This window comes from Durio zibethinus, chromosome 17 (assembly GCF_047325235.1).
Source record: "Durio zibethinus cultivar Kanyao isolate XHJ-2024 chromosome 17, ASM4732523v1, whole genome shotgun sequence".
Taxonomy (NCBI): domain Eukaryota; kingdom Viridiplantae; phylum Streptophyta; class Magnoliopsida; order Malvales; family Malvaceae; genus Durio; species Durio zibethinus.
This window is the reverse complement of record NC_143178.1, coordinates 7,404,656-7,476,744: the sequence shown is the minus strand read 5'-3', so window position 1 is coordinate 7,476,744 and position 72,089 is coordinate 7,404,656. Positions and strand designations below refer to the sequence as shown.

At 31.4% G+C, this 72,089-nt stretch overlaps 2 protein-coding genes, 2 non-coding genes and 2 pseudogenes across 5 annotated transcripts; 3 read left to right on the top strand and 3 right to left on the bottom strand.

Annotated features, from left to right (window-relative positions):
* Nucleotides 1-16,468: 16,468 nt before the first annotated feature.
* LOC149514000 (uncharacterized) lies at nucleotides 16,469-21,551 on the bottom strand. Its single transcript, XM_089746384.1, has 2 exons — nucleotides 20,392-21,551; nucleotides 16,469-18,864 (listed from the first exon to the last, which is right to left on the bottom strand). The coding sequence occupies exon 2, from the start codon at nucleotides 18,812-18,814 to the stop codon at nucleotides 16,826-16,828; it is 1,989 nt and encodes a 662-aa protein (XP_089602510.1). The 5' UTR covers nucleotides 18,815-18,864; nucleotides 20,392-21,551; the 3' UTR covers nucleotides 16,469-16,825.
* A 146-nt stretch (nucleotides 21,552-21,697) lies between these two features.
* Nucleotides 21,698-22,870, bottom strand: LOC111287988 (uncharacterized). The gene has a single exon (XM_022878724.2). It carries the CDS (start codon nucleotides 22,645-22,647, stop codon nucleotides 21,811-21,813), a length of 837 nt encoding a protein of 278 aa, XP_022734459.1. The 5' UTR covers nucleotides 22,648-22,870; the 3' UTR covers nucleotides 21,698-21,810.
* Nucleotides 22,871-31,963: 9,093 nt separating this feature from the next.
* On the top strand, nucleotides 31,964-36,807 carry LOC111281011 (rRNA 2'-O-methyltransferase fibrillarin 1-like; annotated as a pseudogene). Its single transcript, XR_016329164.1, has 9 exons — nucleotides 31,964-32,015; nucleotides 32,165-32,448; nucleotides 32,634-32,729; nucleotides 32,834-32,911; nucleotides 32,997-33,166; nucleotides 34,300-34,392; nucleotides 34,530-34,768; nucleotides 34,897-34,955; nucleotides 36,323-36,807. The product of XR_016329164.1 is annotated as an rRNA 2'-O-methyltransferase fibrillarin 1-like (transcript).
* LOC149513999 (small nucleolar RNA snoR60) lies at nucleotides 33,478-33,550 on the top strand. Its single transcript, XR_016329430.1, has one exon. It is a non-coding gene; the product is annotated as a small nucleolar RNA snoR60 (small nucleolar RNA).
* On the top strand, nucleotides 33,821-33,891 carry LOC149513998 (small nucleolar RNA snoR60). Its single transcript, XR_016329431.1, has one exon. It is a non-coding gene; the product is annotated as a small nucleolar RNA snoR60 (small nucleolar RNA).
* Nucleotides 36,808-38,825: 2,018 nt separating the features above from the next.
* Nucleotides 38,826-70,396, bottom strand: LOC111281002 (protein DETOXIFICATION 35-like; annotated as a pseudogene).
* Between the last annotated feature and the right edge of the window lie 1,693 nt (nucleotides 70,397-72,089).

Below are 72,089 nucleotides of genomic sequence, written 5' to 3'. Positions count from 1 at the left end.
AATCCCTATCACCTTCATTTTTGGCATAGTTTAGTCATCTTCATTTTCGATTTTAACTCAGTCTAATCATTTTCACATTTGAATTCAACTAAGACCAAGCCATCTTATTTTTTAACTTCGGGTAAAGTCAAGTCATTTTATTTTTTTGACTTTTGACCCTGTCCAAGTCATTTAACTTTAAACTTCGACTTGGTCCAAGTAATTTTATTTTTGAATCCAGACATAATAGGTATCTATGTTTTTGTGTAATTTTAGTTCCATAAAAAATGTACAAAAAAGGTAATTGTAGATATCTCATTTTGTCTGAAAATTTATCAAAATTAAAATGGACCTTCGATTGCAAATTGGGCCTTAATGCAAAATTTTGGACCCAATGAATAAAAGCCTGAACAAATTTTTTGGGATTTGATTTAATTTTATATTTATTTTTTTTTGTTTATTTTTGTTTTTGGCCAAAAGAAAAATAAAAAGAGAAAAGAAAGGAAAGAAGAAAATGTCAAAAATAAAAAAAAAATATGTGGGAATTTAAATATCTCAATTTGGGGTATCAAAGATTCCATTTTGTGGTTTAATGGTTGAAAATCTCAATACTAGGAATCAAAGATCTGATTTTGTGGTTGAATCAATTATGGAAATATTTGAATCCTAATTCTTATGCAAAAAGGAAATATTACAAAATCACAGAAAAATCACAAATTCGGTGAAAGTAATTTTTTCCAAAATTGAAAGGGATTGAATCCTTATTTAAAGACCTTTAATTAACAAAATGGAAATTATTTACAAAAAATCCCAAGTGCCCTCTAGTCAGCCAAGCCATCACCAAGCGCCTATGGTTGAACCCAATACCATCTCTTCCATCCCCGCAATCCAATCTAGAAACCACCATCACCTGACTCATTTTGTCTAAACCCTTGAATATTGAGACTCAGGCTTGCCAATGGTAAAATCCCTCTCTCCAATGTAACCAACAAGATCTTATCTAAGGTTTTCGAGTACTGTAAAAAGCATGTTGATGCCACCTTTGCCAGCAAGGATAAAAGCACCGACAATAAACTTAAAGCTAGGGATATTGACTTTGTCAAAGTGGTGAAATGCAAACAATCCAGAAAGGAGCTCAATACAACAACAAAGATAAGAAAGAGTCATTGGCGGTTTTGACAGAGAACCAAAACTAGAAAAAAAATTAAGAGAGGTTAGTCTGTTAGGTGACAATTGCATTTGAGAAATATGAAATTGAAGCAACGACATTAAAGCTTGTAGTGATAGAAGAACAGAACTAATAATTGAAAAAAATCTTTTTCCACTAATTTGGTAAGATCACATGTTTTATTTTTTGATTTTATAATTCCCTTTTTATAATCATATGCTTTATTTTTCTTTTCTAGGATGCTTAATAGATTTTTTTTTTTATTTTTAGTTTTATCTGCATTTATTTGCTTTTTTTAATATGAATATTTTATTTATCTATTTTTATTTTTTATTTATTAATTTTACTAAATGATCAAAAGATTCAAAAATTTTATTTATTATGAATTCTATCAAACTATTGGAGAATTGCATAATAGCTTTTTTTTTTCTTTTGATAGAATAAAAATTTTCAATCCTACACTACAAAATATTTTTTATATACTGATGCTTGATTATACTGATGGTCAAATTCCGTCAGTAAAAGAGACTTTTATTGATGAAATTTTAATATTGTCAGAATATACCATACTTATACTAACACTTTATTTAACCATCAATATAAATGAACTTTTTTTAACGTTATATGACTATCCATCAGTATAAATATGTTATATATTAACAATTATTAACGTAACCGTCAATATAGGCTCAAAACAAAAAAAAAAAAAAAAACTATTAGCTTACAAAAAATTGAATGGAAATATTGAAGCATTTTTTGTCAAAATGCCTTCAATAATCCATTCAAAAAATTTTGGAAAGAGATTATTGAAGGCATTTTCGATAAAAAAACACCTTCAATAATCCATGTAAAAAATTTTTTATATGAATTATTTACTAACGATTAAATTTTGTCAATAAAAAAAACTTATACTGATGGATTTTTAATATCGTCATAATATATCACACTTATACCAACACTTTATTTAATAATCGATAATAAACTTTTTCTAATGGTACATGACTATCTGTCAATATAAGTATATTATATACTGATGGTTATTAACGTAACCATCATTATAGGCTCAAAACAAAAAACTATTGGCCTAGAAAAAATTAAATGGGATTATTAAAGATGTTTTTGGCTAAAAATATTTTTAATAATCCATTTAAAAAATTTTGGAGAGAGAATATTAAAGGCGTTTTCGATAAAAACACTTTCAATAATCTATACAAAAAATTTTAGAGGGAATTATTGAAAGTATTTTTGAGCAAAAATACCTTCAATAATACATTAAAAAAATTTTGGAGAGAGAATATTAAACATATTTTTTGCCAAAAATGCCTTCAATAATTCATACAAAAAATTTTGAAAGGGATTATTGAAGGGTTTTTGTCCAAAAATGCTTTTAATAATCCATACAAAAAAAATTTGTTGAGAGGATTATTGAAGGTATTTTTGACCAAAAATACTTTCAATAATCCTTCATAAAAATTTATTGAAGGTATTTTTGGTCAAAAATACATTTAATAATCCCTCATAAAAATTTATAAAAAGGTATTTTTACCGATGCATTTTATTATTGAAATATTTTAGGCTATACTGATAGCCATCATGGACCGTCAGTAAAAATTAAAACATATAAGGCTATATTGATAGGCATTGATCATTGGTAAAAGATATACTAATGGAGACAGCATCGATATAAGTTGAAAAAAATTAAAATATATGAGTCTATACTAATGAGCATCAATTGTCGGTACAGGCAAGAAAATATTAAAACATACAAGTCTATACTGACGGGTGTTAATCATTGATAAAAGGTATAATGGTGAAACACACAACAAGTACTGTACCAATAGATATACATTTATTGATGGTCTTAAACTATAGGTATATCTCTGTAAATTATTCTGACACCTTAAAAATCGTTAGTATAGGTCTATACCGACAAGAGATATATTGACAGTTAAAATTTTATCGGAATACATATTTTAATCGTTGGTATAGGTTTTATGGTGCTATATTGACGGATTTTGGAGTTTTATCGACACTTTTTTTAAGTGTCAATATATGTCAGGATTTATCCACTTCTTTTAATAGGATCTTTTTTTATTTTTTATTTATTAATTTTACCAAATGATAAGAGGATTTAAAAATTTTTTTATTATGAATTCTACCAAACTATTGAAAAATTACATAATAGCTTTTTTTTTTCCTTTTGATAGAATAAAATTTTTCAATCTTACCAAATTATTGGAAGATTTAAATTTTAAATTAAGTCTCACCAAACTATTAGAAGATTTAATGAATTTTTTTATGAAAAAATTAATAATAATACATTTTTCAATCCTACCAAACTATTAGATGATTTAAATTTTGAATTAAATCTTACCAAACTATTGGAAGATTTAATTAGTTTTTTTAAATTTAATTTTATCAATAGACTTTTAAATAAATCTCATCAAACTATCAGGAGATGTGTATCGAAGTTAAATATTACCAAACTATTAGAGGATTTTACTGATTATTTTTTAAATAAATTATATTAATAAATCTGATAATGGAACTTCTTTAAAGTAAGACACTAGTCTCCATAAATACTCATGAGGTATGAAAATTATCTTAAATTGCTACCAAACTATTGGAGTAGTTTTAGGATCAACTTCCAATAATTAAATTATTTGGTAAAATTATAAAAATATTTTAAGGCTTGGATAATTTGAATCAAACTTGTATCATCATTTGGATAGAGGTTATGAGAGAGTTATAACATTCTTCACATATAATTGTACTTTCAAACTTAAAATTTGATTTTGTGGATTAAAATTTACTATTTAAAGATATCTAAACTAAACTTAAGACCTCTATTTAAATGAGACAAATTCAATTAAATGACTAATTGCACTTAAACAAAAAAAAAATAGTGATGACTACTAAATATATGTCTAACAGTAAATTCACATATATATATTATGACATCTACTTCCATATATAACTTCTTTGTCCTATGAAATAAATCAACCATACATGCACCCCCCCCCCAAAAAAAAAAAAAAAAAAAAAGGGGGAGGGTTTTCAGATATCTACTTACCCGTGCATGAAAAAAGCTTTCTCATTCTTGCACTAATTCTTTTCTTCATAATTTGCCTCCTCAAACAGAAAACTTCAGAGCTGCATGCAAAGAAAGTCTGAAATGTAGGAAATATATCAAATTTAGTTTATAGAAAGGGCATTGAGGAAGAAGGCCCTTTATGTTTCAAAGTTGCTTTGACTTTGCTTATGCTTGTAGAAAAAATAAAACTAATATATATAACATAAAAAACAAAAAATGGAAATGAAGAATGATAAAAAAAAAAAAATCTTGTATTCAAAAGTAACGATAGATCTTGATAATTAATTTTGAGGAATCGATTAATATTATATTAAATCTTTTTTTTTAAATAAATATATATATATGAAAGAAATATACTAAAAATAATTTATAAAATTATAAATTTTATTAGTTCATAAACAAAGGTACAAACATATATAATACATCAAATAAATAATTTTACTTAAAATTATGAATGATTTAAAATATAAAAACATAAATAAAATCGATTATTAAATTCACTTAAAATAAAATACGAATACACCAATTTTTAATAGTTTATGTGATATAAAAATTGTTAAGTTTTAACTGTCCAAGGAAAACTTTGCGAGATCTGTTTTAACGATCCTTTCAGCATCTAAGTCATTCGGAATTTAGAGTGTTTTTAGCTTAATATTGTTAGGTGGCTTAACTAAGCCGATCAAACATAAAGCATTCCCAGCGAAAGCAAAAACTTCTAGATTCTTTAATTCTATTAACGGGCAACTAGTGTTAGTTTGGAAGATTTTAAAATTTTGTGGGGACCAAGGCCCCTCTAGGTTTTATTAGGATCCTAACTCAACTTGGAAGGCAAGGAGATTAATGGAGAAGAGAGACTAATTAAAAAATATTTTATACACGAAATCACAATAATAATCGTATAAATATGTGACTGAATAATATTTGATGAATAATTTAGGTCATCTTTAAAAAACAATTGTCCCTCTTGTTTTCTTTGCTTTTTCTAATTTATTATTGTTTAATGCAAATTGGTGAGCAAGGCACATTTTTTTGTTGCCACCCATTTTATTCTCCTATGTCCAATCCTGTCAATGACTATTTACTAACCTAGAATTATCTAAGTCAACTGATCCAGCTGTCTGATCATAAGAAATAAATTGTTGTGAATTATATTTTTTGAAATAGTAGTGTTTCCTTTTGTTCGTGGTGTCGTGCGTGGCGCAACCTGCCGGCTTATAGTTTTTTTTTTTTTGCCAGAACCCCGCCTGCTTATAGTTTAATATACTTTATGGCAGCAAAGAAAGTAAAAGGATGCTGATCTTGTCTTGCGCTTTACTTGTAAGTAGATTTGCCGATTTTTTTTTTAACGAGTGCGTTTTACTTATTCTTTTTGTTATATTTATGTAATTATACAATTATAATTATCATAACGTCTAGATCCGGGGATCTATCGTCAGACATTGACTTTAGAGAGTCGCCACCAATCTTCTTTTATCCAGGTGTGATTGGTCACCTAAGGAATCTGCCCTTTTAGGGAACACCTAAGCTTAAGGGTCCCTAAAAGAATAGGTTCGGGTCTGCTTAACCAGAACAGAGTTCGGGAGTTCGGTTATGTGTGAGGAAGGTTATAGCACCCTCACAACGCCCATCAAAAGATGGTACCAGCTTGAATTTGTGTTATCCAAAAGCCTTAAAATTTTACCAAGTAGTTAGTTGTTGAAAATTATTCTCAATTGACTCTAATACTTTTAGCAGAAAATTGAGAAAATTCCCTCACCTCAAGAGTATACAAGAAAAACTACTGTTTCACTTGCAGAGGCTCCGTCGTCGGATTATTTAAAGAAAAATCAAGATCAACCAATTAATTAATTATCGAAAATTATTCTCAATTGACTCTAATACTTTTAGCAGAAAATTGAGAAAATTCCCTCACCTCAGGAGTATGCAAGAAAAACTACTGTTTCACTTGCAGAGGCTCCGTCGTCGGATTAATTAAAGAAAAATCAAGATCAACCAATTAATTAATTATCGAAAATTATTCTCAATTGACTCTAATACTTTTAGCAGAAAATTGAGAAAATTCCCTCACCTCAGGAGTATGCAAGAAAAACTACTGTTTCACTTGCAGAGGCTCCGTCGTCGGATTAATTAAAGAAAAAAAAAATCAAAATCAGCCAAGTAATTAATTATCGGAAATTATTCTCAATTGACTCTAATACTTTTAGCAGAAAATTGAGAAAATTCCCTCACCTCAGGAGTATGCAAGAAAAACTACTGTTTTTACTTGTAGAGGCTCCGTCGTCGGATTAATTAAAGAATAAAGAAAGAAAAAAAAAATCAAGATCAAAATCAAAGTCAAATAAAAAAAATAAAAAAAAACCTGGAGCGGCTCGGATCGCGGCTCGGCTTGGTGCGGCTCGGCTCGGAGGGGCTGAAACGCGCGGGTCAGAAAGCGGGTCGACGCTTCGGGTCGGGTCGGGTTCGGCAAAACGCGCGGATCCTCTTATTAACTTAAAGCCAAAACGACGTCGTTTTGGGAGGGTATAAAAGGCACCTTCCTCCGTTTTTCAGCAGACCGTTCCTCCCCTCTCTCTCTCTTCTTCCCTTCTTCTCTGCCTTCTCTCTAGAATTTGAAGAACGCCGGTGCCGGATTCTGGAAAATTCGCCGGAATCTGGGAATTTCGCCGAAAATTGGCCGGAAGTTGGCCGGATGGTCGCCGGTTTCTGGGATTCTCCGCCGAAAACTGGGTCTGTCGCCGGAAACTTCAAAGTTCACCGGAATTGTCGCCGGAAAATTCAAAAGTCGCCGGAATTTTCGCCGGAATCTGGAAATTTCCCAAAAATTTCCAGAAAATTTTTTCGCCAAATTTTTCTAAAAAATTTTTCTCACTGCCAGAACACTCCTAAACTTTTCCTTAGCTCTCTAAACACCCCTATTCTCTCAATCAGTAGCTTTTGCTTCTGTTTTCTCTGTCTTGACTGTTCCAGGGGGTCCCTTTTATAGGGATTGATCAGGAGTTTCTAATCAATCCCAATTCCTCTTTGGACGGGAATTCAGTCTTTGAATCCAATTGGACTCTTCTGATTGAATTCCCCTTCAGAGTGGGAGTCTTCAACTTTGAATCCTAGCCCTCCAAAATAAAAATTAAAATAAAATTAAAAAAAAATCTAGATAATTGGAAAGATAAATCAAAAGATAAAAAATTTTCAAATAATATCTGAAAATCAGAAAAAATCAGAACAGATAATTAAAAAAAAAAGATAAGAATAATAATATAATAATAATAAATATATAACTATATACATATAAATCTATTCTAATGAAAAAAAAAAAATATATATATATATATATACATATATTAATACATAATAATAAATAATAAAATACACAAGAGAGAGAAAAATAAAATAAAATAAAAATAAAAAATAAAAAAATACGGGTAAAAATTCAATTGGGCCTTGCCTATTTGGGCCAGGCCCAAATGATCTGGGTCAGGCCCAATTGATCCGGGTCAGGCCCAATTGATCCGGGCCCGGACCTGATTGGGTGTCTACAGCTGCCCCTCTTTGCGTATTTTCTGTGAAACAGAAATTGCGCAAAGACGTAGACACCCAGTCAAGACCCGACTCGACTTTTTTTTTTTTTTTTTTTTTTTTTTTTTTAGCTCCTCTTGACAGAGGCTCTACGACTTTGAAAAATAAATTGCTCCTCTAAACAGAGGCACCACGACTTTGGAAAGATAAATTGCTCCTCTAAACAGAGGCAACGAACTTTGGAAAGTAAATTGCTCCTCTAAACAGAGGCAACAAACTTTGGAAAGTAAATTGCTCCTCTCAACAGAGGTACCACGACTTTGGAAAAATAAATTGCTCCTCTAAACCGAGGTACCACGACTTTGAAAAGTAAATTGCTCCTCTCAACAGAGGTACCACGACTTTGGAAAAATAAATTGCTCCTCTAAACAGAGGTACCACGACTTTGAAAAGTAAATTGCTCCTCTCAACAGAGGTACCACGACTTTGGAAAAATAAATTGCTCCTCTAAACAGAGGTACCACGACTTTGAAAAGTAAATTGCTCCTCTAAACAGAGGCAACGGAACTTTGGAAAATAAATTGCTCCTCTAAACAGAGGCAACGAACTTTGAAAAGTAAATACTCCTAGACAATCATGTCCGAAGGAGTTGAAAGTTGTGTTTGAAGGGATTTCAGGAGATTATGCCCAAAGGTCTTATAAATCAACCCTGATACCAAGAGACATCCTATTTCGAGGATTAGGAACTTACCTGACAAGTTTCTTCTCAAACTTGCAAAGTCTTTTTATATCTGTCTTTTTCATGTGGGATGTTGGAACACCCCTGCTTCTTGAATTTGTACACTATACTTTCCTGAAAGTAGTGTATGCTATGCAAATGCATATGAATTTCAATGCATGCTATGCAAATATTGGTCAATTAATTCCTGTTCAATGTATGGTACTCAAGTTTCTCAAGCTCTTTTTACTTTTTTGGGTGTCAAGCCCTTGGATTCATCAAGGATCCAATTGCCCTGCTCTTCTAAGATCGAACCAGTGTAGCTCTCAATTGTCTCTTTCACTCACATTCTTCTTGTAAGAAATCTCTTCCTAGATTCAATTTCCTAATTAGGAACTGAACATGTCGATTCTGCCTTTTTCACTCTTGACTCATTCAATGTAATGTAAAAATCTTTCCTGTTGTTATTCATTCATCAATCATTATTTCAAATTCAAAAAGTAAGAATGCATTTGCACATTTCTTCAATGGTGGGGTATTAAGAAGAAAAGAATCTGAATGTTGAGAAACAGTCATAAGAAAAAAGACACAAAGAATGGAATAGAATGTCTCTTATTAGCAAAATGTTGGCAAATTTTGGTCAAGAAAGAATTACAAGGATAGGTATGGGGACAAAGCCCAAAATGAACAATCAGATAATCATGATAACACCTCTCAAAGTCTTTTCTGAAAACTCAACCCTCTGATGTATTTAACAACTTGGAACTCTTCCGAACTTGCTAGCCCCTATATCAGCAGACTTTTAAATTCGATGCCGTATCCTCCTTATCTAAGCTGCCTTTTCAGGTTTTCAACTTAGACAACCCCCTATGACTCAAACCGCTCTTTTTGGGTTTTCGCCTTGAGTCCTCCTTTTTCATTCACTTTTTTCTTTTTTTCCATTTTTTCCATTTTTTTTCATTTTTCATCATTTTTCATTTTTTCCATTTTTTCATTTTTTTTATTTTTTTATTTTTTTTGTATTTTTTTCAAGCATAGTATTTCTTCACAGCATCAGAATTTACAGGATGGGGTAAATCGTTTCCATCCATCTCAGTCAGTATCAATGCTCCACCCGAAAAAGCCCGTTTCACCACATACGGCCCTTCCCAATTCGGAGTCCATTTTCCTCTACTATCGTGCTGGATTGAGAGAATTCTTTTCAAAACCAACTCTCCTTCTCGAAAGCAACGAGGCCGAGTCTTCTTATCATGAGCCCTCATCATTCTTCTTTGGTATAACTGACCATGGCACAGTGCAGTCAATCTCTTCTCTTTTATGAAATTTAACTGCTCATAACGTTCACGAATCCATTCGGCTTCTTCTAACTCAACTTCTTTTAAAACTCTCAAAGAGGGGATCTCTACTTCCACTGGTAGTACAGCTTCCATCCTATAAACCAAAGAAAATGGGGTTGCCCCAGTAGAGGTGCGAACTGACGTTCGGTATGCATGCAATGCGAATGGTAACTTCTCATGCCAATCTTTGTAAGTCTCGGTCATTTTTTCCAAAATCCTCTTTATGTTCTTATTGGCTGCCTCAACTGCCCCATTCATTTTTGGACGGTATGGTGCCGAGTTATGATGCTTGATCTTATATTGAGCACATATTTCTTGCATCATCTTGCTATTTAGATTCTTGGCATTGTCTGAAATGATTTTCTTCGGAAGTCCATATCTACAGATAATCTCCTTTTTTATGAACTTGCAAACCACGGAGTGTGTCACGTTTGCATATGAAGCTGCTTCTACCCATTTTGTGAAGTAATCTATCATCACAAAAATGAATCTGTGCCTGTTAGAAACCTTTGGGGTGATTGGACCAATGACATCCATGCCCCACATTGAAAATGGCCATGGTGGTGCCATAACATGTAAAGCAGACGGCAGAGCATGAATCTTATCAGCATATATCTGGCATTTATGGCATTTACGAGCATAATCAATGCAATCATTCTCCATCGTCAACCAGTAATATCCCGCTCTCATAATCTGTCTTGCCATCATATGTCCACTAGTATGTGCCCCACATATTCCATCATGCACCTCTTCAATGATTTTTTTCGCTTCAGTCTCATTTACACACCTCAATAGTACTTGATCCTTGCTTCTTTTGTAAAGGATATCCCCATCCAGGAAAAAGCTCATAGCCAATCTTCGGATGACCCTTTTATCATTTTCTGTTGCATGAACTGGATACTGCTAATCCTTGACATATTGTAAGATGTCATAATACCAGGGTTTTCCATCTTCTTCCCCCTCTACATTAGAACAATACGCTGGTATATCCTTAACATCTAACTTGATGGGCTGAATGTCGGTGTCATCATTAATTCGAATCATTGCAGCCAGAGTAGCCAATGCATCAGCAATCACATTTTCTTCTCGAGGTAAGTGATCGAACTGGACATCTTCAAATTGTTTCGTCAACTCTAGAATATACTTATGATACGGAACGAGTTTTGAATCTCTCGTCTCCCATTCTCGTTTCAACTGGTATATAACTAGAGCTGAGTCTCCGAACACTTTCAGTGCTTTTACTCTTCTTTCTATAGCAGCTTGCAAACCCATAACACATGCCTCATACTCAGCGATGTTATTTGTGCAATTGAAATTTAACCTCGCTGTTACAGGATAATATCGTTCTTCTGGAGAAATCAGAATTGCCCCAATTCCATGTCCCAAGGCATTAGCAGCTCCATCAAAGTACATTCTCCAACATTTTTCTACATGCCCCCCTTCCTCCAGTTGAGAAATAGTCATTAAGTCTTCATCAAGAAATTCTAGCTTCATCGGCTCATACTCTTCAGTAGCACGATCTGTAAGAAATTCTGCTATAGCGCTCCCTTTTATTGCTTTTTGGCTCATATATATAATATCATATTCCGAGAGCATTACTTGCCATCTAGCAATTCTTCCAGACAAAGAAAGCTTCTCGAAGATATACTTAATGGGATCCAGTTTTGCTATGAGCCACGTAGTGTGATAAAGCATATACTGTCTGAGTCTTTTGGCAGTCCACGCTAATGCACAACACATTTTCTCCAGTGAAGAATACTTGGATTCATATTCTGTGAACTTTTTACTCAGGTAGTAAATAGCTCTCTCCTTTCGGCTAGCTTCGTCTTGCTGCCCCAGCACACATCCCATTGAACTTTCACATACAGTTAAGTATAAGATTAAAGGTTTCCCTGGAACAGGTGGCACCAACACTGGAGGGTTCGATAAATATTGCTTAATTTTATCAAACGCCTCCTGACATTCTTCGCTCCATTTCCCAGGATTATTCTTACGGAGAAGCTTAAATATGGGATCACATTTGTAAGTAAGCTGAGAGATAAACCGAGAAATGTAGTTCAATCTCCCCAAAAAACCTCGAACTTCTCTTGGTGTGCTGGGAGGCGATAAATTCTGGATGGCCTGTATCTTATCGGGATCAACTTCAATTCCTCTTTCACTGACCACGAAGCCTAGCAACTTCCCTGACTTTACCCCAAAGGTGCACTTGGCTGGGTTTAATTTGAGCTGAAATTTCCTTAACCTCTCAAATAACTTTCTGAGGCTAGTAACATGATCTTCACCCTCACAAGACTTTGCAATCATATCATCTACATACACTTCGATTTCTTTGTGCATCATATCATGGAAGAGTGTTACCATGGCCCTTTGATATGTTGCCCCAGCATTCTTTAATCCAAAAGGCATGACTTTGTAGCAGAAAGTTCCCCACATGGTCACAAAAGTAGTCTTTTCCATATCATCTGCAGCCATCTTTATCTGATTATACCCTGAGAAACCATCCATAAAGGAGAAAATTGAATGCTTAGCTGTGTTATCTACCAGTGTGTCAATATGAGGCAAAGGAAAGTTATCCTTTGGGCTAGCCTTATTCAAGTCCCGATAATCCACACACATTCGTACTTTTCCATCTTTCTTAGGAACTGGGACTATATTGGCTACCCATTCTGGATACTTGGCCACTTGTAGAAAACCTGCATCAAATTGTTTCTTCACCTCCTCTTTAATCTTTAGCAGCATTTCGGGCTTCATCCGTCTCAGTTTTTGCTGAACTGGCTTACATTCTGGCTTTAGGGGCAATCTGTGCTCCACTATCTCTGTGCTCAGTCCTGGCATATCCTGGTAAGACCAAGCGAATATATCTACAAATTCACGAAGTAGATCTGCCAACCGTCACCTATCTTCAGATGTAAGTGAAGTACCTATTCTGACCTCTTTCTTATTCTCTTCATCTCCTAGATTCACTAAGTCCACTACCTCCTGATGAGGCTCAATTGGCTTATTCTCTTGTTCAACCATCCTCATTAGGTCCGGAGGCATAACATATTCTTCAAAATTCTCTTCATTATCAAGTTCATCAGTATTGATTGAATTCTCAAAGCTAACCTCTTGATTGTTATCATGATTATCTTCATGTTCATTTAAAGACCTGCAATTGAATGAAATGGGGATATGTTGGCAAGATGTGCTTGGAGAGATGAAAAAAATGAAGACACAAGAAGAAATGAATGAAAATGCATACTTCCTAATTTTTATTAAAAATAATAAATGATGAATGGCCCAAACAAAAAAGATCACCCCATAGCCTTGGGCAAAAGCTATTGAGATGTTACTATTACATTGAATCAAAATCAAAAGTCAGAGGCATTTCAATGGCACTCCAATTGTTCAGCTCATAGTCTTGTGGACAAAGGCGAACCCACTCCTCTTGATTAGCTCCCATTTCATTTTCAACAGCATTAATGGCTAACTGGGCAAAATCGTCTTCCACACTTTCCTTTACAACTGGGTACATGAATCCTCCAGGTCTGAAGGTTTCATACAAGTGTGGGATAAACATCAGTCTAGCTATTTTTCTTGATGGCCTTCTTTTGACTTCCCACTCTGCCATCTCATAGCCTAAGCCTGCCCTGTCGCTATTGTCCGCTATTGTCGGAGGTTCTTTAATTCCCTGCAAATTTTTGCCTAGCCCAAGTCCTGGACACCAGCCTTTGTTGATGACTTGGCTCACCACTATCTTTGAAAAAGGCTGACTTTGAAATCCTTCACCTACAGTATTGACCAATTCAAAAGATCGATAGGAGCACTCCAATGCTTCTTCGGCAGCCTCTACATATGGAGTGTTCAATGGTTGGGTCACTAGCATGTCTTCCTCCCCAACTACCACTACTAATTGACCTTTCACATTGAATTTGATCTTCTGATGCAAAGTAGAGGGTACAGCTCCTGCCATGTGAATCCATGGCCTTCCTAACAGACAGCTGTAGGATGGAGAGATATCCATCACTTGAAATTTTATATTGAAGGTGCACGGCCCAATTTGTAAGGGCATCTCAATATCCCCCAGGACTTCTTTTCTGGTTCCATCAAAGGCTCTCACAATCATCTGACTATCTCGCATATGAGAATAATCGATGGGTAACCTTGCCAAAGTTGACATAGGCATGACATTGATGGCAGAACCATTATCGATAAGAACTTTAGCTATGATATGGCTCTGGCACTTTACTGTGATATGCAAGGCCTTAGCATTTCTCTTTCCCTCCAAAGAAATCTCATCATCACTGAATGAAATGTGATTTGGCATGACTAAGTTTCCAGCCAAGTGATTCACATATTCGACAGACACGTTATGTGCCACGTATGCCTGATTCAACACTTTCAGCAAGGCATTTCAATGTGGCTCTGAATTCAGCAACAGTGATAACAATGAGATTCGAGCTGGCATTTTATTCAACTGTTCCACAACTGAATATTCACTATGTTTTACCAGCTTCAGGAATTCACAAACCTCCCTTTCTGATACTGGCTTTGGCTGATCTTCTTCAGGCTCTATCTCTGGATTATTTCGTCTTTCTCCTTCTTTAGCCTTCTCTCTTCTAGCCTTCTCTAGCATTTCTGGGGTGTAACATCTCCCACTTCGAGTAATGCCTCCTACACCAGTAATGTTAGAAGCATCGGCTTTGGAGACCTCTTCTTTTTGCCCCTGCACTACAGCGTCACATCCATATCTCCAGGGTACAGCTTTATCATCTTTGTATGGGAAAGGAGTTGGGACTTTAAAAGTTACCGGCCTAGGGAGGAGCTTGTCTATGACTGATTTTGGTTTGTTTCCACACCGAATTGTCACTGGTTTGGGAAACAGCTTTTCAGGCCTATCATTCATGCACACCTCAGCATTCTTCAAGCTTTCTTTTTCTTCGTAGACCTCTATCTGATGTGAATTCAGGAGTTTTTGCACCTCTCGGTGAAATTGTTTACAGGTCTCAATGGAGTGGCCTCTTGCCCCACTATGATACTTACAACTAGTACCAGCTATATATGCTCCATGATAGCTGTGTGGACTTACCAGTTGCATCATGTCTGCCTTTCGTAAGACATCAAACAACTGATCGAGAGGTGTCTTAATATCTACCACTTCTTTCTTCACATGGCGCTCATGCTCTTCACCTATAGCATTCACATTATGATTTGGCAAAGGATTGCCACTAACATTTGGTGCAGTCATCCCTCCAGTATCAAAGCAAATCATCCCATCCTTAATCAATCGTTGCACTTTATATTTCAGGGTAGTGCAATTTTCGGTGGAGTGATCAGCAATCCCATAATGGTAGTCACAGTGGGCAGTGGGATCATACCACTTAGGGTAAGGTGGCTTGAGGGGTTCCAATTTACTTGGAGCAATCAAATGATTGTTGTAGAGCTCCTTGTATAATTCCGTATAGGTCATGGGAATAGGGTCAAAAATAGGTCTTTCGCGAGTGGTTCGTTGCTCCCGCGAGCCACCAGCAGGGTTAGTTGGGCGAATTTGTGGTTTTGGGGTGGGTTGAATGTTAGAACTGTACATGGTGTTTTGGGGTCTATGAGAGGTTTGATAGGTTTGGGGGTATGGTGGTTGGTATGGGTGAAAAGAAGTGTTATTTACAGTGGGGTGATAGGGCAGATATTCTGGTGGGGGGTAGGGCGAATAACCCCTAAGTTGCTGTCTATCAAAGCTCACAGCCTGAGCTTCAGTTTCTTTTTTCTTTGGGATTCTTTTGCTAGATGCTTCATTCCCTTCTAACTTGCCATTCTTGATGGCACTCTCAATGATTTCTCCTGAAATTACCATATCGGCAAAATTCTTTGTTGCATTCCCTATCATCTTTTCATAATAGGGAGGTTTTAAAGTGCTAACAAATAGCACTGTAGTTTCTTTCTCGGTCAGAGGAGGCTGTACCTGAGAAGCAATATCTTTCCACCTCTGGGCATACTCTTTAAAAGATTCATTTGTCTTTTTCTCCAGATTCTGTAAAGACAAACGATCTGGAGCCAAATCGATGATATGTCGGTATTGACTGATAAAGTCATGCGCCATATCACTCCAAGAGCGAATGCGAGTCCTGTCCAGTTGAACATACCATCTGGCCGCAGAACCAGTAAGACTGTCTTGAAAAACATGCATCAAGAGTTTCTCATCCTGTGCATGAGCTGCCATCTTCCTGCAATACATGGTGATATGGGTTTTGGGGCACTTTGTACCATCATATTTTTCAAATTTTGGTACCTTGAACTTATGGGAGATAACCACATCAGGAACTAGGCAGAGCCCCGCAGCATCAACTGACCCATAGAAGCTAAATCCTTCCACGGCCTTTAGCCTTTGCTCTAGCATGCTAATCTTGGAACTCTCCTCAGCTTCCACTCTCATCTTTTCCTTCTCCTTCTCTTTTAAATCATCTAGATCAGGAATTGGTTCTACTGCCTTTTCAGTGAAGACAGGATTTATATAACTGTTATACTGCCCTGGGTTGAAAGTTGATGGCATTCCAGGATATGTTGGATATGCGAAGTGTTGTGGTGGGACCTCTTGAGCAGACTGAGCTTGAGGTGGGCCAAAACCTGGAGGGTACAATGGGTCAGCCACTTCTTGCTGGCTTGTACTTCTTTCAACTCCTTTTCCTTTATTCATATTATTAAGAGCCTCCAGAATCTTGCTTAGCTCACCCTCAATCTTCTCTTGGGCTTTCTCTATCTTTTCAAATCTTTGGGAATTTTCCTGCTCCATTTGCCTTACTCTGAATCTGGTGTTGAATCGATGAGTAGGATTTTCGCTAGACGGAGCTATCCTGGAACCTTGAGTACCATATCTTAGAATCAGTAAATTGGCATGATCATCACATGGTTATTTTGTAAGTGTAATGAATGAGAATGCAATGAATGAGAATGTAATGAATGAGAAATGCATGTATGCAAAGAACATTTGCCTCAAAACGGTATTCAACTAAAAAATTTCATTTATTCCAAAAAACTTTGGTCTACATTGAGTTTATCATCCTAGCATTATAGCCATAAAATTGTTTGATCTGTTCATACTGGGCCTTGGCCTCTTCTATGAAGTTCAAGAGACGCTGTCCATGTTCTCCTACTGGGGCCACCACTTGTCTTAATGCCTCTGCCTCTTCCACCATCTCTCTTGCCTTACGCACCCCTTTATGAATTTGGGCTGTTAAGTGCTCAATGTATTTCTGCCTCCCTAGGTTCTCTCTTTTACCACACCAGACTTGGTATGATAATTCTCTATGTTCTCTAACCAATGCAGCAATGTGGTCTCCTTGTTCATCCAACCTTTGACTTAGCCCGCTCAAATAACTGTTTAGCATGTTAATTTCTGCCTGTGCTTCAGTACTTTCTTCTTCTAATTCGGCATACTCTTGCTTCAGTCTTGTGTTTTCCTCAGTCAGCTCGACAATGGTTATCCCTTTGGCCCTTTCTCTCACACATAGCCTCTTATGCTCCTGGTGTAACCTTGCTAGATCTTCAGTAGCTGCATCACGTTCTCTAGCAATCTTATGAACTTTAACTTCATAATTTTCAGCTCTACCTTTCCACTGGGCTTTTTCTTCTTGAAGTTCTTGAATCTCTTTCTTTAACTTGATCTTTTCAAATTCAAACTCTTTTGTTGCCAGCTCTAACTCTGATGGTATCTCTTCAAGCTTTTCTTCTGTCGGTGGTTGAGAGACTTCATAAGTGAATACCATTTCTTGTCTTCTCTTTGCTCTCCAAACCAAGTAACCTGGGGTGACTTTTTCAGTGAATGGTCCAGGACTCACTCTTTGGGGATTTTTCCATGCTTTGATCATCTCATTCATCCTCTGAAATGCTTTAGGCTCACTGTAAGAGAAATCTAACTGATGAAGCCCATAAGTCACAGGAATGAACTGTTCTCCCCCCAATTGCCTCCTTACTAGGAGCGGTGCATAATTCGTCACTCCCCATAAACCCAGAAGTGGAACCTCTGCACTATCCCCACATTGGTATAACATAGGCTCACGATTCATCCATGGGGCTAACCATCTCACCCTGGCACTTTCCAATTTTTGTAAGAAAGTTATCCATTCTTGTTTAGACCTCCGCTTTGACCAACCACTTTCGTAAAATTCCTTGATCGGAAAGCGATTACGGATATAAATCTTCGAGAAAGCACCATTTCCATGTTCGAAATGGCTTTTCATCCACACATACAATAACTGTATGCATCCTATGAAGCGCCCTCCATTCCGACGATAATAACTCAAGGATCTGATAGTCTCTGCTAATATCACCGTTGAGGGATTACAGCCATTGATCACACTCTCGAAGAAATCAACTACCTCTATCTCAATATGTCCCAAAACCTTTGGAAAGATTACCAGTCCGTATATAGCCAAGGCAAATATGTCCAACCCCCGTTCTTCATTGGCATGTTGCATCAGAAACTCATGAAAGAACTTCCAAGGTAGGCAGACCTGTTCCTGTTTCTTCTTTGTATGAGAATCCACAACTTCCTTGTTTATCCCCATGAGTTGAGCCAGACTTTTACGAAATCCTGACTTATGCTTTTTGACATATATCTTGTCAGGAGTCTTGAGATACAAACCCAACAAGACCGAATATTCTTCTATGGTGGGAGTCATATCAACTTCATTAAAGATGAAACACCTGTATGTAGGATCCCAGAATTGTGTTGCAGCTCTAATTAGTTGATCATCAACAGCCACTACTAGAAGGTGTGCTATATGCCCATGTTTCTGACAAAACTGCTCTTGTCTTGACGGACTCATCTTCTTCCAGATGTCAACCAAATCTTCTAAATTGTTCTGTTTGAGGAGGATAGATGTTTCTTGAGACAGAGTAGACTCATACCCAATTGGCAAGCAATCTCCCATCTTCAGTTGGGTCTTTTCTGACAAGGCCCTTACCTCATTAGGTGTCCCACAGGGTGCTAATACTGATGAAGAACAAACTAGGCGTTCATTGGTGTCCATGAAAAAAAATTTGTTGAAGACCGTTTTTCAGGCAAATGTTCTTTATGCAACTTTATGATGTGCACATGAACCAATGCAAAAGAAAAAAAAAAGGTTAGTATACCCAGAAAAAGAATAAATAACTAAATAAATTTAAACATCACACAAAGTAAAAAGGATGAATCCTATGCTTTTGGTCAATTCTAACAGGGAAGGGTGATGGCCCTATCTATGGGTTAGGCACTCTTAAAGTTCACTATATGCGGTTTTAGGGTCAAAGTCTAAAGGTCCTCAAATTGTTCCTTACATCCTTGTCCATCACAGACTAGTAAGGCACCCTAATCCTCACCCATTACAGGCTACAAAAGGAAAAGGTTCAATTTGAGTGGGAGTATTTCGCTAGCCACTGCGGAGGCATTAGACCTCACGAAAGCAATAGGTACTTTACTCCCTCCTAAAGGGACGGAGCTCGGGTGTAGAGCTCATGTTATGCACATGCATATGAATGACATAATTAACAGACATGAATGAATAATAATACATATATACAAAAAGGTTCAATTTTATTAGGCTTTTGGATAACACAAATTATTTGCTGGCCTGACTCTCAAGGTCCCCAGCGGAGTCGCCAAGCTGTCATAACGTCTAGATCCGGGGATCTATCGCCAGACATTGACTTTAGGGAGTCGCCACCAATCTTTTTTTATCCAGGTGTGATTGGCCACCTAAGGAATCTGCCCTTTTAGGGAACACCTAAGCTTAAGGGTCCCTAAAAGAATAGGTTCGGGTCTGCTTAACCAGAACAGAGTTCGGGAGTTCGGTTACGTGTGAGGAAGGTTATAGCACCCTCACAACGCCCATCAAAAGATGGTACCAGCTTGAATTTGTGTTATCCAAAAGCCTTAAAATTTTACCAAGTAGTTAGTTGTTGAAAATTATTCTCAATTGACTCTAATACTTTTAGCAGAAAATTGAGAAAATTCCCTCACCTCAAGAGTATACAAGAAAAACTACTGTTTCACTTGCAGAGGCTCCGTCGTCGGATTATTTAAAGAAAAATCAAGATCAACCAATTAATTAATTATCGAAAATTATTCTCAATTGACTCTAATACTTTTAGCAAAAAATTGAGAAAATTCCCTCACCTCAGGAGTATGCAAGAAAAACTACTGTTTCACTTGCAGAGGCTCCGTCGTCGGATTAATTAAAGAAAAATCAAGATCAACCAATTAATTAATTATCGAAAATTATTCTCAATTGACTCTAATACTTTTAGCAGAAAATTGAGAAAATTCCCTCACCTCATGAGTATGCAAGAAAAACTACTGTTTCACTTGCAGAGGCTCCGTCGTCGGATTAATTAAAGAAAAAAAAAATCAAAATCAGCCAAGTAATTAATTATCGGAAATTATTCTCAATTGACTCTAATACTTTTAGCAGAAAATTGAGAAAATTCCCTCACCTCAGGAGTATGCAAGAAAAACTACTGTTTTTACTTGTAGAGGCTCCGTCGTCGGATTAATTAAAGAATAAAGAAAGAAAAAAAAAATCAAGATCAAAATCAAAGTCAAATAAAAAAAAATAAAAAAAAAAAAAACCTGGAGCGGCTCGGATCGCGGCTCTGCTTGGTGCGGCTCGGCTCGGCTCGGCTCGGCTCGGAGGGGCTGAAACGCGCGGGTCAGAAAGCGGGTCGACGCTTCGGGTCGGGTCGAGTTCGGCAAAACGCGCGGATCCTCTTATTAACTTAAAGCCAAAACGACGTCGTTTTGGGAGGGTATAAAAGGCACCTTCCTCCGTTTTTCAGCAGACCGTTCCTCCCCTCTCTCTCTCTTCTTCCCTTCTTCTCTGCCTTCTCTCTAGAATTTGAAGAACGCCGGTGTCGGATTCTGGAAAATTCGTCGGAATCTGGGAATTTCGCCAGAAATTGGCCGGAAGTTGGCCGGATGGTCGCCGGTTTCTGGGATTCTCCGCCGGAAACTGGGTCTGTCGCCGGAAACTTCAAAGTTCGCCGGAATTTTCGCCGGAATCTGGAATTTTCTCAGAAATTTCCAGAAAATTTTTTCGCCAAATTTTTCTAAAAAATTTTTCTCACTGCCAGAACACTCCTAAACTTTTCCTTAGCTCTCTAAACACCCCTATTCTCTCAATCAGTAGCTTTTGCTTCTGTTTTCTCTGTCTTGACTGTTCCATGGGGGTCCCTTTTATAGGAATTGATCAGGAGTTTCTGATCAATCCCAATTCCTCTTTGGACGGGAATTCAGTCTTTGAATCCAATTGGACTCTTCTGATTGAATTCTCCTTCAGAGTGGGAGTCTTCAACTTTGAATCCTAGCCCTCCAAAATAAAAATTAAAATAAAATTAAAAAAAAATCTAGATAATTGGAAAGATAAATCAAAAGATAAAAAATTTTCAAATAATATCTGAAAATCAGAAAAAATCAGAACGGATAATTAAAAAAAAAAGATAAGAATAATAATATAATAATAATAAATATATAACTATATACATATAAATCTATTCTAATGAAAAAAAAAATATATATATACATATATTAATACATAATAATAAATAATAAAATACACAAGAGAGAGAAAAAAAAATAAAATAAAAATAAAAAATAAAAAAATACGGGTAAAAATTCAATTGGGCCTTGCCCATTTGGGCCAGGCCCAAATGATCTGGGTCAGGCCCAATTGATCCGGGCCCGGACCTGATTGGGTGTCTACAATAATAAAAATTTATATAAAATTAAAATTTATAAATATGAGTTTAAGAAGGAATCCTGTAAATTTTAAATTGTTGATTATACGAGAGTGCTTATAATCCCGGATGATTTATTCGCGACAAAATGTCCCTTTTTTTTTTTTTTAATTTAAGAAGGGCATTTAGCCATAATCCCAGAATCCAAAACTCATATTTAGAGTCGCATCAACTCGAAAGAACAACATCATTCAACAGACCAAACCAACACCACGTTTGGCCATTACATTAATTGATTAATTAACAGTCTAGAAAATTAGAAATCGTCACCACCATCGTCGTATCCAATATCATCTTCAACCTTCTCCGCCACCTTATTTTCGAAATGATCCTCCAGCGCATCCACGCCCTCCGCCAATGCGAGTCCACCCAAAATCCCCGCAGCCGCACCCACAGCCAATCCTGTCCCCATCCCTCCAAACTTGCTCTTCTTCTTCTCCTCTTGCCCAGAGTACCCACCACTTCCCTCACCGTATGGAGCCTGCCCGTACGCAGGCTGAGCACTATAATTGTAACCACTGTAGGGGTAGCCAGTTGGTGGGGCCGCGTTGTAATAAGGATTTTGTGGCGGTGGCGGCTGAGAGTATTGGTAACCATAAGCTGGTGGAGCTGCTGAGTAATCTCTTGAAGCCGGTGGTGGGACCCCATAGGGAGGTGCACGGTACGGATCGGGCGCTTGATAGCGTGGCTCTCTGATTAAAACTTTGACGTCAACTTTTCCGTGGGGTCTCCCTGAGGGTCGCTTCAGATGGAGCGTTTTCTTGTAGCGTTCTCCAAAGCCGGCGTCGTTGATGACTTCCCGGAGCTTGAGCTTAGCGGAACCGATGAGAGATTTGGTGTCCTCCTCGGAGCCGGCGTGGACGACATCGATGAAGAGGGTGGTGTCGTCGTTGAATGAACCAGGGAGAGGGATGAATAGAGTTTCGTCCCAGATGGGAAACGTGTCACCCTCCTCGTCCACTTTAGTGGAACACTTATTCCTTGGGTCCACCCAGACGACGACGTAGGGCCTTAAGGGGCCGTAGCGCCAATTCACGTTTTTGAGGTCTTTGGCGGAGGAGATGGTTACCTCTATTTCACGGGGAGCGGCCATTGTGGGGTGAAATGGAAATTTGAAGAAGAAAATAGCAGACTTTGTTTATGTATTCCGAGGGAGAAGGTGAACGGGAGGTTATCATTTATAGGTACGATGTAGAGGTTTCATCACTTTTATTAAATGTAATTATTACATTGACCTTCTAGAAGGGAGAAGTAGGTCTGGCTGGGGAAGGGAACATTAGGAGAAGGAAAGAAAATAGTCTGGGAATGACAAAACAAGGGTGGGAATGGGATAGCTTACCTTAAGGGTTAAGTATTTGTATGAAAGTGATTAATTGACAGGTGGCAATTTCTAACTGGAGAATCACAATTATTATTTATTATGTTCCATTTCTAATCGAGTGAAAGCGTTTTTACAGCCACACAGCTAATTGACTTACTGTTGTTAATGAAAATCGACTAATGAACAGTGTTGACCGATTGTTGAAGTGTGTTTGTAGGGACGATATATTCTGGGGGAAAAAAGATGAAAAAAAGCATGGTTACACAAACACGCCTCATGGAGCGAACATGGTATTCTCTTCTTTTTGTTTTTTAACCACCAGAATTGCTTTGTGATCTACTGTCTAACAGAAAATGGACCACAAAAACTGCATCGTCAAATCAAAGTGGGAAAGTCTGGCGCACGTTTTCGATGGGATCGGCCTTCAATAATTCTTTTAAGGCTCGGTTGACTTGATCTATTTTGATTTAATGATGTAAATCAATACAATTTTTTACCAATTATTTATAAATATATTTAGCTTTTATTTATTTATACTCTTTATTAAGTTTAATCTAACATTTATTATTTTTATTGTCAATCCCTATTTTATTGCCACGCGTCGTTAACGTAAATCATAAAACGTAAAAGTCATAGATTAAGGTCTTTGAGAATATAAAAAGCCTTTTTGTTTAAACTTTTTTTTGAAAAAAAAAATCATTTATACTTTGAATTAAATTTGAGTGTGTGATTTTTTTCATTATTCTAACTCATTTTTTCAAAAAATTTTTTTTTATCATTAATGAATCCTTTTCGTTTTTCAAGTTCTTTGAATATCAACAATGTTCCACATTCAATTGTTAATTTTTTTCAAAAACAAAGCGATGCAAAATATTATGAAATTCTTCTCCTTGAAATCTCCTCCTTCAAACGTTTTCTGGCTATTTATAGCCCTAAATATATAAATGATCATTCTTTAATTAATTTTACAAGAAAATCAAGTTTTTGGTGGCTCATTGTTATCCATGTTATTCTAATTCTCTCTCTCCAGACAAATAAATCTATTTTTTTTTTCAAAATCGATCTTCTCTTGTAAAAATATTCATATCATGGTTGTTACATTGGATAAAAATTTTTAAAAATTTTCTGTTGTAGTTGTCATTTTTTGCTTTCAGAGTTTTGTTATCGCGAAAAAAAAAAAAAAAAAAAGGTATCTCAATCTATAATTGTTATTATTATGGTTGTTATATTAGACTAAAAACTTTTGGAAATTTTCTATTGTGGTGATCATTCTTTGTTTTCAGAGTTTCATTGTTGCAAAGAAAATTAGATACATTAATTTACAATTGTTATTGTTTCATTAGCTTATCTTATTCTATTGTGCCTCCAGTTTTTATGAAAAAATTGTAATAAAATTGTTTTATCAGTTTAATTGCAAATTATTCATGAATACATTCTTTAAGGAAAGTTAATGGATACTATAATCTAAATCGCAAAAACACCTGAAAAATTACTTAGTTGAATAATATTTTTTACGTTCATTTTTTAAATAAATTATTTGTTTAATTGATAAATAAACTCATTTAATAATTATTAATTTGTTCGTTTATAAATTATTTATATTTGTTTATTATTCGATAATAATAATGTTATGTTTTTATTTTTTACTTTAATTCTATTCATGTTTGATTATAATTTTTATTATTAATTAACATATTTATATATTATTTTTCAATATTTTCGTTTATATATATTAATAAATATTATTATTTAATGTTAACAATCGAATTCATTTAATTTAAATAAATTAAACATAAATCAACCTCAAATATTATATCATTTGAATGAACCGAATTTAAATATAATATATATTTTCTAATCAAACTCAAACGAATTCCAAACAACTTTAAAAATAAACAAATAAATTAAAAACATATATTTTATTTGTCGATTCATTTACAACTTATTTTGTTTCAACATGATTGTGTTTGCAATTAAAAAAGTATAAAGGATAAAGACTTTGGCTCAACACAAATTTCTATTGCGACATTTGATCATGTACTTTTTTTCTAATAATATATTATTCACTTGGTTTTTTTATGCAGTATTTTCATATAAATTCACGTATTTAAATTTATATATTTAGAAAAGTAAACTATAATTGTACTAAGAGCGTTTATTTCATTTAAAATTAAAGAATGTTTATTTGTATGTATATTCTATATTTAAATTATTTATTCTCATATGAAGTTTATTAACTGTATTGTAATTGAGTTCATATAGAAATATAACTAGTGTTGGACCCCAACTTCACTCAGTCTGATATAATAATTTTTAGTATTTATAGAATTGATATTTGTTTGAATTAAAAATTAAAATGGTATGTGTAATTAATATAAAATAATAATTTGAAAAAAATTAACATTATTAATTGTTATTTTTAGAAAAACTTGATAATAATACAACCTTATTAGAAAGCTAAATGCCTATAACTGCTTTAGTTAACACAAACTTGTTAGAAAACATAACTTATATAACAAATTTACAATAGTTAGGTTAAATTTAAAGTTGCAACACATGTATGAATAAATTTTATTTATAATTACGATAAATAATAACTTTGAAAGTGTTATGTGTGTTTATTGCAAAAAGATAATAGTCATTTTTTTTCAAGTAATTATTAGTAACAAATTTATTTCAGGAAATCATCTAATATAAAGTCAACTTTCTTTTTGCAAAGAAAAATATAAACACATAAGCAACTCAATAAAGACAATGGACATTATACTAAAATTAACTAACATTTTCTTAATAGCAAATCTTCCTCACTCAAATTCTCTTCATTCATTTCACCATCATTTCCATCATCTGCCTCGATAAAGTATTTTTACAAAAAAAAAATGATGGTTTTGTCAATATTTCCACTTATGAAGTTTATAATAAATGTCATAAGAATTCATAACCATAATTTATTAGTGTTTAACATTACAAGGACAAAGAATAAATTACAGATGAATAGACAATGTCACTGTCCGTAAGTTGGTTTAGGCACAAGGGTTCTTTCCAAGTCGAGTAGCAGTTCAATTTCTAGTGGGACAGAGTTTTAACAACCAAGAGGATTAGGCCTTGAGGCGCACTAAAGGTCTAGGTCATGGGGAACCAACACAAAACAAATGGTGTGGATAGTAATCAAGACTTCAAAGGCTCAAGAAATGTGTTCAGGTTTGGCAAGATTGAGCTAAACCCAAGGGTGGCCGTTCGTGAGCGATGCGCGGGTATCACGAGCCAAGACTCAACCTCCAGATTCGTACGCCTCCTGGACTCGAGCATGCATTCCTCTGGCATCTCAAATCAGCTTACCTGCTATGATTCATACCTTTATGAGGTATTATCCGTTTTAGCCCATTTGGCTTCAAGTTTTGTCTCATAAAAAGTGCCTCATAAGGAAGGGAATGTGTGAACCTTTATATCCCAAAACCAACTTTAATACTCAACCGGAGTGGGATTCTTGACTTTATTTTAGGATTGTGACATCTTCCCTCGCTCCAATGAGGGACCACCATCCTTGATGGCATAGCGCTAATACTTTCTAGAGTTGGTTCTGATACCACTTGTCATGGGTCAAGATTCAACCTCTAGACTCGTCGACTTCAAGACCCATCGGGCATGCTTTTCTTTGGCTTCTCAAATCAGCCTACCTACTATAGTTCACACCCTTGTAAGGTATTATCTACTCTAGCCTCTCTAGCCTCACAATTTTGTCTCACAAAAGATACCTCATAAGGAAGAAAATGTGTGAACCCTTATATCATAAGATTAACTCTAGTGTTGAATCGATATGGGATTCCTGACTTCACTTCAAGACTGTGACACAGGCACTTAGTCAGGCCTAGATGAGAGCACTGATGATCGAGGTGTAGGCGTACAATTGGGCCTAAGTGTGAGCACGCCTGAACATAGTTATAGGAGGATTAGATTTGGGGGCTTCTAGAAAGTCTAATGCTTAGCATGATTTAAGCAAGTCAAGGATTATGCAGTAGCACCAAATCCCTTAGAATAAGGGATCGTAACTTAACTCCTAAAATCAAGGGATTGTAATCTCTAGAGTTTAAAAATGTATCTGAGGCACTAAATGTAACATTCACATCATCTTCATTAACCACTTCTCCTATAATAGTTAATGGAATTGGCTAAGGTTCCAACTCAATCTTGTAAACCTTTTGCATTTTTTCTACATCTTGAGCCATAGCATCTTGGATTGAGATTAAAGAAAAATATAATATCTCACCTCATAAATAGTAGAGTAAAGAATGACAAAAATAATATACGCAATTATGCATTTGAAAATTCACTTGATGACTTTCAAATGACGGATTGTATGAACATCCTAAAGCCTCAATTTCCATTACGTGAATTATTGATTGTTTCGACGCCTTTTTAGCTTTGCCACTATGTTGGCCTGAAAAAGCATAAAGAAAATAAGAATTAACATGTAAACCCATACAAAAAACCACATGAAAAAGGAAACCAAAAATAAAAAAATAAAAAATAAACTTTTAAAAAGATAATACCTTTATTTCCTCATATTGGAACAATGCTAGAATCAAAGACAAAATCCTTCAATACTAAAACAAACCAAAATCATTTTCTTATATAAAAATTAGTCTCATTTATTAAAAAACCAATAAAGTTTTGTCTACTTAAACAATTTCTCACCTTTTGAAAATCTCGAACTACAATATCTTTAACTTTCAAAACCTCATTTTTCTTCTTAGAACCATTCTACTTTAAAAGATGGCATTGTTTCAACAAACCACCAGTGATCCATGCTGAGAGATAAGGAAAGCAAATATTTTGAACAATTAGAATAAAGTACAAAACTTTCACTTGGCTGACCATTTTTATCATAATGAACTACATATCTTTTTAGCTCTCCTATGTTAGAAAAAAATTCCTGAAATGTATACAAAGTTTCATGGTATTTCACTAAAAAACAACATAAACTCTTTACATTTAACATCATAAATAATGGTATCACTTTACCTTGATATCTTTATTGGAGACTTCATGATCTAAGTGAGATACATATAACTTGGTGTCAACTTCTACTCTTGATATCTTAGTAGCTCTAAGGCTACTTTCAAATGATAACAAACCCCTAGTCTTATGGGAAGACTAATGAAAGCAAACATAATATGTCAGCTTATGACTCAATAGCAAGATCATTAGTCTTCAATATGAATCAAGATCAGCAATATTCCCAAGAAACATTTTAAATAAATCTAGTTTAGTAAAATGTAGAAGTAATCTAGCAAAACATTAACAGATTTAGCTATTGAAGAAATATGAGAGTTCAGGATTAGACCCATGTCATTTAAATTAGTGCTACACTATAGGCGAGCACTCTAGTATTGAAGGTATAAGAAGAAAGCTCCATCGCAAAAAAGCCATGAACATAATAAAAACTAAAATGTTGCATCAAAAAATTCCAAGAATAGCAAGAGTATCCACAAATATAATACACTTGTCAACAAAAAAACCAAAACGTCAAATCCAAACACAAAAACGAAACCTAGAACCAATAAAACAAAATCCCATTCAACTTAAACAAACACAAAAATAATCACTGTGAATCTGAGTTACATGTTTGGTTTCTTTAATTTTTTTGTTATAAAAAGACCAAGAGAACTAGTGTGAATCTAAGTTTAAAAAACCAAAATAACCACACAAAAACCAACATGCAACAGTAGTTAAACCAAAAAACACAAACCAATCTATAAAAAAACCCAATTCCACTATCACACATGCATTATCTAATAAATATTTTACACAAATATTTTAAACAAATAAAAAAAAAAACCTACATGCAAATCTCACAACAAATATTCTAGACAAATTAAAGAAAAATAAAACAGTGAAAATAATTTATTCCATAACAAAAAAAGTAAAGCAAAAAAAAAAAAAAAAACCCAAACCCTGTTTAACAATTCAACTTCATCAAATAAAATTAAAGTCTATAACACCAAAATCATCCAAAAAAAATTTTTAAAAATGAAATCCACATTCAATTAAAGAAAAAATGAACAAAAAATTTTTACCTAAAAATGCATAAAAAAATTCAAAAGCAAAAAAGAAGAAACAAAACATATACCAGTGTTTTCGCACCAAAATTTCATTCTTTCAAACTATCTTTAATGGTAAATAAAACAGAGCACAAAATAAACTTAAAAATCGCGTTAAAAACACCTATCAAATAAACAAGAAACTTCCAAAGCAAAACATCCAATTTAATTATTAAGAAAAAAAAGTCACCTGTTAAACTTCCAAAGTAAGTTATGCAATATATTTATTAACAAAAAAAAAAGAAAAAGATAGGTGTCATTATAAGGATTCTTAAAAGATCCTTTTTATATAACATAGTATTGATTATATGCCGTGAATTTGCATCGACATAAAACTAGTTAATATTAAACGTTGAGAACTAGAGGTTATTAATTAAAAAAAAAAAAACAAAACACGTTGAAAGCAAACTTGATTTTGATTCTTCAAGATCCAAACCCAATTTATATTAGGTTCAATTTTTTTTTTCTTAACAAAGAGCTTAAGAATATATAAATAGTTTTTTTTTTTTTTATGTTATAATATAATTCAAGACACTTTGATGTCTCTCGGAAACTTCACACTCCATTCCTCTACCCAACGGAAATAAAGAAACCATGTTAAGAAGAGAACTTCGAATCTCAAAATCTAGGTCCAACTCACGAGCAGATTTCTAGTCAAAGAGAAAACGTTAATGTTGTTCGTATCGTATCCAATAATATTTTGAATTTTTTAAAATATAATATATATTGGAATAAATTATTTTGATATATTATTTTAAATTTTTTAATTTAATATAAATATATTTATAAATATGTATGAACTATAATAATACTATTAATAATTTATAAAATAAATATGTAATATTTTTAAAAACTAAATAAATAATTTTAAAATTTTAAAACATAATATCATCAATTTATCATAATAAGTTTAAAAATATAAAAAATAATATTTAGAAGATAGAAAAATCCAAATTTTAAAGGTTATTTTTACAATTAATTTTTTTTACAAGGTTAAAAATAATCAAACAACAAAAATTAACTTAAAATATAATAAAATATGTTTTACATTTCACGCACTATCCAAAAAAATTAATTCATTGAAATTCATCGAAACTAGCCAAAATCAACAAAAATAATTAATATTATCTGGTACCAAGTTCGGTATAAAAAATCATTCGTAAATATATTGTGTTCTGGTGTTACTGAAGCTAAACATGGCAATGTACGTATTTGTATAATGTAAAATATTAAAATTTATATATTTGTATCGTATTTTATATGAAAATTATGTATCATAATTCGTGTTGATATGAAAATATAAAATATATATTTTTTAATTTTATTAAATCTATATATAGTTATTACTAAAATTTTAAATTTGTTATTATCATATTTTATTTTTATATTATAGTTTTATCGTATCATCATATCATATTTTAAATTATTATCAACTAATTAAATCAATATCAAAGCAAAATTAAGAAGATTGATCCACGCAAAAACTCAATTCGATCAATCTCTTTTTTGAAGTTTATAATGACAAACTCAGCAATTGGGACAATGTACTTTTATTATTTCTCCAATATTGGTATTTAAAATTAGCGAGACAAATGTTTTTTTTTTTCATTTTTATCATTCAATTTTTTTTTTTGAAAAATTATCATTCAACTTCAAAACAACTAGTTTGGTAATTACTCCCCATCAAATTGTTTTTGACTCAATTTCAATGTTAAATAAAAAAAAAAATGTAGTTTTTCAATTTAAAAACTTAATTTATAAATCCAAGTGAAAAAAACTCCTTAAAAACTACTTTTATCGTAAGAAAATGTTTTTGGATTAGAAAATCATTATATCATATTTTTTTAATATTTTATTATATATATTTTTATAAAGATAACTATTGCTTCATTCATTCTCAACATAAATCTTTTTACATAAAAAAGGAGGGAGAGAATTATTTCATATCCTCTGTTCCTCCAAAGAGGTTGATGCTCTCGCAAGATTATGAGTTAACTTATTAGCATTCCTATTAATATGTTGAAAAGAACAAGTTTGAAATCCTGTAGCTAACTGCTTGATATCTTGAATCACATTGCCTCCTGCAAAAAGGGAATCCGCCTCGTTTAAAATCTCCTTTATAGCCATTAGACAATTACTTTCCACCATAAAGTTTTCAACCCCAAGCTCATTTACAATCTGTAAGCCCTATTTAATAGCTTTTACTTCCGCATGTAACTCATTGGTCTCCTTATCTACTACACAACAAGATGAAAATACAATTTTACCATCAGAGTCCCTAAGAGCTGTCCCCAACCCTACCACATCCCTTGAAGCCATGAAAAAAGCATCAACATTTAATTTTAGCAGACCCTGCTCATGTGGTCTCTAGTCACCTCGTGGATGGCGTGCTGGTGGTAATTCAACCTGAGGCTCCCAAAGTAACCTCCCATGTAACACGTGTCGAACCTTTCCCAAAAGGTTAGTATGCAGCATGCACGTCTCTTGATGGAAGCATTTGTTTTTGTTCGTCAAGAGCAACCATATACAGATCATACATAATTCCAAAGTATGTGCTTGAACTGCAAGGACAATAGGTTACACAATACTTTTTTATAATAATACTAAATACTTAAATTTTGTAATTACATTTTCTTACCTCACTTTTTGAAGACATTTTAAACCTTTTTCAACAGAGAAAATAGTACTAAATACCCTATTCTCGTCTCGTGAAATATTTGATTTCGAACCAGGATCATACTTGAATCGCTCACTAATCATTAATCAGTTCAGAAATGATTGAATTGAGACTTGGGCTTTGATGTCTGGGAACCATTTACATGGTTTACAGTTAAGACATGTAGAAAGGATTGGACAAGCCCATGGTTTTTTACCAGTCCTCATTGTGGGCTTAATCCAATCTAGTGTAAACCCTAGTTTTTTCGGCCGGAATATAAACCCTAGTCTTTTTATAAAAGGAAATTATAAACCCTAGCCTCACTCTCTCTGTTGTTCACCCTCTTTACATTTAAACTCTCCCAGGGATGAGACCTCCAAGAGGTAACCATTGTCTCTCTTATTTTGCTTTGTCTTTTAAAGCAGCATCTGAGTCTGATAGTTTGGAGCTAAGAATAAGCTTAGTTCTGTGTTTTTTTTTTTTTTGGTTTGGAGTCTTGTTACGGTATTTCTAATGGTTTGATTATTTGCAGGCCGTGGTGGTGGTGGCGGGTTTAGGGGCAGAGGTGATGGAGGTAGAGGAAGAGGTGGCGATAGGGGGGGCAGTGCCATGAAGTCCCGTGGAGGGAGACGTGGTGGCCGCGGGGGCCGCGGTGGAGGAAGAGGGCGTGGAGGAATGAAGGGTGGAAGCAAGGTTATAGTTGAGCCCCATAGACACGAGGGAGTTTTTGTTGCTAAGGGTAAAGAAGATGCTCTTGTCACTAAGAATATGGTCCCTGGTGAAGCTGTCTACAATGAAAAGCGGATTGCTGTTCAGGTCATTTTGTCTTTCCACTTTCTTTCTGTTATTTAGTACTACTATAAGATATTTGATATGATGGATTGAATATTCTCTTGTATTTGGCTACTTGGGTATTTTGCTCTTCTACTTGTCTTGCTGACAAGAGTATGATTAAATTTGCGATGACAAATTGAAGGTCTTTCATGAATTTGCCTTAACAGAACGAAGATGGGACTAAAGTTGAGTACAGGGTTTGGAATCCTTTCCGATCTAAGTTGGCAGCTGCAATTCTTGGTGGTGTTGATAATATATGGATCGTAAGCGTCAATTCTCATTTTGTTGTTGTTCATGTAATGTACGTGATTTGTAACTCCCACGATCCTCACCGACCTGTGTAAATTCATTTTTCTGTTTAATCAAGAAGCCTGGGGCTAAGGTTCTCTACCTTGGAGCTGCTTCTGGTAGCACTGTTTCTCATGTATCTGACATTGTTGGTCCTGTAAGTATAGTATTAACCTGAATATTCCAATGTCTTTGTATATTTGTATCTGTCAGAGTTGCTTATTGGTTCGTTTCTTTGGCAGATGGGTGTGGTTTATGCAGTGGAAACAGAAGTGGTAGAGACTTGGTGAACATGGCTAAAAAGAGAACAAATGTTATTCCTATCATTGAAGATGCTAGGCATCCATCTAAATACAGGATGCTAGTTGGCATGGTGGATGTGATTTTTTCTGATGTTGCTCAGCCTGATCAGGTTTGCCTTTTGAGTATTTGTTACTTTCTTTGTCATTGAGAGAACAGTGAAAAAGCAATCTGGAGGATGAGGCTTATTTGCTGGATTAACCTGCAGCTTGATATAGTGCTTTAGCTTGCTGGATCTTGATAATATGCCTTTTTACTTGTGTGCTCTCTTTTAATTGCTTCCCATATTTCAAATTTGCTTTGAATTGCATCTATGCATTGCTTGGTTTATTTCTCTTACCTCCTTATGTGTTTATTCTTCAGTGTTCTGTTTTAACAGATTACTCTTGATCTTCTGTGTTTGTAAAGTAGCTTTATCTGTCTATGCATATGATGAACTCTACTCGGATTCCCCTTCAAGACTTCATGGGTGATGCAAACTCGAGTTTCTGATGCAATATTAAATGATCAACTTTAAATAGTTAGCAAATTGTTAGCAAATTCAGTTCGTAAGGAAGGTTTTGTTTCTTTTTTTTCTTTTTTTTTTTGAAATTTGTGTTTCTGGGTTTTTATGTACTATAAGGATACAAGTATCTGTCTACAAGGAGTTGAAGCTTAAAGATACTTCCTCTTTTATCAGGAAGTATGTCTATGGAACTCTTGTATAGCAGCCTCTCTCTTTTCCCATGTGTTTGTTCTTTGTTATTTTTATTTGACTTTTATCACTATGCAAATGATGAAGTGCTCGGATTCCCCTTCAAGACATCATGGGTGATGCAATGCCGAGTTTCCGATGCTTGTTTCAATCTCTCTGTCATGTTTGTGCGAGGTTTTGCAACATATTTTCATTAAGCACTGTTTTTTTTACTCTCTTAAGGGTAGTAATTGTATATATTCGTTTCTTTTAATTTCTTTTGGTTATTTTATTCTTAAAACATGTCATGCTAGCATTTGAAAACTTCTTTTTCTTTGTTTTGCAAGCTCATGCATTCTTTTCTATACATGCACATTACTAAAATTGAAAAGACAAAGCATTTATTTTCATCGGTGCACGTTATTGCATTAAATGAACTTGTCATAGTTTGACAGCTTAGTCCACTAACAATCCTCCACTAACAATCCACTAGCCTAATCAACTTGTCTCTCGTATCTTTTACTTGTAGAGATGAGTTGATGTAATGTTCCTGCTTTTCTTTTATTTCTGAGTTTGTTTACTTACTTTATTTGCTGGCAAGGATTCTGGCTTTGAATGCGTCATATTTCTTGAAAACTGGAGGTCATTTTGTCATCTCAATCAAGGTTAGTGTTCCAAAATTTTGTGATTTTAAACTTGAAACTAGTGAAATATGTTTTGGAGACATGGAAGTTAATACGTTTCACTAGAGGCTTTCAGCTCTGCAAGTTTGTCTTTAACTTGATTGAATATTTGTTTCCAGGCTAACTACATTGACTCCACCGTTCCTGCCAAGGTTGTATTCCAGAGTGAAGTTAAGAATTTGCAACTGGAGCAGTCAAAACCATTCGAACAAGTGACTCTTGAACCTTTTGAGCGTGACCATGCTTGTGTTGTCGGTGGCTACTGGATGCCTAAGAAACAGAAAGCTGCAGCATAATGTTTTCTGGGCTGTCTTTAAGCCAATGTTTCATGTTTGCTTGAAAGGAAATGGAATCTTAGGTAGACTTGAGAGGGCTGTTCAGTTCACTGTGATTTTATTTTAATTTAGGTTTCTTTAAAACTCACTATAAATGTTGTTTTTGAACATCTGTCGCTAATGTTGGTTTTGATCCTCATTCCTCTTCCAGCATACCTGTTTTCGCAAGAACTGAAGTCTAGGGATGGCAACAGCCAAGCAGCAGCCAAGGCAGGTTTTTTCTTGTCCTGATCAACCTCTCGACCCTTTAATATTTATATTTGACTTTAACATTAAATCGTAACAGCTCGATTCAAACTAACTAAATAATTTTAATTTAATATAATTTTATAAAATATTTTTTAAAATATAAATTATAGTTTAATTATATATAAATATAATTTTTAAAGTTAATATGTTAAATTAAAATATTAAATAATATTTTTATTAATATAATATATATAAATTTAAAACCAATATAAATAATAAAAAATATTTTATATATATATATATATATAAGATCAGGTTGGGAACTGTTACTTTAAATTGATTTTTGATATGACCTTCATTTTAGTAAAAAGAGGAAAGACATGTTTTTTATCCCATTTTTTATTATAAACAAAAATTGATTTTATCATATTGGAATGGATTGAAGGGATTGTTTTATAATCCTTAAGCACAACGTTTTTATTCACAAGCAGGCACAGCTGATGTGATTAATGTGAAATAATAATAAACATTAATACGGAAAATTGGGAAGTCGAGGGTACAATGTGTTGCAAGTATTGTCTGTGTAGGGTGTAAAGTCTGGTTAAGTTTGTATATGGGATTGGGAACAGTCTTTTTCTCTTGCAAGTTTCAACTAGTGTATGATCAATATCAGCTTGAATTGAATTTACGTCGAGTTGTTAAAGAATTCTATGAAGTTTTAAATGCTTCATAGTCTTATTTCTACGGTAGTAGTAGGGTTAAATATGGCAATTAATGGTAACATTAATTCATTAAATAAATATAATAGTAGTAAAAGCGATGAAACAACCCATGTGTTTTGAAGTTTTAAGAAACTTGATTTATGCTTGACGAGTCTGCTCTCGCCGGTCACCATGATTTGTCATTTGAGTCGCAACCTTGAGAGAAGAGAACCCCATAACCAAATGACTGCCTCTTGCAGCCCTGTCAAGTAGAAGGAGCATAAAATGTTACTGTCAGTGAAGTAGCTTCCCATCCTTTCAAATCTTCATAAGTTTTACCATTCAACATCAGCCCAAAACAAAGCAAAATCCATAAATACTAATTTAATTGTCAGAACTCAGAAGTGGGATTTGAACCCATACCCTATCACGAGGATCAGAATGTGGGTCTGCCGCCTTAAACCACTCGGCCGTGAGGATGCTGGCTAATGCTGGATGTTGAAACTTTTATTGATAATAAAGTGCCTTCGTAGCTTGATTTAGACCAGATAAATTTGGACTATCGTCAATCTTTGCTCAAAAAAGAAGTGCACATTTTAATTTACGGAATTGTAACTTTGAGCAACTTAAGAACTAATTTGTTGCATAATAATGAATTAATGACTTCTTCCACAATCTTTTGAACAGGTGCAACATCACAAGTTGGAGATTGGATATCTATCTGAGTTTATTGGACCAGGACCAAGCTTGAAGGTAAAGCTCTGTTGATTATTATTCTTCGCATAGCTTGGAACGCGTTTTATATCTATCTCATTTGGACCGGGAGGAAGAATAATCTACGGGAAAATAAAGCGAAAAGCCAAAACTGTTTTGGAGTTACGGAAACTGTTGGATTCCGTTTTCAGGGTCTTAGAATGTGGCTGGAGATGCTGTTATTAGACAATTTTTGTACCTGATTGGGGCCTGTGAGATCTTGCTCGCTTACTCTTTGTTTGTTTTTTGTTTCGTTGATCCTTGCCGATCTTGGAATTTTTATTATCTCCTCTTCCACCAACGATGCCAATAGAAGGAAAAATCCTTACGAATTCTATTGATATAAGCCTAGTCATCTCGGTGTGCAACGTGAACTTTTTGTAGATGCCAAATGCATTAATAAAACTGGTTGAAATACAGGGGAGGTTTATTTTTATTTTATTTTATTTTTTTTTAAATTGGAAATGCATCCATACCAAGTAGCCAGTATCAACTAACTTGCTCCCAGCAGAATCAGGAGAAATAAACCCAAAAAAATGCTAAAGGCTAGTCAGTATATCCTGTCGGTACTAATGTCTTGTTCAGCCCACTTCCTCGTACGTTCCGTTGTTTGTTCACCTGCAAATGAATTACTCTACTACTTAAGTTTTACTGTCTACAATTCTCAACACCTGAATTGCATGAGAAAAAACAGAACGCAATTGACCACAGACAATCAAAATGAAATCATATTAATTGCTCGTTATTTTCTATTATGCTTAATAACTAAACAAATAAATAAGTGTTACAACTCAGATTATGCTCTATTATATGCAAAGATTAACCCCCCTAAAAACTCCATTTTCTAGCGAGTAAATAACAAAAGCAATTCGACTAACCTCGTTGTTCTAATTGGTTCTATAGAGAACAAGCAAGACCAGCAAGGTTTGCAAAGCAGCTCCAGCAATCATGCCTCCCCAAAGTCCATGCAATTGCGAGAAGAAAAGTTTTAAGGTCTTTAAGGAAGTAGCAGGTATGCTAAAAATTTGTAGGTGGTCTACTTTTGGTCAGAGTGGAGAAGTAGAATATTAGCTTGAGACTCCTATCAGAGGAAAAGCATGGCTGAATGCCGATTGCATCACGCCACAGTCAGGGACAAGGCCTCCATTCCTTTGTTTTTTTTTTTTTTAACATTAAACTAGTTAGAATCAGATGGAAATTGATAGCTGCTCGTGGTGGAGAGACAGGTAGGAGAAGAAGTGGAACAGAAATACCATACCATCACTCCTAAGTTCGCTTTATAACCAAGTTGGTAGCCGAGCGAAAGACCAAAAACGTAATTACAACCTAAGTTAATATAAGCAACCAAAGTCTGTCATCCACAGCCGACGGCAACACCTACAAGAATGACATAGAAAAGTGTATATAACCAGATGCAAAAATTATGCAATTAATTTCATAGCCTAAAGAAAATGGAAATCAAACATATAATTGGCACTTGAGATCACTGGCTGGACACTATTAAGAACCATGGTCAGACCAAGAATGTATGCCAGATGAGCAACAGCTTGTTTCATTTCTTCGCTGCTAGTAAAAATGACGGCATTGTGGTCCTCCGGTTATAATAACAAGAACCATGCAGAAAAGCCCAATGTGGAGAGACTGAAACACAGTGACATATACATAACACATGGCTGCTCTTGAATGTCCCAATCCAAGCTCATTGGAAACCTGAACGCTGAGAAAATCAATCTAAATGTGAAATCGATTAGAAAAATATGCTTTACCATCCAAAAAAAAAAATGTAAAGTAGCAAACCTATGATTCCTTTTCTTGAATAAATGGCAATTTTATTTATCCAACCTGCTACCAATAGAACCGTACAAACCTTTTGATTCAGCAATGCCCAATTTAGGGAAATTTACAAAACCAGAAAAGGCTTCTGTTTTGTGCTATCTTTAACATTAATTTCGACTCAGACAAGATCACTATTGCTATAGCTGACGAATGAAAACGTTCAGTTTTCACGGCAATCATGCCAGTATGCTTATAGCCAAACAAGAAACAATTTTTTTGAGAAAAATCAGAAAATGATGAATGAACTCCCTGTAGTATCATTATGTAAAACTCAATACATATTAAATAATCACCATATGCTGAAGGTTTTGTCTGAGATTTACCTGATAGCAGAGTTTATTCCAACGAACAACGTAGCTTCTTCAAATTCATACTGTCAAGTAAAATCAAATTGAAGGAACAAGGAGCTTATATAATGTTAAAAGATGGATCATAAATGTCTGAAAAATGCATCGAACGAATCCAAATAATTGTAAAATTAAATGGCTGGACTCATTTATTATCTTTTCTTAACATAATTATTGATTAAATATATTGTTTCTTTTGGAAAATTTTCCTTTTTCCCAATCACAATTGCTCTTTTTAGCATATTTCTTTAACTACTTAAAAGTTAAAACAGATCCTTCAGACAAGAAAGTCAAAACTTTTCTTCGCTTCCGAATTAACTTTGAAAGGATTGAAATCAGCCGCGAGGTACAATAATACGATTCATAAACAATTGATGCAAAGATTTTATGAAGTACTCACCATATGGAAGGGAATCGACTGCAATCACTACATCATTAAGGTGACCAACAAGAAGAATTATGCTCGTCATGTACCAAATCTCTAGCAAAGCATCACAACTAAGGCAATGGAGAGTCGAACAAAGGCCCATATCTTCTTAAATGCCAACCATGAAAAGCCATGCCACCCCTCGTTGCACCAAAAAATAACATAGGCGACTTGAGATAAAAGTGATCACCCAGTTGGTGATGTCAAATGCTATGGCTGCACCAGTTGTTCCCCAACCGAACACATCAACGAAAAGCCAAAGAATTCCAGTGTGAAGAATCGGAGCCAGAAACCCAATCCAAGCCAGTACGTTAGCCTTGGTCTGAGCCTGAAGGAACTTTGCAGTAGGGAAGGTGATGGCAAGTGAAAACAATTCTGGGATAGTTAGTATAGCAAACTTCCCAGCCTCGTCAGCGATCTCATCTTCTTGCCCCAGAAATTTAAGGATTGGGGTCGCGAAAATGTAGAATGGCAAGAGGATGAAACAGGAGGCAAGCAAGATAATCCATGACCTTAGCATATAAATGCCAAGCAAGTGTACTTGTCCCGCACCAACAGCTTGACCACAAAGTGTCTCAAGTGCACTCCCCATGCCGAGCTACATGTTAATCAATTTGTACATTGATTATTCTCACTGTTCCTTCCTGTGACACTTGACAGTACTAGAAAAATTCAAACGATTAAAAATGTTTATAAAAAATTAATAATTTTATCTTTAATTCACTTTCTCAATTACTTTTTCATTCTCAAAAATGTTAATTTGAAAGAAGCAACCAATGTAACTAGTTATGTTTAAAATCGTAGTAACATAACGTGGAGAGAAAGATGTGAGAGGAAGAGACAGCAAACCATAAAGCCGAAAGAGAAAGCTCCAATGACAATAAGAGCAATGGTGACGGCTGAGAGTTCGACGTTACGGATCTGCCCGACGAATATATTAGTGACGGAGTTGGTTGCATATTGACAGATTATTTGGAAAGCAATGGGACCTGCTATATCTTCCACATCTTCACCGTCTCTATCCAAAACACCGACTTCATTTCCTTGAAGCTCCACGGCGGCGCATAGTCTCCATTCTCCAACAATGTTAACGTCGTAGACGTTGGTGCCCCGTCTAGCAGAGGCCTCGTCTTCTCCATTTGTGGCCTGAGACACGGATGGCAGAAGGTGATTTGAGTTTGATGAGATTACTGATTATGAGGAGATATTTTGATTGGGTTGGATATGCCCGCTTCTCAGGCTACGTTGGCTTCGGCTTGCTTTGTTACTACAAATTAAGAATTTAGAAGCAACATTCGCTCTCAAGTCTCTATAATATCTCATAGGCCATAGCCTGATCGCAGAGTACATATGATCCGGTGGTTGTGCAAATGTTTGAAATTAATTACTACTACTAACCGTTCTCTGATCTCAAAAACAATAAATAACATATTTAGAAAAACTTTAACACTAAATTCTAATATTGTTAAATTTTTTAGAATTATATAATAAATTAAATAGGACTTGCAGACAATCATTAAAAATAACTAAGATGCAAACTCAAAATTTAATTTAATTAATTCATATAATCATTTTAAAAAAATACAATCAGTTTAAAATATAAATTTTAATATCTATAGTTCTTTTTCCTATCCTATTGGAACTTCCAATATATAAAAAAAAATTAAAATGCAATTTTAAAATATATATTTAACATATTATTTTTATTAAAGTAAAAAAATACATTGATTATTTTTTTAAATTAATATCACCTTAAGGATACTTATAGCACAGCACTAGTTAACATTTTCCATATAATAATAAGGGTTTGTGGTGTTGAGAGAAAACCTTTTAAAATTGTTTTCCCTATATTAATTTTGTTTATCTGCGTATGTATGAAACACTATAAGATTAATTTTTTTATTAAAATCTCACAGGATCTCAACCCAAATCCCACCTAACATCACAATCATTCTAAAAACCCTTCATAGGACAATTAATTGTTAGAATTTTCAATAAGTAGGTTATTATTAATTGATGATTTTAATGTTTAATAAAATAGATTGATAAATTTAGTCTTAATATAAAATAAGTATGAGAGATCAAATAATTTAATGTGATTACTTAAGTGTGGGTTTTATATATTTTTTTGGGTCAATGTAGTTTAGTGGTTGTGTAGGCTTTTAGCCCCATAAATCTTTGATAGAAAGATTTTGAGAGTTTTAATATAAATTGGCTAAAGTCTTCTCTTCACTTCTAACTAACGGTATCTACCCATTAAGAGTTGTCAGTAAAAAATGAACGAAAAAAAAGACCTAGTCTTTTTAGCAATTGATATTGCTTCTGCTTATCAATTATGTCTATCCAAATAGGTATGTAATATAGTGAAATTTGGTATTCCAATATTCACATATGATTCTTAAGATTTAAAATTATGCTTACATATGATATTAGAGCCTAATTATATGATATTAGGAGCCTAATTAACATGAAATTAAGTTTTTGGGTGAAATCCTGTGATTGTCACAACCCAACATTTTGATATTATTTTCCAAAATTTATTTGGGGTTTTTATTCTCCTCTATGAGAGGATTAAAAAAATGTATGGAATATTTTCTAATTCATCCTATAAAGAGAGAAATTAGGTTATAAAGATTTTGGTTCAAGATTTAAATTAAATTCAAAATTTAATTAAAATCTTGATATTTTAGGGGTTTTAATTTAAATTGGTTATTGAATATTGTTACCCATGTGCTATAAAGATGAAACAAAGTATTTAATTTCATAAAATTTTGAACTACATGCCCAAATTTGAAGAGAATCAAATTGGATTATGTATAAGTGTTTTGTCTAAAAATTTTGGCTCAAATTTATGTTGATTCATGTTGTTTTGATGCAATTTGAAGCATGGACATTGTAAATATTTGTGTTAATTAAAGTTTGAAGCATTTAATTGCATTAAAACTCAAGAAAAACATGAAAAATTGAAGAAGGAAAATCAAGAATGGCTATGAACTTGAAATTTTGTTCTTAAATTCATGATAATTTATGTGTTTTTGATGCAAATTGGGGTATGGGTTTTGTAAATCTATGCGTTAATAACATGTTTAAAGGTTTAATTACAAAAAAAAAAAGTATCAAATTGGCTTTTAAATCGAAATATATCCAAAACGGGTCAAATTTGACCATTTGGGTTGGGTTGACCTAGCTGGAGGTAGGAAATAATGAATAGTATCGAGTTTGAATAGTATTAACTCGGTAAACAGTACTAAGTCAATGGATAATGTTAAAATCAATAAATTGACCCGTTTAAACTCATTTGGATTCTGTTTTTTTATGTTGTTTATTTTGTTAGTTCAAAAATTTTAGCCGCATTTATTTATTTTTTTTTTATGAAATTTTTAAAGGACATAAAATATTTATATGATTAAATAAATATTATATTTTATGCACATGAATTTCGTTATTTTTTTAAATAAAATATTTGGGCAAGTTGTGATTCCATTGGAGGTACGTGATCTCCCCATATGTAGTTTAAAATTAAGGTACTCTAGACCTAAAGTTATGTACATAATTAAATAAATTTAATAAATTTTGTTTTTTACTAATTTTTGTTTATCTATTTAAAATGCAACATGCACTATTTTGAAAAGACAAATTAGGTTTAAACTCCACAAGGTTTTGATACATAGTATCAAATTGGTAATTTATTGCATAATTTCATTTTATTATTAGATAATATTGAATTATTATTTATATGAAATAATTAGAGTTTAAAATTATTATCTATTTAAAATTTTCCCATGACTATGTTGACATTATGTATCATCATTAATTTATGAAATTTATATATTGATAGATGATACATAAGAATAAATAATAGATTTACTATTGATTTATTAATGAATTTCTAGACACTTGGATTTTGAATGTAATAAATTAATTTTGATCTAGTGAGACACATTCGGTTTAAGTATCTCATAACGAGAGATCATATTTATAATGATCCATTGAGATATACATTAATTATTAGTGTCTCATACAAGAATGATCAACTCTTTAAGTATTTAATGACCCAGAGAGATGCATCATGGTTAAGTATCTCATGAGAAGTGGTCAAATTGCATACACTTAGTAAAGTACGTAAATTAAAATTATGAGTAATCCAAATCCCCATTGTGAGAATATATAATTAGTTACTGTGGGCGTTTGGCTGCCAAAGTGGCTCACTTATTGAGACTTTCAAAATTTTCTCATACATATGAATGGGAGTACTTTCAAATTACCTTATATAATTGCCTGCCCAAAAGGGATTATTGTTTTTGGTAATTTAGAATGAACATGAAGTATCATGGTTGAGGGTATACTAGTCTAGAAGGTTTGTCTACTTAAAAGGGGATATGCTTTTCGAAAACTAAAATATTTTCATATTGGTTTCATATAAAAAATGTCTAATTGCATGTCACATTCTTAGCCCAAAAAAGAGTTTATGATGATAAACTTAGACTTTTTAGTTTAATTACAAATAACATATCATGAGCTAGTGCTATTTGTTGGATTGTTGCTTATATCTAAAAAGTTGCATTCTTTTCTCTTGATTATTAAAGTTAATTTAGTGATAAAGACTAAGTAGCTTTAATTAAAAGTAATAAAGGGTGATTTAGAGTTTAATTAAGTCATGGATGTTTTCTAGGACATAATCATTAAGTATTAAACATTTTGTTGATTATTGTCTAATTGTTTTAAAATGTTGCATCTTGTGTTGATAAAAGTCTTTTACCTAAGACAATACGTGAATACTTTGAATATTGTTTAGTCATATGAATCTATAAAAATAATTGTCACATGCATGATTAGCAAGTTTGTTATATTACTTTGTTTCAATTTATCATCATTTGATAAAGTGATTTTATGAAGGATCATGCTTATACAAAATGTAACATGTGAAATTAAGTTTGGTTATTTTGATAGTATGCATTATGTATGATAAATATGTCTAACACGTTTACAATGTTTTAGTTTTATAAATCACATAATTATTATTTTAAATTTTAGGCATTAAGTTTAAAGTCTAATACAGTATATAATATGATATATATTTTGAAACTCTTATTTTTCATAGATATAAGAAAAAATATTATTGGATATAATGATTTATGGAAGATATCTAGATTTTATGCTAGTCTGTTGAACAATGGAAGAGTATTGCTGTTAAAATTGTGCAATTATGTTATGAGAAATAACATGTGTTAAATAATTATATAGTGAATTTGTTTTACATACATTGTTAGACTAGTTTTTAAAATCTTTTACTTTTACAAAATACTTATTAAATCAAGTTTGCTTTCATAAGATATCAAATTATTTTGCAATTATAGTATTATAATATGTTGAGAGAGCAATAAATAAAAATTTATTTTTTAGTAAGTATCTAAAGCATGTTTTTTCAGTATCATAAAACTCGATAAATATTATTGTAAAGATCCTGGGTAATAAAAATGATGAGTTGTGAAAGTAAATGGATACAAATAAAAGTTTTAGTGTATAAAAATAGGCAAAATTAGTTTTATAAATTTCAAAGTGTTATAGGTTTTGACTGAAATGTGCTATTGTTAAGTTTTGCTATGTTAATTAGCCTTAATTTTTTTTGTAACAACTCATATTTGATAATATTAAAAATATTATATTCTTTAAATGAACATGGGATTGGCTTATACCATAATCATTGTTTGTAATGATTGTCTAGAAAAATATGCATTGTTGACATTCATCATATATTGTATGTTAAGATTTATAGTATAAAAATTTTAGACTTTGTTGAATCTCATGTATAAAGTATCTACATTGAAAAATATTCTTTGTGGCCAGTGAAATTTTTTATTTTGAAATTTTCTAGTAATCATACTTGAAAGATTGAAATACCATAATAAATTATTATTAATTATTAAGACAATTTACTTGGTAGTGTGACATGCTTAGTATTTATATTGATTGAAAGCATGATTGTGGAGCATGACTTTAAAATTTTAAGGTGCATAAAATGATAACGGGCATTTTAAGTTTTAACTTTTTAGTGATCTATAGAGGTACATTAGGTTAATATCTATCATATGTATAAATAGACATAAAAACTATAATGATAATGAAATTTTTTATGTTGTTATAGATTATTTTTGAGTTACTACATGTGATTACCTACCCAAATGGGTTGATTATATGCTTTTAATTAGAAATAATTGTGAAACATTTTTTATAAAGTGAAAATATACATAGACTTAAGGAATTTATTTGCCTAAAAGGGATATTTTTGATAAAGTCTTTGTATTTTTTCATTGTTTTAATGTGTGATCACACAATGGAATAATATTTTCCTTAAAAGAATGTCCAAGATTAAATTTATGATGTGGCACCTTGATTATTTTGATAAGACTAGTAAAGATATAACTTGATTAAAGTCTTATTTACTTAAATCATTTATTAACATTTGTATTCAATTTCAATATGGTGGAAAAAAAGTCATCATTAAGTTAATGGCTACCATAAGTGATGAGTTCTTGAATATTTTATACAATATAGTAAATAAATAAATTTTAGTCACTTTAATTTATCACATCTGGGTATACAGATTTGTTGTATAGTGTTTTATGATAGCCAAGAAGGTTAACTTTCGTACAATAAAGTTTTAGATCAGTTATGATATCTCAATTTGTTTTAAGTAAAATTGAGAGTTGTTGAAATATAATTTTATTTTGATAAATATTTATTTTATATGTTTAACTCTCAATTAAGATATTAGTTTGATTGTATTAGTTACCATTATTAAGCCTATCAATTATCAATTTTTAAAGGGTAAATTGTTGTCATTTTTGACAATGTGTTTTAAAAAAATTTTAATATTTTTTTAAGGAACTTATATGTGAAGGGGAGAATATTGTTTTACACTTACCACATGTGTGAGAGTTTTTGAGGAATGAAGTCTTGTGCAAATAAGTAAACTATTTTTTTTTTAATTGGTTTAGTTCCTTGATAATCTTTCCAAAATTTTGTTGGTTTAATTTTGAAAAAGAACAAGAATTTTAAAGTCTTCTCTCATTTCACTTCCTTTGTTTTGAATTATATATGAACTAATTTTGATAGTTATTTCAAAGAATGATAATATAAAGGTTTTGACATTTTTGCTAAAACTATTCTTTTAAAGGAAGTGAAAATCAGAATGAGTTTTTTTGCATATGTTTTAAAGTAGTTAAAACTCATAAATATCCTAAAGTTATTATTTTAGAGATATCATATGTGTTAAGGTTAATGGGAGTTAATAGGCTATTTATTAAGACATGTTTTAGATATAAAATATTGGTAATTCAATGAGAATTTTGTGTTGTATGAACATATGAATATAAAGATTTATTCATAATATGTTAGTAATTTGTTTATAGTACCCTTGACACATTGTAGGATCCGAAAGACAGTAGCAAAATGAGTAGATCGAGGAATAGACAGAAATTGACTAACCAAATGAGTAGTATAAGCAATATCCGAACGAGTAACCGTCAAGTATACGAGACTACCCACTAGAGTTTGATGCAAAAAAAAAAGGTTTGAAAGTGGTATACCATCAAAAGGAGAAAGCTTCAAATTCTATTCAAGTGGTGATGATACAATCTTGTTATTAGTTAAACCTGCTTAAGCAATAAGATTAGAAGCATACTTTGTTTGAGACAAATGTAAACCAATAGAATCATTAGTAACTTCAAGGCCCAAAAAATAACTCAAAGGACCAAGGTCTTTCATCTAAAACTTAAAATGAAAAAAAATCTTCAAATCTTAAATATTATTTGTATCATTACTTGTAATAATCATGTTATCCACATAAAGTAAGAGAAGAGTAGTATCATTTTTAGTAGTTTGAGTAAAAAAAAGCAGAATCATGATTATTAGATATAAAACTAAATTATCCAATAGTGGTACTAAACTTTGAGAACCAAGCTCTAAAGGCTTGCTTAAGATTATATAAAACACGTTGAAGATGACAAACCATGTTGAAAGGTATAGATGAACTAAGAGGTGGCTTCATATAGACTTTTTTGATGAGATCACCATTTAAGAAGGTATTTTTAACATTTATTTGAAAGGTTGACCCCTTTCTAGCTATAGCAACAACTAATAGTGAATGAATAGATATGAGACATGCAACTAGGGCAAAAGTCTCTTAATAGTCAATGCCATATTCTTGTGTAAATCTTCGAGCAACAAGATAAGTTTTGTAACTTTCCACTAACCCATCAGATTTAGTCTTAATCTTGTAGACCCATTTACAATCAATCACTAACTTATCAGAAGGTCATTCAAAAATATCCCAAGTATGAGTTTTCTCAAAAGCCTGAAACTCTTCTGCTGTTGTCTGCTGCCACATAGGATTAGAGACAGCTTCACAAAAATTTTGAGGTTCATGTAACATGGCTAAAGCATAATAACAATGAAAATCATGAAGTTAAGTGTTAGGCTTCCTTACCCTAGTAAAACAACGAAGTGGAGGTAGTATGTATAGAGAAGGGACAACTATATCAATAAGAGCCTCAATTAGATCAGACATAATAAGAGTGAAAAAAAATAGATCACTGTTTCAGTCAAAAATACCTATAATAGTTTCTTCATTTGAAAAATCACAAGATAAATCTGTAAAAAAAAAATGGAGAAAAACATGGTGAATGTAATGAGGACACATTAGTGAACTTTTTATGTTCCTAAAAAACTACATGTCTTAATACGCAAAGATGTTTAGATACTAGATCATAACATCTATGCCCTTTATGTTTTATACCATAACCTAAAAAATAATACAATCTAACTCTAAATTTAGTCATTTCATGAGTAGAAAGTAGAACAAAGCAAGCACATCCAAAAACTTTGAGAGAATGATAATCAAATACCTTATTGTATAGGCACTCGTAGGGAGCTTGTATGCCTAATCTAATGTAGGAACATGATTAATAGTGTAAACAACAGTAAGAGCATCTTTACCCTAAAAATGTTTAAGAAGAAAAGAGAAAATGAGAATGGCACGAACTGTGTCAAGAATATGACGATGTTTTCTTTCTATTCAACTATTTTGTTGTGAAGTATATAGACAAGACCTATGAGGAAGAGTTTCATCATCCTATAACAAGTTATGAAACGCAATTTCTATATATTCAGTAACATTGTCAAACCTAAAAAATTTTATTTTTTTAAAAAAATTGAGTTTGTATCATGTAATTGAGTTCACAAAAAATGGATAAAAGTTCAGTTCTTTGTTTGAATAAATATATCCAAGTATAATGAGAGAAATTATCAATAAATATAATAAAGCAACGTGAACCTCTTACGGTTGGTATTGGAGCTGGATCCCAAATATCAAAATAGACTAGATAAAAAGGAGCGGATGAGATAGAATCATTTTTATTAAAAAGTAAACACTTTGCTTTCCAAGTTGATAAGACAACCAATAAAAAATATCATGAGAAATATTATCTAAGACACTAGTGAAAGCAAGTGACTTTATTCGAGAAATAGATACATGTCCTAGCCTAGATGCTATAAATCTAAAGAAACTAAAGAGTTGGTTGTTTGAGATGTAGCAGCAGTAAGCAAATGTTGTGAAATTTTCAAAGTTTCAAGCTCAAACAGTGTTTCAACCTTACTCCTTATCCTAACTTTTTGACCTGTTTGAGGATTCTATACAATACAGCTATATTATTGTGAAAAATGCAAATCAAGACCAATGTCACAAAGTTGGCTAACAAAAAGCAAATTTAAGGCAAGATTAGGAATAAGGTAAATGTCAGATATACATAGTTTTGAGGTTTTAATATTACCAATGTGGTTAGCTTTTAAGACAAATTCATTTGCTATTTTAATGATTGGACCATTAGGTACAAGTATCTTGCTTTTGAACAAAGAAAGGTCAGTAGTCATATGATTTGCACAGGCAATATCAAACAACCACACATCACCTGATAGGGCAGTAGACATGACATAAACATGAGATCAAGATAGTACTTGATTGAACAAAGTTTGAAGATTAGTGATGGAGATTGTAATGGTCTCAGAAGAAAATTTAAAAGTGTTTGGTTTAGTGATTATTACCGCAGCAATCTTGCTAGCGCAAGGATCATGAATTAGACTACCGTTATAATGATATTTAGCTCTACATTTTTGAACGGGATGATTAATCCTCCTACATTATGAACAAGACTTGTGGAAAGTAGAGTTAGAACTTTTTTGAGGACAACAGCAACAATAGTATCAACACTATGAGTTTGACTCATACTCAATCGAGTTTCCTCATATATCAATTCTATAAGAGCTTTTGAAAAAAAAAAATGGAGATTTAAAAAGTTATGAGTATTGATCTAAAAGATTAATATTGAATATGGGAAGAAAAACCCAAAAAATTGAAGCACAAAAGCAAAAAGTGAAGTTTAGAAATGAGAATAAACCAATGATGAGAATAAGCAAATATTGGTTATTCCAACATGGTTCACCTTCGAAATGAACCATGAAAAAAGAGAAAATAATGAAGACTTTATTATATTGACTTGTATTTTACAATGAGGCTTAAAGCCTATTTATACAGAGTTAAACTATTACAAAATAGAAAATACAATAAATAGAAATAATGACTAAATCAATTCCTATAATCACCCAATCAATATCTAACTCAATATCAAGTCAATATCTAATATTCTCTAAATCAATATCAAATCAATTTAGAATATTATTGAAATATTACTAGAATAATATCATCAATCTAGAATATTACTAGAATATCATTGACAAATAGGTTACTATTAATTGATGATTTTAATGTTTAACAAAACAAGTTGATAAATTTAGTTCTAATATGAAACAAATGTAAAAGCTCAAATAATTTAATGTGATCACTTAAGTGTGAGTTTTGCACATCTTATTGGGTTAATACTTGGTGGTTGTGTAAGCTTTTAGTCCGATAAACCTTCGATGATGAGGTTTCTAGAGTTTTAATATAAATTGACTAAAGTCTCATCTTCACTTCTAATTAACTATATCTACCCATTAAAAGTTGATAGTAAAAGAAGAGCGACAAAAAAGACCTAATCTTTTTAGGAATTGGGGTTATTTCTGCTTATCAATTATGTCTACCCAAACAGGTACATAATATAGTAAAATTTAGTGTTCTAATATTCACATATGATTCTTAAGATTTAGAATTATGTTACACTAATCACTACAAACAAATCAAAACTTTTTTTTTTATCTTAAATGGACTACATAACTAATTATTTGTGAACTCAAATATTCCCACTGAATTAATTCGAAAACTTCTGAATAAGCAATGTTGTAATTAATTAATTTTGTCAGGAAATTATTGTTAACAGGCGCTGGCAAATAAACTCCAAAGTCAAAACCATTAAAATAAATAATGCTTAGAAGATTCTTGGTCGGTTAAACTACTCCTTTTGCTTTGAAAAGTAGCTAGCTGCATGCCCTACCCGCAAGCCTTTTTTGGCTGATACTGAAGCGACTGCTGTGACTGTTGGTTGTGGAATGCTCCGTCTGTTTCAATGTTAGGCATTTATAGCTCGGGTGATGCATCGTTTTCTAAGAAGAAAAGAAGTACCCGAAGCGAAATGCTGATGCCCAAAATGCCTCTTTTTGGCTTCGTTTCACTACCATTCGTATCTGCCGAGGCTCGAATTGATGACTACTTTCAGCTACGGCACTATCCAGAGCAATGTTATAAGATGATATATATAAGAAGCTAACCAAACCCAGATAAGGGAATTCATATCAATTGGTTACTTGAATATTCTGGTTCGTTTTTGTTTTGAGTCGTTCAAATAGTTCTTGCAGTGTATAAAATCTAGGGTTCGCAAGGCAAAGCCAAATGCTATTGGTGGAGACAGCTCATGCAATCGTATTCAAAACAATTACAAGATAGTTAGAAAAGTACGTATATTCTGCTTTTGATTTACGTTTGACAACCACCAATAGCCATCCACCGTACCGGATGGTTCCATATATTTGTGCATGCACGTATATATCTATCATTCCGTTTGACCACTATAAATACACAATAAAAGCTCGAAGTCATGCACCAGAAAGATTTATATAAACACTTTGATGGTATAAAAAATAAATATTTAAAGGATAATATAGAATTCAATTTCCCTTATGTTTTCTAATTTTCTTTTGAGAAAAGTGAAATTAAGTTAAGGGTAATTATTAATTAAAAAACAACTTTTAACAAAAAAGGGCAATTGCAACTTTTTAATATATTATCATTTTATTTTAATTGTTTACAAAAATCATAATTTAAAAATAAATTGCAAATATTAAAATTTAAATCTCTAGTTTATTAAATTTTGTAAATTCAACTAAGTTGGTCCTTAATTACCTATTTAGTGGAAATGAATTTAACATTTTTGTAGTTAATAAAAGACGTCTTTGCATTTTTTAAAGGTATATTTAGACCTTTTGATTAAAATTAAATTTATGACTCATTTGAATAAAAATAATATTTTTAAATTTAATAATTGATTCAAAAATTAAAAAAATATAAAAATTATACTAATATAATTTATACCTTAATGTTGTTAAAAAGGTTTGTACCCAAAAAAAAATATTGTTAAAAAGGCAATAATCAATACTGTTAAAGAACTAAATCTTGGTCAACGCTAAGTAAAAAAGTAGTCTTTCCATTAATAAAGAAAAAAGTAGTCTTTTTTTTTTAAATAATAGTATTTGTTAAACGTTAGTATGTCATAAAATAATATGCAACCATAGATTACCAGTCCCAATAGTCAAAACATATCTACCATGCATGTATAAGATCTATATATACACATTCGTTCAGTGAACAAGCAATGATATTTTAATAAAAAATTAATTTTAAAATTTTAATAAATATATATATTTAATTTTAAAAATCTATTTAAAATTAACTTGTTACGCGATGCATATATTATTTTTATTTTATTTAAATTTAAATAAAAATATATATTAATATTATTGAATTATTTACATATTCAAAATATATGTAAATTCTACATGGGTTTTGATTTTTAGTGACTTTTTTTTTTTACGTTTAGCGGTGTTTGTGAAAAACGTCAATTAGAGTGCCATTAAACGTCACTAAAAGATTTGCTGCATTTGTGAAAAACGTCAGTCAAAATACCAATTATACACGTGTCACGAAAAATAGCTGTGTTTGTATCTAGATAACGCCACTATATTAGCGGCGTTTGTATTTAGAAAAACGTCGCTACATTAACAGTGTTTGTATCTGAAAAACATTACTAATTTAATGGTGTGTCAAAGGTATAAATGCCGTTAACTTAGTAACATTTTTATCAAGAAAATATCATTACTTTAGTGGTATTTGTAACACAAAAATGTCGCTAATTTAGCTCATTTTCAAGTAAGAGCACTGCTATTTTTAGTGACATTTTATGGTATAAATATTACTAAATTATTCATTTAGCAATATTCTTGAACACAAACTCCATGAAATTAAGAAATATTTTTTTTAAATAAAAAATTTATGTTAATATTTATTAATTTTATAAACGAGCTTAAATTCAGATACTGAAATTAATATAAACTTAATTCACGTTCAAATATGCATCTAATTAACACAAAATTTAATATTAGTATAATAACTTTCAAATTTTTTATATACATTAACAAAATAAAAATTAAAATGTATGAAATTGATGACTGCATATATTTTGAAGGCTGCCAATTGATGAAAAAAAATTTTCACCTTGGTCACTAGCATGTATAAGAACCTACTAAATAGTAGCATACAATTTTTAACACTTCATTGTAAGTTTTTTTTATATTAAAAAATATAAATATTTACTAAATATAATACCTGAGCTGAAGGACCACCGAGATCAGTTCCTAGAAATTGTTATTGCACAAAATTCATAAGATGATCAAATCGATCATGCAACTACTGAAATTTTGTATGCTCTTGCTCCATTCTAGCACGTTCTTCCTCAATTTTGGCATGCTCATATTCTCTTTTTACTTCAATTTGCTGAAAACATTGTTGCATAGTTTGTAACTCCTCTCTCAATATCGAAATATCTCACGAAGACTGACTTGCTGAAAATATAAATTGCTGAGAGCTACGTCTATAGTAGGTAGATAGTGTTGGACCTAATCCAAGGCCTCGGATCCGTCCATGCCTTTCTTTTCCAACAATTTCTATGAATAACCGATTTTTCAATTCTTGCATGTTGAGAGAACCATCAAATGCTACTTCAATCTTAGTAATCATTTTCTCTTTTGCTTTCTCATATAAATTAGTCATATATAACTATCAAGTTTAATGATTAATTAATAATATGTTAAAAAGAGTAAATATTTAGTTTTTATTAAAATAGATATTACAAATTACCCCAATTTCTTTTATTTCAACATTCATGTAAGATCCATCTTTTTTTGTATGTATTAAGCGAAAAAGTTTCACACGTCCAATTTAACCACCCATTTCAATCTCCTATATAAAAATATATGTTAATCGATAGGATACATATCAACCACAACTTATTCATGCATATCATACATGTCAATCAAATTTCAAATAATTTTAATATTATGTATTTATTTTTGGCCCATTTACAACACAATAGTCTTAACAGATGCAAACAATAAAAGTATTTTGGCCTTTCACATATATTGATCATGGCAACCAAATTCAATTATTTAGACAACTTTAATATCATGGATTGAAGCCATTCAAACTGTTGAAAGCCATCCAAAAGTTTAATTTGTATTTTTGCCTTTTAAAAGCAAAAATAGTCCCAAATAGACATAAACGATAACTTTTTCACCCATATCAACCGTAAAAATGAAGTTCAATCAATTAGACAAGTTTAATATCAAGTATTGAAGCTATCCAACCTGTTTAAATTAAACAATAAAAAAATTTTGTAATTTTACCTAAATAGATGTAAATAATAACTTTTTCATACATATCACCTGTCTCAATTAAGTTCAAAACTTTCGATAAGTTTACTATCATCTATTGAAACTATCAAACTATTAAAATAGTACAATAACTATTATTTTGCATATTTACCTTTTAACGACACAAAAAGTTCATTCATTGGAATAAGTTTAAAATCATAAACTTATTATTTCTTTTTGCTTTCTTGCAAAACTTTTTTATCCATCTGTGTGACTATATTTCTATTGCTTTTTGCTACTAATCCCAATATGTTCTCTTTCCTATCATAAAAAATAATGGGTATATCGTAGAAATACAAATACTACTAACTTAAAGTATAAAACACTTTCATTAATTCATTCTACTATAAAAAGTTATAAATTAGTACCTCTCATTTTCTTGAGAACTAAAATCTAACTAGTTGTTCATATTGCCACCTAATCACATTATGGATAGATTTTCCATTGTCACCTCTGCAGTTGTATTTCTATTGAAATACTTATTCTTCAAATTATACTTATAATCTTTCCATTTCTTTCCCAATGACTTAAGCACAAATGAAGTTAGTATTTCAAATACCAATCTTGACTGTAATAATATAAAAAAGAAAAGTTTTAATCAATAAACCAAATTTAAAATAATTAATTTTTTTATATGTAATTAATTATAATAATACCTCAATAAAGTTTAAAGCATTGGCCTTTACTTCTGCTGGAACTTTATGCCATGTTTTATAATGAATAGGCAATTTCATTCCATTACGGGCATCCTAGAATTTCAACCAACAGTTGAGCCTCTTCACCAATTGGTTGCTTATTAGAGTTTGCAAACACTACAATATGTTCGTTCGAAGGTAGTGCAAACAATTCCTTTAAAGTTGTTCGGCCTCTGGTCCTTCGTTGACCATTGTTATCAACTACAAAAATTAAAAAATAAATTTGTAAAATGGCAATAATTTTATCATTATAATTTATTTGTAAATATGAGGTATATGATACCTATATTTAAATTTAAAGCATAATCAATTGACAGGATACTATCTAAATCTACACCTCTTGTATTGCTAGATCTAATATCAGTTGAAGGGTTAGAAGTGACTGAGTTAGATCTGATAGTACGTTCATTCTCCTCTAAAAGATTCAGACCATCACCAATATCAACAGGTTCTGCAGATAGTTTTAAACTAATATCTTTGATATGTATTCTTTTCAATCTACTCATCTGCATTGTAGCTTATCTGCATTATAAAAGTGAATATATAAAAGATAAAACTTTAGAGCAAATATAAAGACATTGAAAAGTTAACTTATCATAACCTACAATACAAAAAGAACATATCGATTTAATTAAATTAAAAGATAATGTATGATTTACAACGTTACAATAGGAAATATGATATTAATTACATACAATCATTTACTATATTATGTCATAAACACTTGAATTATCATGGTTCATAATTATCTTCATTAATATCGTTGTGGACCCACTGAGCATAGGTACTAGAGATATTTTCATCCAAGTTTTGTTCAGCAAAAGGATAACATTCAATTTTCGTATCAACATCAAGTCTGGTATCTAACCCTATATCAAATAAGTCTCTAGGTGTGTTTCGAACAATAACAAACCAACCTAATTCTTTGGAATCTTCATAATAAAAAACTTGTTTGACTTGAGATGAAAAAACATAAGATTCATCGATGAGTTGTTGTCTAGTGTGAATTAATCGACAAAAATTTACAACTGTAAATCCATAATGATCTTTCTTAATACCCCTCATACCATTCACATCAGCTCAATCATACTGAAATAAGATAACTTTCCACTTGCCATAATAATCCAACTCACTGATGTCATTAATCATGCCATAATAGTCAACATTTCCCTCTAAAGGGTTTGTGTCCCTAGCATTAGCATAATAGTTGTTGATGAAGTAATAACAACTCCTGAATTTTATGTACTACTAAATCTCTCAAGGGATTTAGTGTGAAATCTAAATCCATTAATGATGAACCTTTGTATCATTTCACAATCCTATTTGGACCTTGTGAAAGACACTTCACCTTTTCACGAACAAATCTTCCACTCCAAACCTATAACAGTGGAGTAAATATATATATGTTAATAATGGTAATTATATCGTAAGCATTCTATGTAGATTTCTCATAAAGGGAAGTATGGCAAACAATTCATGAAAGTTTTTTACGAACAACTTCTCAAGTTCTTAAGGGTTTGATCCTCGATAATGTGTGAAAGCTCTCAAATTATTTCTATTCTCACTACAAAGTATCATGATAAAGTATTAACAATTAAAAAATACAATTAATTATGCTTAATGTAATGAATAATTTCCTTGCTAAAAAACTTACATGCGAAATAATTCAATAGAGTCATGATGAAAAAAAACATATCGATATGCTTATGCCCAAGATTTATCAACTAACTCCACCATTTCAATTTTGCCTATTGGTTGTCCAAACCTTTGAAAAAGATAATTGTAGGCAAAGTCATGTTACTGCATACCAACATTTCTCAATAGTCTATTAAATCTGATTTCAACCTTTTCCAAATAATGAGAATAAAATGTAATACACTTTTCTGCTAAATATCATTTAGCAATAGAACTTTTTGATAGAGTATGTTGCGATAATAAGACTTTAACCTCCCTAAAAACCTATCGCATAAAACATTAGTCATATATCTTTTCAACTAGAGTGGCATGATCATTAATAAACCTTAATCAATCTATTAAACAATAATACCTTTTGATAGGATACATCCATCGATAATAAATCAGCCCACCGACTTTTACTTCATATGGAAGATGGATAACCAAATACATCATAATAGTGAAAAAGTTTGGAGGGAAAATCTTCTCTAAATGGCATAAAATAATCATAGCTCAATCTTGAAGTTTGTCAAGCTCTTTCACATTCATACATTTTTCATATAGAGGTTTAAATATGTTACTCAATTCAATTATTATAGAAGTGACTTGCTTTGACATTGATGAACATAAAACAGTTGAAAGTAAGTCTTACATCAAAATGTGATAATTATGTGACTTTAATGAAAAAAGTTTTTACTTTTTCAGATTCACACATCTCGATATATTTGATGTACAGCCTTTCGAAACTTTGATATTTTTCAAAACCTTACAAAACACATCTTTTTCATATTTAGAAATCTTAAAATAAGCAGCACACAATCGATATTTGCCATTAGGAAGTAACTTTAGATGAAGGTTAGGGCGAATCCCCATATCAACTAAGTCAAATCGACTTGTTGAGTCATCCTTTGATCTTTTATTCATATTGAGAATTGTCCCAATAAAATTTTCATAAATATTTTTCTCTATGTGTATCAAATCAAGGTTATGGCGTAATAAATTATATTCCCAATAAGGCAACTCAAAAAAGATATTTTTTTTCATAACTCAAACTTATTGTGATCATCTTCTTCATCGTCTTTTTTATCACTTTGAACATCAGCATCACCAACATCAATATCAATATCACCAACTTGTATAATATGAAGCCATACACCTTTAAAGATGTCTTTCACTCTTTTTCTTGATGGAGTCATTTTTACATAAGTGAAACTGAGATCTTTTAACTTTGATAAGATATTAGACCCACTAATGGGTAAAAGTGATCTCCTCAACCCTTTAGTTCCATCAAAGAGATTTTTTGCAATCTAAATCGATGATTATCATCTAATCATCAATGATGTCCCATATAACAAAACTTTTTATCATTAAATAACCATTTCGAACATGTCTATACAGTACAACATAAATAACCATAACGACTTTTTGTACTCCAATCAGATAAATTCGTATAAGTAAAAAAATCATTGATAGTCTATAATAAAGTAACACGTTTATTCAAGTTTTTTTTGTAATGCATCATAGATCTCAACTCTTTTTCATAATTACTTTAACTCTTTAATAAAAGGTTATAAGTGGATGTCTATATCAGTACCTGGACCTTTTTTTCTTGAGAATTATCATAGACAATATAAATGATTATTGCTTCATAGCAATCCATGGTGGTAAATTGTAAAGAATCAATACAACTGGTCAAGTACTATAAGAAGTACTCATCATTTTAAACGGGTTGAATCCATCAGATGCTAGTCCAAGCATAATATTTTGAGAATCAGATGCAAAGTCTAAAAACTTAGAATGAAATGATTTTCATGTCAAAGAATCTACAGGATACCTCGCTCATCCATTATCTATCCATTTCTCATGATGACATTTTATTGAATCTGTAATTTTGGATGACATAAAGAGTTATTGAAGTCTTGGTATTAATGAAAAATAGCATAAAACCTTAACAGGTTTTTTTTTTTTTACACTGACCTTATCACCATCCTTATTCAACCTTTCATCGAGGTTTTTGTCCATCCAATAAGAAATACCACACACATGATAAGATTCTTGATTTTTTTTATCACCCTAATACAACATGCAATCATTGGGACAACTATTAATTTTCTCCTATCCCAGACCTAAATCCTTGATCATCTTCTTTGATTCCTTACAAGATTAAGAGATTTTTGCAAAATGAAACATTTTTTTCATAAACTCTAATAATAAAGCCAAAAATTTTTTCGTCCATTCACATAAGCATTTCAAGTGAAAAAGTCAAACACAGAAAGATAACCTTGAATGCTTCGAGCTCTCATAAAGTTCTTCATTCATATCCTCAAGCAACCTATCAAACTTTGAAGCTTCTCTTCTAGGTTGTTGGTCACCTACACCTATATCAGGTTCACCAAATTCATTCATTTCAATATTAGACTAATTAAATCCATCATTTTGGGGAGAATGATTACAAAAATATTGGTTATGAATGTTAAAAGCATCTCGCAACATGTCTTCAATGTCATCTTATATAAAAAGATCATGTTGGTGTTAGAGAGGGCTTGAAGTTGAAGAAACTCTAGTAGAAGACATTGACAGTACAAACTCTCCATGAAAATACTAATTAACACATCTCAAAAGAAATCTGATACAAATTATATGTTCAAAAACAACTTGACGCATTTGTCAATCTATAATAGCACACTTTATACATAGGCATAATATCATATTATCTTCATTTGTATTCTCAAATACAAAATTAAGAAAATTTTCTACTTCATTTTTATATTGTTGATTTAATCTTGACTTTTGCATCTAACTCTTATCCATTGAGTACTTGCTACATCATCAAACCAAATGTACAGAATAATTTATATGAAAAAGAACATGTCAAATTCTTAAGTCTACTATATTTTAAGCAAAAGATAATAACAAGACTAGTACTTTCAAAAAATGAGAACTCCTTATTGTGAAGTATTTTATCAAGTATCTGATATTTTGAATGTTAGAATCTACTGCTAACGTAGATAATACCTAAGAGTTTTTGTAGTTGGGTTTGAAATAAGGTAAAACAAGTATAAAGAAAACCCAGAAAAAGGAAAAAAAATGAAAGAGAAAGGAAGTGGATAATGGGTTACAAATGGTATTTGAAAAATGTGGGTTTTGGAGAAAAATGTTTAAACAAAAATGAAAATTACCAATTGCAAAACCAGAACGAATAGTCAAATTAAGTAAAAATATCAGTAAATAACTAACGAAGAGTCAAAATAGGGTTCATAAAGACAATGCTCGAATAGTAAAAATTGAGGGAAAAGGAAAGTAAATTTTAGTTGGTCTGAAAAGAAAAATAGTAAAACAATGAAGATAAAGCTTTAAGTTGGTGATTTGATGCACTAAGTTTAGGGACAATTTTGTTATACAGGATTATTGAAGGTGTTTACTAAGAAATATGCCTTCAAAAATCTCATCCTATATATTTTTTTAATATATTATACACACCATCAACAGAGTCGTAATAGAATTGTTTGTAATTATTAAAGGCGTTTACACCCCAAAAATGCCTTTAAAATTTTCATTTAATTTTTATGATGTATTTATTAAAGGCATTTTTTGCATAATAAGCCTTTAATAATTCCCTCTTTTTTTGCTTTCAATATCAATGAATGCGATTTTCTACTAAAATCACCTTCAATAATTTTTCTTTAAAAATTGTTTGGGATTATTAAAGGCTTCTTCCAGTAAAAAATACCTTTAATTTTTCACTGCTCAAATTTTAAGATGTTTAGTTAAAGCGTTTATTCTAGAAAAATAACTTTACTAATTCCTTCTAATTTACGTACATAATTATTTTAGGCACTTTTTTAGAACAAATGCCTTTAATAAATTTTTTTTATAATTTTTAAGATTATTAAAGACATCTTCCAAAGAAAAATGCTTTCAATATTCCACAACTTAAATTTTAAGACGGTTAGTGAAGGCATTTATTCTAGAACAATGCCTTCACTACTTCCTTCTAATTTATGTACATAATTATTATAGGTATTTTTTCAAAACAAACGTCTTCAATAATTTTTTCTTATAATTTTTGGGATTATTAAAGACGTCTTCCAATGAAAAATGCCTGCAATATTTCACATATCAAAATTTAAGATGGTTAGTGAAGGCATTTATTCTAGAACAACGCCTTCACTAATTCCTTCTAATTTACATAATTATTATAGGTATTTTTTCAGAATAAATGCCTTCAATAATTTTCTCTTATAATTTTTAGGATTATCAAAGGCATCTTCTAGTGAAAAACGCCTTCAATATTTCACAGCTCAAACTTTAAAATGATTAGTAAAGGTGTTTATTCTAGAACAACACCTTTATTAATTCATTATAATTTACGTACATAATTATTGAAAGCATTTTTTAGAACAAATGCCTTCAATAGTTTTCTCTTTATAATTTTTAAGATTATTAAAGGCGTCTTCTAGTGAAAAACACTTTCAATATTCCACAGCTCAAACTTTAAGACAGTTAATGAAGGCGTTTATTCTAGAACAATGCCTTCACTAATTCCTTCTAATTTATGTACATAGTTATTGAAGGCATTTTTTTAGAGCAAACGCCTTCAATAATTTTTTCTTATAATTTTTAAGATTATTAAAGGCGTCATCCAGTTAAAAACATCTTCAATATTCCACAGCTCAAATTTTAAGATGGTTAATGAAGGCGTTTATTATAGAACAACACCTTCACTAATTCCTTTTAATTTACGTATATAATTATTAAATGTATTTTTTCAAAACAAATGCTTTCAATAATTTTCTTTTATAATTTTTGAGATTATTAAAGGGGTCTTTCAGTGAAAAATGCATTCAATATTCTACAACTCAAATCTTAAGATGGTTAGTAAAGGGATTTATTTTAGAATAATGCCTTCACTAATTCCTTCTAATTTACCTACATAATTATTGAAAGCATTTTTTCAGAACAAACACCTTCAATAATTTTCTTTAAAAAAATTTTTTTGATTACTAAAGGCATTTTTTAGTAAAAAAGGCCTTCAATAATCTCCAAACAAAATTTTATAGGGATTATTTATAGTGATTTTTCTAAAAAAATGCCTTTAATAATAAATTTTATATTCATTCCTTATCTCAGAATCATAAACTATAGGTACACTGAATAATTAAAAGCTGTATTAATCAATCAAACCAAACCCAAAAACATATTTTATCAGACTTTTGGTTTCTTTATCCTTATCATCGCCACTGACCTTCAACAAATTAATGGCTCGCACTTTTCTATTTATTGATGTCTTTATAATTTTTGTTTATTGTATTACTTATATTATTCGATAAAGTTTTTTTTTGTTCCTTATTATTTACATATGGATATATATTTTATTAATTTCACCATAAGCATAGTCATCCAAGCACCTATCATTGCATGTATGCTATTTTTGTATAGTTTTTTTATTAATAATATGTTTTGCTAAACCTTGTTGTGCAATATTATTTTGTTGAATGGTATTATATGATATTGGTATGCTGAATCTTATGCTGAATGGGATTTATGAATGGTTTGCTAAATGGTGTTTTCGAGTGATTTACTGAATGGTGTGTCTGAGCACATTACTGATTGATTTGCTGAATGATATTTCTATACGTAGTATGGTATTGATTGTATTTAATTATGTACGATGTTAAATTTAGACGGTGATTTTGTGTAATTCATATAATTATGATCAAAATTACAGGTATTATGAACTCTGAACAACAGTATTCTCTTTTATTGAACATATAAAAGACACACTTGTAGGCTAAAAAAGAAAGCGAAGAGGCTCAAATAAATAAATTAAAGTGAGTGACACAAAAACTCACATGACTTCAATCAAAGTAAGCAACCTGTGTCTAAAAGAGTTACCAAGATGGTTACTCATATTGGAGCTGTCGTCCGTCATAGGATTTCAATTACATACACCGATTAGCAATAAATTTTTTATGATCTAAAGGATGATATATGGCAGTCGGTTGTAATATATTTATTCAACTATTTTTTAAATTTGTTAGATGATCATTTAATTGAAATACAATATGCTCTTACTAATTATGTTAAATAATTTAGGAATGATTCAACGTTTCAATTAACTGTAAAAAGATTGTGTTGTAATCTGCTGAAAAAACATTCAGAGACAAGCAGATTGAGAACTCAATATATTTTATCACTAGCTAATCAAGATGATGTATTGGCTGTTCCACTTGTGGTATATGTAGATGTGAAAAGTGTTAAAGACTGAACAAATTTTGTTCGATATCGACTTTCAGAAGATTTCTCAGTACACAAACCCATTACCAAAAATATTGTTTATAAGTCTTTATGCAATATAACCTCTAATCTTTATATGTGATTGATGTAATTTTTTTTTCTTTTGTAGAAAATCAAAGAACATCAACGAAACATTCAGGCCAAACAAGAATATCACCATCTGACAATGAGAAAGGGATATGCAAATGTGAAGTATGAGTTTGTATGTATTCACACACTTTTTTTACACTCATTAATGAATATTTATGAACACTCATTTCATACATTTTGATTCTTTTATTACTGTAATTTAATAAAAATCAATGAGCTCTGTCACTAAAGTTTTCAGATAGGATGTCTAGAAATAAGGACATCTACAGAATGATAGATCTTTTACAGATGAAGCAACCGAAGAAATGACAAAAAAGATTATATGTATAACTATTTTTTTAATATAATGTATGATTGGCATTGTGGTTATATGCATGATTGTATACTAGCTTGTATAGATTTGTTGTTACAGCCCATCTTATTATTATCTTTTATGATGATTATGCTGTCAAAGTCAAATTTAGTGAATTGGCAACTTAGTATGGCGAAGATCCTTTGTCTTTAGCATTAGGTGCTAAAGAAAGGTCTAGTCGGGTTCATGGGGTTAGTAAATGTATCTTACCATCAAAGTTTTTTGGTAATCAACAAAAAATCTCATGAATGAGAAATGCACAATATGAAGCAATCATTAAGTAACAACAGCAACAAATTGATGACCAGGAATAATGTCTCAATGAGCAACAATAAAGACTTGCTGCTTTAGAGTCTATGTTAGTAGCAATGCAGCATAACATGCCAGTAGGCTAGTCTGATAGCATCGTCTCCATAAGAGAAGCTTTTGTTACAAGTAAAAAAGTGAACCCATCATCCACTACCACCCAAAAAGTATGATTTTGTTTATAATTTTAATATTAATGTGTTTATTATATTTTTTTATTTTGTTTCAATACTTATATTTCATACTATATTGTAATAGGATGTTTGGACTCACAGTATAACCCTTGCTCAAGCTTTCATGGATGAGTTATCCAAATATTTGCTGAAGCATTTATCCAAAAAAAACTTCATAACCATTGAGTCTGAGGAAGGGTTATTTGATAAACCATCATTTTTTTTCATTGGTATGGAGGAGGTTAAAAAAATTTGTAAACTGGATGAATTATCAGCTATTGATATTATTGCTTATATGAGGTTAGCTTATAAATAGAAATATGCACATTCAATATGTAGTAATTTATATTAGGGTATAATACTAACTAGCAGTGTTGATTGTTATCATGTAGCTTTCTATATAGATAGCTCAATGAGAGACAATTGACCAATAAATTTAGATTTATTGACCCTAACTTCATTAGTGAGCAAAGTGATACAGTTGCTTATCATGCTAATCATGTGATCCAATGTATGAAAAGATCAGTTGATTATTATTTGCTCTTGTATAATTACACAGTAAATTATATTCCAACCTTAATTATTCTAACCTTACCCAAATTTGATATGATGCGTAATCTAAGTATATTATTGTTATTATTTTGTAGTCGTCATTGGGTGCTCATTGTGATTAACACCAAATCTTTAATGTCATACTTACTTAATTCATTTAATCCAACGGTGATGCCTAACCCTGATATTCAAATTTTTATAAAGAGGTATTACACTTTATTATATTATATATCTTTTGTTTCTTCATAAGTAATTTTATTTATGTATTAAGTAATTTTTTTTCTTTTCAATTTAGGGTAATATCTACATTTGATAAGAAGATAAAGAGGCTAAAATAAGTGTCATTACCGGTAAATCTAAAATATGTTCTTTTATGCTGAGTTTATGTAGATAAATATTTTCTAAACCCACTTAATTTAATTTTTAGGTACCTCATCAACCCAGTAATACTGAATATGGATATTATGTCCTTCGTTTTATGCGGGAGATAGTGTTATATAATTTTATTACCACACCATTCAAAGTTAGTATAAATTTCATAAACTTGTTACATCTTCAAAAAATTAAAAAAATACATTATGTTCTTATTTATTAACATTTACTTCAATTTTTTTTTTAGTGGGAGAGTAAAGAAAGCTTCACGGAAGAAAAACTAGATGAAGTCCGTAAAGAATGGTGTGAGTATGTATTATCATTTATCAATGTTGATAAAACTTTAGGTTAGACATAGGGTCATTAAATGTAAATATATGATGAACAAATTCTTATAATGTTTTTAACATGCCATGTTGAATGGAAACTTTAAGTTTGTACATTGGAGTATTGGTTTAATATTATTGGCATACTTAATATGAATACATTATGTGTACTTAATATATTATTGAGTACGATTATTTTTGAAAAGTATATTAATATGGCAATATTATCAATTTTAATTTTAGATACGTGGTCAATTTATTGAAATACAACAATGTTTATTATATAAATTTCAAAATGTAATTCGTAGTATCACATATATAAACCAAATATTTTCTCGACATAAATATACAATTGACTTCAAACATTCTTTGGGTATAAATCTACAACTGATTTAACATATACAATATCAAATATGTTTTTTTATGGGATTGATGAAGGCATTTTTAGTAAGAAAACGCCTTGAATCATCCCTAACAAAATGTTATTGAAGGCATTTTTAACCAAAATTGCTTTCAATAATCCCACCTAATAATATATTGTGTCGAATATTAAAGGCATTTTGAAAAAAAAAAATGCCTTCAAGAATTGTACCAAATATTGTGTATGGATTATTGAAGGCATTTTTCAAAAAAATCGCCTTTAATAATTTTTGTTAAAATTTTATTTATTGGATTATTGAAGGCGCTTTCACTCAAAAATGCCTTGAAAAAGTCATTCCATATTTTTCCTATAGATTATTAAGGGCATATTTAGCAAGAAAACGCCTTGAATAATCTCTAACAAAATGTTATTGAATGCGTTTTTTACTATAATTTCCTTCAATAATCCTACCTAAAATTTTATTATGTGGAATATTAAAGGCGTTTTGGATAAAAAATGCCTTCAAAAATCCGTTTCAACTTTTTTGTATGGATTATTGAAGGCATTTTTAAAAAAATTACCTTCAATAATAACAACTAAAAATTAATTGAATACATTATTAAGGGCGTTTTCTTACAGGTAACGCCTTGAATAATCCCTAATAAAATGTTATTGAATGCATTTTTTTAAAAAAATTACCTTTAATAATCTGATCATTCAAATTTATCGTTTGGAATATTAAACATGTTTTGAGCAAAAAACGCCTTCAAGAATTCATTGCAACTTTTGTTTATGCATTATTGAAGGTGTTTTTGACAAAAACTGCCTTTAATAATCCTAACTAAAAATTTATTGATTGAATTATAGAAGACAACTTCGACCAAAAATGCATTCAAGAATTAGTTCCATATTTTTCCTATGGATTATTAAAGGCGTTTTACTGCGAAAAACGCCTTCAATATTCTCTTCAAAATCTTTTAAAGCAATTGGTGAAAGCATTTTTGCCAAGAAAATACCTAAAATAATCAATTAAAAATAATCTCTGCAAAAACTCAAAAAAAGCTAATGGGAGAGATCGAACCTACCACCTTATTATTAATGTCTGTATAATTCCAAAACTTTGATATGATATTTATTGAAGGCGTTTTGACCAAAAACACCTTTAATAAGCCTATGAAATTTTTTGCTCTAATTATTAAAGGCATTTCTCTTGTAAAACACATTCAATAATCGTATACATTTTTTTATAAGAGGATTATTGAAGGCGTTTTTTGTCAAAAACGCCTTTAATATTCACTCAAATTTTTAAAGTAGTTGAATTCAAGGTGTTTTAGTCAAAAAAAATCACAAATATCAAGTCTTTTGGTGGTGTTTATAAGTAACAATACTGGTATTTAAATATTTAGTAGCGTTTTGATAATAAACGACTTAAGTTTTATAAAAACATGAAAGCAAGTGGCATTTGTAAGTGAAAGCCACTACAAAATTGCCACTAATCTTTCATTTTCTTGTAGTGAAAATATAAATAATATAGTTAAAATATCAATCATAATAAAAATAAAAATGTTAATTAAAAAATTAACAAACTTTAACATATAAGATAAAGAGTATTGGAGGAAAAAAAACATCTAGAAAATATTGTAAATAATATTATTAAGCATTCCAACAAAATATTAAAATAAAAACTAAAAGTCTTATCACTTCAAATGAACTTTATTCAATTTACATCATCTCTATCCTCTTTTATCTTTTTATACACCTGTATATTTTTGTCATTTTAGGATAAGTTTTATTTATTTAAGAGAAATAATTATTTTAAATGTTTAAATAATATACGTGATAACTTATTTGCATGTATATTATTTTTGTAAGAGTTTCAATAATACCATAATCTTTAGCATCTATATGATTTTTCATAAATTTGTGCCTTTCAATTATTTTGAGGTTGACATATGATACAAAATTATGTTCCTGTAAAAATTGAAATGAAATGGTTTTAAATTTTGAGTAAGTAATAGTATTAAATTATAAACAATTATTTAAGAAAATTATTAGCAAAAAGTTTTAACGAAATGTATTAAACTATTTTCCTTTTGCATTTTTTTAAGTAAATACCGACTCTCATTTGCATAAAGTATCTCATAAACATGTGTAATAGTCAAATTTTAACTTCCATGAAAAAAGTTATGATTGTTGAATTCTACTTCAAAAATCTATGAATGGCCTATCAATTCTTCCAATATTTTTTCCATTTTGGCATCTTCATCTTCTTGTGAGTGAGTTTTATATAAATTTAATTAAATAACATTGATATTCATATGAATTTAGAAAATTATTTTAAATATGATATAACCTCATTTTTCATTTAAAACAATTGTTCAGTTGTATATTCTAGAATTCAATTAGCTTTTCCATCCAAAAGGACAAATGTTGCATTGCCAAGCTCGTCCAATACGTTGACAATTAACTTGCACCTATGATGGAATATTAGTGATAATCAAACTTACCTTCAATTGAAAAATATCTCAATAAATTTTACTTAAATTGATATATAATGATGATAAAATTTAATGACACCTTATGACTGGAAGTTGGGTTTGATGTACACAATCTTTGCAAGCATAACCTCTATCAATTTCTAATACCTTTTTACTATGCACAACACATGACAAACAATACCATCCATACCTTGTGTCGATTTGCATTATAATACCTTGACAAGTAAACTTTTTCTCTTCTTGGTAGTAAAAGTAAGAAGTGTTTTTCTTAATTATAATTTTAAATATATTTAAATTAAAGTATATTTAACTAAAATCCTTGAATGAATTGTCATTCATGACATGATAAATATCAACTATCGATCTCTTATTTGCAAATAATATTTCTTTGGAAGATACAATTTCTTTTATTGGTGTCCAATATTCTTGGACTTGAGAATCACCAATAATTTGACTGTATTTGCATCAAAAATTATAATATATATTTTATAAAATGCATTATATCTTTTTCATGTTTCAATATTTTTTAAATAACTTTATATTTACTATTGATAAATATGTAAGTACCTATTTAGAATTATAGCAGCTTTAGATATATTCAAATTCTTGTATACCTCTGTTGCTGACATAGATGATAAATTGCATTTACCTAAATTAAATATTCAATATAAAAAACATTGAGTAAATAATTAGGGTTAAAACTAAATTAATTAAAATTTTTTTTTTTTTTACTTACCTCTGAATTGTTTAACAATGGTGGATGTCACAACCAATATGATGGTTTCATTATTGCCAGCTAAAATCTTATCATCAAGTTGATATGCAACTCTCCCCAAAGAGTAATTTCCATTGAGTTTCCACTACAAGAAAAAAAATCCAAATAGTTAGTTGAACAATTAATTTAACAATTACATTATCTAATTAAGTATTTCTCAATGCATGCCTTGCATTTTTAATTTCTAATACCTTTTTATTTACTTTTTTTACTCGAATATCTTGATTCACAATTAAACTTATCTTGCTTAATTTGCCAATGACATTTCTAAGATTAAAGTAATTCAGAGCATAATTAGTCAAATTAATATAAAATGCAAAATTAAATATATAAAGTTGAAGTTAATGGACGTGTCAAATATGTTTTATCATGATAACATGATTGAATAGCATCAAACTCTACAAACTTAAATTTATACAACTTAAGTGAACTATTCAAACCATTAACAGGTTTGAAAAATGTATTGGGTTTGAAATAGACCACCAAATCATTTTTCATAATTCGATAGGAGCTAGACACATTGCAAATTTTGAAATTCTCAATCATGTAAATATTTCCTTCCATCAATAGTGTACAATACTTGTCTGCCAAATTTTTGAATGCCATTGCATCAATGTGATCATCCCATAAAAACCAAAAAAAGAAAAGAAATTGTTTATTGAATAATTTTATTAGAGATATATAAAATGAAAAATCTATTATGCATAAATTAAGGTAAATAAAGCCCTCACATTTCATCTAATAGAATCATTCCCAAACTTATAACTTCTCCATTCTTATTAACATTTATAGTATCTCACATTTTAATGATTCTTACTTTAACCTTCCATTGGTCTCCAATTGTTGAAATCTATCATAAGTATTGATAACCTTACATCATGCCTTATAAGAAAAGAATGAAATTTTTGAATTATTTAAATATTAAATATAATTAGAATAAAAATGCACAAAATTTGTAAATATATGCATACATTAAACAATTAAATATTAAATAAAGTGTATATTCTTTGGAAAACATCATCAAACACCTCATTATATACAACATTATTTGTGCACAAATGAATATTATGATCATTATTTTCAATTAAAAATTTTAATCCTCCTAATGATTTTACTCTTGAAGCAACTACATATAATCAAACACCTCAATGTATACAACATTATTTGTGCATGAATGAATATCATGATCATTGTTTTCAATTAAAAATTTTAATCTCCCCGATGATGTTTCTCTGGAAACAACTACATATAATTGGCCATGAGTGAAAACCAGCTTTGGCAAATACATGCTGACATTTTCAAATGTTTGTCCTTGACTCTTATTTATGGTCACTGTAAAACGAACTTTGATTAAGAACTATCTTCATGTTAGAGTGAATGGCCATCTTGATTCTGAAGGGGACATTTTCACTCAAGGGATGAAAAATCGACTTCCCACATTAGTCCTAGTTATTATCTCAGCTTCAATTACCTTAGAGCCCAATTTTGTGACAATCAATCTAGTACCATTGCAAAGACCAATACTTTGAATTATGTTGTGCAAAAGGATAATAGGAACCTCAACTTTCACATAAATTTCATGATTAGGTACCTTGGGAAACTTAAATGAAGCAACTACATATAATTAGCCATAAGTGAAAACCAGCTTTGGCAAATATATATCGACATTTTTAAATATTTGTCCTTGACTCTTGTTTATGGTCATTACAAAACAAACTTTGATTAGAAACTGTCTTTGTGTTAGAGTGAACGACCATCTTGTTTCTGAATGGGACATTTTCACTCAAGGGATGAAAAACTGACTTCCTATATTAGTCCTAGTTATTATTTCAGCTTTAATTACCTTAGAGCCCAATTTTGTGACAACCAATCTAGTACCATTGCAAAGACCAATCATGTAATTGATGTCTAGTAGCCCATAGAGATGCTTCATACAACAGTTCATGCCATTCATAATCGTCTTCAAGCAATCCCAATGCTCTACAAACATTTTTATAAGTCGAATAAATAATCTTATCAATTGCCTTATATCTTCAAGGGATCTAGCAGCTTTTATGACATTAAGAAGTATATTTAGAAAATATCTCTCACTAGAATATGAATAAACATAATAGAATCTGCCGATAAATCTTTCTCTCTTTCTAAGTTTCCATTCTTTCTTACTTTTACACCAAACTTGCTTTGTTAGAAATTAACATGGGTTAAATTCCTTACATCCTCATGTAACTCATTTGTTCGCATCCATTTCTTGAAAATCATATTATTTACATTTGGCTTACTCAAAATGTCACATAAATCTTCATCATCATGAAAAATGACATTTTGTTCATATAGTAGATGGAATGTTAATCATTCTACTGTCAGCTCATAATGTTGTATATCAAATTGAAATAGTCTCTAACATGTTTGAAAAGTTGATACATAACAACAATCCAAGTATCTTTTGATCCCATCAATTTCAATGACAATTTCTTAACCAGTTTCCTTATCGATTGATGCATTCCCTTGATTCAAACATGTCACCTTATCTTTTCCCTTACACTTATACTTAAATAAACATTTGATGTATCTAGACTAGTTGCATAACTCAACATTAATATAAGAATCATATTTTATAACCAAATCGACATTATAAAGAACAACTCATGATTATCTAATTCAATACCACTTACAGTTGCAATCTTCTTGTCATTCCTTCATTTATAGATAAGAAATCCATTTTCACTAATAATTGTTTAGAACTAAAACTGTTTTAGGTAATGCTTAGAACACATGTCATTTACCATGCACAGAGATGTTGTGTTTGCATTTCCACATGGACCATGCATTAAGAATTGAACAATTGCTTTGTAAGCAATAGGATCTATTTGCTCATTGGAAAGCTATGCAAATATAAAATGATCTACTAAGGTTACATCTATTAACTTATCATCCGAAATGAGAAAGAGTTCTGTGAGCATATAGTATACCTATTTTTTTAAATTCAATTATATATATTACTGCACTAAGATATTTGTAAATTTTAGTCATTGTTATTTAAAAAAGATTGAATAAATAAATTACTCTAAAGATAAAATTAGCTAACTTGCTCTAACTCACCCAAAATATTTTCCTTTTGTCAAGTTTTTAATTAACTGGAATAGATAATTGATAATTATCTCAGCATATATATATCCTTCATTAGTAAAGCTGTGGAGTTATTAATATGAAGCTCCTGAGGTAAGCTAGGACAAAGGAAATTAGCAGCCCACTTAAAGCTCAGGCCTAATACTCGGCCCAGCTCAAACATCTAGCCCAGGCTTTGCCGTCAACCCCGTCCAGAGTCCAACCACATTGATCAGTAAGGTATGGAATTACTCGCAAATAGGCAATCATAACTTTGGGGTTGCAGACAAACGTTTTTAATTTCTGTTTCAAATACTAGAAATACACTCCACATCAAAATTGCTTAGAGGAAAACTGACCACGTTTTTCACGTTAGAAGACCAATATAATAAATCTTCAAACAATGGGACCCTCGGTATGAGTTGTCTCTATCTATGTAAGTGTTTTACAATAAAGGGTTTTTTTCATGGGTTTAATTTCCAAGAGATGGGTCATTTTCCAATAAACAAAGTTTTAGGTTCCAAGCAATATTGTAACTGAAA

Bases quoted from the DNA above. Each gene is read 5' to 3' on its own strand.
- LOC149514000 (XM_089746384.1), bottom strand. From the start codon at position 18,814: ATGGACACCAATGAACGCCTAGTTTGTTCTTCATCAGTATTAGCACCC.
- LOC111287988 (XM_022878724.2), bottom strand. From the start codon at position 22,647: ATGGCCGCTCCCCGTGAAATAGAGGTAACCATCTCCTCCGCCAAAGAC.